The sequence below is a fragment of the Balaenoptera physalus genome, assembly GCF_965194825.1.
Source record: "Balaenoptera physalus genome assembly, chromosome: 19".
Lineage (NCBI taxonomy): Eukaryota > Metazoa > Chordata > Mammalia > Artiodactyla > Balaenopteridae > Balaenoptera > Balaenoptera physalus.
In genome coordinates this window covers 17,150,622-17,211,569 of record NC_138900.1, presented here as the reverse complement: position 1 = coordinate 17,211,569, position 60,948 = coordinate 17,150,622, and the positions used below count along the sequence as shown (strand labels likewise).

The following is a 60,948-nucleotide window of genomic DNA, read 5'->3' as shown; positions in this document are numbered from 1 at the left end:
ACTACTGAGCCTGCGCGTCTGGAGCCTGTGCCCCGCAACGGGAGAGGCCGCGATAGTGAGAGGCCCGCGCACCGCGATGAAGAGTGGCCCCCGCTTGCCGCAACTAGAGAAAGCCCTCGCACAGAAACGAAGACCCAACATAGCAATCAATCAATCAATCAATAAATCTTTGAAAAAAAACAAACAAAAAAAAAGAAGAGCAAAGTGGGAAGACTTTCCATCCCAGATATCAAGACTAGTTATGAAACTACACACGTATATATTATACATATGTGTATATATGTATAAAATATATACCTGTTTATATCTGTGTTTATACATATGGTAATTAGGTATGTATAACTAGGATAGTGTGGTTTTGCACAGGGATAGACAAATGAAGCTGTGAAACACCCATGGATGGCTGGATAGATGAGTGGATGGATAGATGGGTGGATGGATGGGTAGATGGATGGATAGATAGATACTTGATGTGTGACAGAAGGAACACGAAGACACATGCAAAAGAATGTTCACGGTAGCACTATTTTCAACAGTCGAAACTGGGAAGCCCTCAGATATCCATCGACATAGTCAATAAGTACATAGTGGTATTTATCTACAATTTATTTCAGCAGTGGACTACTATACGACATTAAAAATGAAGGAGTTTCAGCCACACACAATAAAGTGGATGATTCACAAACAGAATGTTAAAGGGAAAAAGCCAAATACAAAAGACTTCAAAGTGTGTTACTCTATTTCTATGAAGTTCAGAAGCAGGCAAAACTAAACTGGGGTGTCGGGAAACATATGCTCAGGTAGTAAAACACTAAAGAAACGCAAAGGAAGGGATTAACATAGAAGTCGGAGTGTACTTGCCTTTGGAGGGGAGGAGGGTTTGGCTGGGAAGCGTCACTTGGTGGCATCTGGCGGAGGGTAGGGGGCGGGTTGGGTAGCAACGTGCTTTTTCTTGACTTGGGCGGAGGGTCTATGGGAGTTCCTTTTATGTTTATATATTAAGCTATTTACATTTTATGCCTTTTCTTGTGTGTATTATCTGTCACAAAAAGCTTTTTGAAAACATAAAATACCAAAGGGAAAACAAATCTAAGAAAAGATATGAAAGAACTTGGTAAGAAACATTATTTTTCCAAAGTAACTTAGCACATGGTGGTGGCGGCTGAGGAACAATGAATGAACTTAACGCTCCTGAACTGTACACTTAAAAAGGTTGAGACAGGGCTTCCCTGGTGGCGCAGTGGTTGAGAATCTGCCTGCCAATGCAGGGGACACGGGTTCGAGCCCTGGTCTGGGAAGATCCCGCATGCCGCGGAGCGACTAAGCCCATGAGCCACAATTGCTGAGCCTGCGCGTCTGGAGCCTGTGCTCCGCAACGAGAGAGGCCACGATAGTGAGAGGCCCGCGCACCGCGATGAAGAGTGGTCCCCACTTGCCGCAACTAGAGAAAGCCCTCACACAGAAACGAAGACCCAACACAGCCATAAATAAATAAATAAATAAATAAATAAAAATTAAAAAAAAAAAAAAAAAAAAAAAAGGTTGAGACAGTAACTTTTATGTTACGTGCATTTTGCCACGACTTAAAAAAAAAACAAACCTAAACACTCAGAGAGGACGTTAACACATACCTAAATACATGGAGTGTGACCCCATGGGGACGTTTTGGAAAACTCAGTATTGTAAAGATATCAGTTGTTGGTTAGAGCGTAACAGTGAAACTCCCATTGTTGATTTTTCCCCCTTGGAACTCGACACGCTGACGCTGGTAGAACAGGAACAACACAGAAGGACTTGCTTCACCAGATATCAAGACTTACTTTAAAGATAAAGTAATTGAGGAGATATCGTACAGACTCAGAGTTACGCAGATCCACAGAACCAGCCTGGGCACTTAGAGACAGAGCAGCACAGGTGAGGCACAGACGGCCGGTCAATCAGGGGGACGCCGGCTAACCCAGGAGTTACACAAGAAGCACATCCAGGAACATTCCGGGCAGCTCCGCTGCCCATCAGAGCAGAGAGCAGGAAACAACCCAGTGTCTATGGGCAAGAAAAATGGATAAATAAATTGTGGTGTTAATTTCACAAAGAAATATTGTGCAGCAGCAAAAATAGATGAAGTGTAACTACCTGCTCCCCTAGGGATGAATCTTAGAAATAATGTTGAGTGAGAAAAGCCAGTCACAGAAGATGACATATGGAATGACTCCATTTTTTAAAGCTCAAAAGCAAGTAAAGCTAAAAATTATAATGGTTAGGAATGCATACCCATCTGATTTCAAAAAAGCAATTAAAAGACGTGAAGGAATGATAACTGACAAATGAGGGGTGATGGAGGCCTTTGGAAGGGAGGCAGGGGTGGGATAAGGCAGTCACAGGGGCACACACAGTGACGTGCTGGCCGTCACATCGGGTGTGGGGGATTATGGGGTTCACTTTACTGTTAAACTTGGTAACTCACAAGTAGGATGCAGAAGTCCTTTAGCGTGTGTCCATTATTACATAATAAAATTGGAAAAGAGCTAAACCATGGGGAATGCCAGCTTTTACAGATCAGGTGGAGAAGACAGAGCTGTACACAGAAGTGAGGTGGAGCTGTCCGTGGGATGCCCTTGAGGCCAAGAGAACCCACCAGAAAGAAGAGGGGTCTCCCAGGTTCCCGCCTCTAGGAGCAGGATGGGAAGATGACTGGACAGAGTCTCAGATTTGGTCACCTGGGGGCGATGTCTGGGCTCGGAGGAGCAGTCCTGGGGGAGAAGTGGGGGCAGCAGGGACATCGTGCTGGCTGTCGCCAACAGGAGACATGGAGCAGTAGAGGCCTAGGGTGAGGCCAGCCTCTGGCTCCACGGGCAGTCAAGAGGGAAGGGCCTCTTCTGAGATACGAATGCCCCCACCGGCACCCCGCCCTTCTCCCAGGAACAGCTGGCCAGAGGGGAACATGACTCCAGCTGGACACGCTATTCCGCCTGACAGGGTCATGACTCTCTGGCCCAGCCAGGACTCCTTGGGGGGAGAAAAGGGCCTGGTCACCTGCCCTCACCCTGGAAGTCGGAGCAAACCCTGTGAAGACGGAAGGAGGAGGAAGCCATAAGGTAGGGGCATTGGGGTGTCTGGGAAGGACTCTGGGGTCCAGGCCTGGCCTGTGAAGGTCAGGGTCTTCCCAAACCAGGGGAAACCCTCTCTGGGTCCCACGGGTCCTCCTTCCCTCTATCCCCAGCAGCTGGGTGCCAAGAAGCCCTTGCCACGTACTGCTGTGAGGACAGACAGACACTAATCTCATCTCCCCAGACCCACGAGGCCTCCAGGATCATAATCACAACCGCAGGAACTGGCCTGGTTCCCTTGCTTTGTGTGTCTTGGGAGGGGCAATTGCTGAGCAAACAGGGAAGGGAAATCCTGGATTCTGCCTCTTTTCCGCTTGATCAGCCGTTACTCAGGCCCAAGGGCCTCTAGGGCCCACTCAGGCCTGGCTCCTTCCTGGCTCTGTGTGTGGGGAAGGGTGCTGGGGTGGTGGGTATATATTCACCCAGGGCTTGGCCTTGGTGAATTCTCAGAAAAAATAAACCCCAGTCTAGGGGCATGAACAGAGTTCACTGACCGCTGGTTGTGGTCCGGGCCCTGCGCTGGGCCCTACACTTGTCAGAGCGCCCTGACACTGCCTGTCCACCCTAGGATGTCGCTATCAGGATCTCCAATTTCCAGAGAGGAACCTGAGGTTCAGGGTCGACAAGGAGGATGTTGGCGGAGGTGGGAATCCCACCCAGACCTCTCTGACCCCCACACTGTGCTCTGAAGCTCAAGCTCACCCCTCCTCTCGGAGGAGCAGCAGGGGGAGGGGGGAGGGGCAGGGTTTGCATGGGAACTCTCCCCTTCACCTCTTCACCTCTTGTTTCTCCCCCAGAGACCAAGACCCCCAACCGGGCAGGCAGAGCTCTCCCCATGGCTGAGTTCCTGCCCCTGCTGCCTTGTGCACCCCTGCTGACCCAGGACGGCTGCGCCCAGGACTCACTTGTCCCCCCAGCCGAGTGGCAGAGCCAGCAGCCACACGGTGGCAGGGCCCAGGACCTGGCCCCTAAGCCCTGGAGGCTCCCAGAGGTGCCCTCCATTCAGATAACGCCAGCCAGCGATGGGGAGTCACTCCCCTGCACCCCACCTCCCCAGCGCCTGCAGCTGCCGACGACCCCAGACCTGGAGAGTTCGCCCCAGGACAGGTCAGACTTGGGTGGTGGGATGGGAAAGGGGTTCTCTCTCTCGGGACCCACAGGGTGGGTTCCCTGTGGCTGGCACTCCAGGTGGGGAGCTGAAGGTCAGTTAGAATGTGGCCTTAGCCCCACAGGGGCCTGACTGGAAGCTGTGAAATAGATGCAGATAAAAATTGCAGCTGGGAATATGTGTTGGGATAACCAACTGAGCTCAGCTGAGCACTGCTTACTAAGACCAGAGGCGAGCATTCTCTTTTGACCCGCCTGGTATTTTTCAAACTCTGGGTCATGACCCATTTACGGGCTGCTGCAATTGCTACACAGCAATCAACACTTTTTCCCAAATAGAATCAGGAGAGAATCGAAAATAACAGTGTTAAAAAAAAAAAAGAAAAGAACACACTGTATGAGGCAGTGAACAAGTGTGGCTTCCTACAAATTTTGTGACATTACATATACAGCTGTCCCCGGTATCCATGGGGGTATTCCAAGACCCCTGCAGATACCAAACTTTGCAGATGCTCAAATCTCTTATATAAAATGGTGTAGTATTTGCATATTACCTACTCACATTCTCCTGTATACTTTAAATTACCTCTTGATTACTTATAAAACCTAATGCAGTGTAAATGCTATGTAAATGGTTGTAAATACTATGTAAATAGTTGCCAGCCAGCAAATTCAAGTTTTGCTTCCTGGAATTTTTTTTTTTTTATTGAAGTATAGTTGATTTACAATGTTGTGTTAGTTTCAGGTGTACAGCAAAGTGATTCAGTTATACATACACATATATATCTATTCTCTTTCAGATTCTTTTCCATTACAGGTTATTACAAGATATTGAATATTGTTCCCTGTGGTATACAGTAGGTCCTTGCTGTTTATCTATTTTATATATAGTATTAATCCCAACTCCTAATTTATCCCTCCCCAGCCCCCCAATTCTTTTATACAAATATTAAATTATTATTTTGTACACCTGAAACTAATATATTATGTACCAATTTAAAAAAATTGAAGTGTAGTTAATTCACAATGTTGTGTTAGTTTCAAGTGTACCCCTCCCGGAATTTAAAAAAAAAAATTTTTTTTTTGACCCTTGATTGGTTGAATCCACAGATGTGGAATTTGCAGATACAGAGGGCTGACCATATTTTTAAGTGTGTACTTGGAGACCAATGTAAAAGGTATTTCCTGCTGCAACTCTTGGGAAAAAAAAAAGTTTAAACAAAACTTCTGCAAAGAAACACTACCTCTGGCACAAGGAGACAGGAACAGGGAGGTTCAAGGCTATAGGAGGAAAGAGGAAAGAACTACATTGGCCTTGAATAGAAGTGTCCATTGTGGTTTCTTCCAACAATGAACATTCGATAAGAGTTAAAGTTTATGAGGTAGGGCTCTGTGTATCAACGTGGAGAAGTCTCAGAAACAATGATGGTTGCAAAATGATACAGTAGAAGCCTAATTGTGTATCTTTTTGGAAGACATTGAATAATAGGATATATTGTTAGAGGATGCATCTTGATGTAGAAAAAGGATAGAAAAATGTACAGAAAGAACACACACCAACTTCAGGGCAGTGGGTACCTTGGGGGGCAGGAACAGAAAAAGGAGGGATGGGGAGTTGGTAACTGTAAGTGTAATCATTTATTTCTTTAAAAAAAAGAAAAAGGATCTGAAGCAAAAATGGCAAAATGTCCACATCTATTGATGTCATATATGCTTGGTAGGGACCGAGATGACTCTTGTATTTTTCCTGTTTGAAATAAATATTCCCTAATTAAAATTTTTAAAATATTTCAAAAGAAGAAACAGGCAAAGAGAAATACAAAGAAAGAGAACAGTGAGACAGAGGGAGGTGGTGGAGGGAAGGCCTGGCTGAGATCTGACCCTGAGATCTGACCGTGAGAGGCAGTCACGGGAAGAAGGGGGGAAGAGCTTCCCTGCAGAGGCAAAGCAAGTGCAAAGGCCTGGGGGCAGGAATGTGTCTGGGGAGTTAGAGGAACAGCAGGGAGGCTGGGTAGCTAAGGCTGTGAGCAAGGGGGAGCCAGAGAAGAAGTAAGAGTGGAGTCTTAGGCAACAAGGGGAGGACTTCGCTTTCAGCAGGACTGAGAGGTGGGGCTCCGGGAGGGCTCCAAGCCCCGAGGGCCCTGACCCGACACCAGTTCACAGGCTCCCTCTGGCTGTGTGTGGGGAGCAGACTGTAAGGGCGGATGGGAGCAGGGAGACCAGGGAGGAGGCTGTGTGATGGTCCAGGAGGGAGAGCATGGAGGCTGGGCCAGGGTGGGGGCAGTGGAGGAGCCGAGTTTAGATTCTGGATAGATTTTGTGGGTGGAGCCCACAGGGTCTGCTGAGAGACTGGTTGTGAGTGTGAGGGAAAGAGAGGGGTCAAGAAAAGCTGAAGTTTGGGGCCTGCCATCCACCAAAATGGAGAAGACAGTGGGTCTTTTTGGAGGGAGGGGGTGTAGGGTGGGAGAGGCATGGGAATGGAGTTTTTTTCAACAGCTAGGAACAGCCTGTCCTAGAGAGGAGCGGGAAGCAAGTCTCTGTGCTGGGGCGCCCGTGGCCAGGACCTGCGAGGTGGGACTCCCATATCTGTGTTCTCGGACAAGGGGTCCAGGACACCGATAGACTCAGGCAGCTGATAGCTCAGGCAGCCGCTGCAGACAGGCGCAGGTTATGGTGTCACGGGAGGGTTGCGTCCAACAACAGTGACCTCGGCGAGTCACTTCCCATCTTTGAGGCCGGGCTTCCCCTTCTGTAAAAGGGCAGTCCCCCCCCCCCCACTGTCCTGTGGGAAAGTCCTGAGCACAGAGTTAGTGGGATCCCCAGGACTAGGTGACTTGCTTGAAGTCAGATAAGCGCCAGGGAGGCTGGATTCTAACTCGGGCTGGCTGACGCGGGCTGGGACCAAGAGGGGTCCCCAGAGCCCAAGGCCCTGGGCCCTCCGGGTGGCCGACAGCGGGGGCTCAGAGACGCGGAGAGGGAGGCGGCCTCGGGCCCCACCCGCTTCCCGCCAGCTGCGTACCCACAGCCGCAACTCCTCCGTTTCCCCGAATCTCCATCCCACCCCCAGCTCCGCCCCACCTCTCAGGTTCCGCCCCGGGTGTGTGTGTGGGGGTGCGGAGAGCCCCCAGCCTGGGGCCTCACTGGAGCCGAGGACCCCTTTCCCGGTACCAGGGGAGCGGGTTGGGCCTGTGCCCAAGCCTCTAGCTGCCATGGCGGTGTCGTGTTTTAATCAAGTCTGTGTTTTTCTCTTTCTGTCTTTCCCCCTCCCCGGTCCATTTCTCTGCCTCTCTCCTTAGAGCCTCTGTCTGTTTCTCTTCCTCTCTCTTGCTCTCTCCGTGCTCTGGCGTCCCAGCCGCCCCTCTCCATCTCTGTCTCGCTCTTCCTGCCCCAGCGCCCCGTCCCTCCCTCTCTAATTCTCCCTCTCGCGTCTCTCTCCCTGTGGCCTCGCTCTGTCCCCGCCGTCCCTCCCTCGCCTTGGCCAGCCCCCCGTGGGTCTCCCTCTCGCTCTCATCTCCTGCTCTCCCGCCTCCCTGCGGCCCCTTTCTCCCTCCAAGTATCTGACTCTCTCCATCTAGGCCCCGCCGCCCCTCCCCGTCTCCCCTCCCCGTCTCCCCTCCCCGTCTCGTCTCCCCGTCTCGTCTCCCCGTCTGTCTCCCCTCCCCGCCTCGGCTGGTCCCTCCCCGCCTCGGCTGGTCCCTCCCCTCCCCCTCCCTCCCGCGGGCGGGGGGCGGTGCTGTGACGCGACGGGGCGGGGCCAGGAAGGGGGAGCTGACGCTGCGGCTGCCTCCGGCGGCCCCGGCCTTTTGTGCGGGCGGCGGGCGGCGGGCGGCGGGCGGCGGGCGGCGGGGTCGGGTGCTGGCGGCGGCCGAAGAAGGCGAGGCGGCTGCCCAGCGGGGACGCTCAGCCGGGCCCGGCCCTGCCCTGCGGCTGGGCGCGCCCGCCGCTCCGCATCCATGTTCGAGTGAGGACCGCGGCGGGGGCGGGGGAAGTTCGGGAGGAGGTCGGGGGGGGAGGGGGCTCCGCGGGCTCGGCTGGGGGTGGTGCGGCCGCAGCCGAGGTCCGGGAGCTTGTGCACCGGGGGCCGGCCAGGGGGAGGGGAGGGAGGCGTTGGGGGCCCAGGGGTGCGCTCGGGGATGGGCCCTGACGGCGGGGAGGCCCCCGGGGCCGGTTCGTTGGCTTGGCGGGGCTTTGGCTGGGGGACCCGGCCTCATCCCGGGGTGGGGGGGGGGACCGCGGCCTTCCGGGAGCGCCCTGGGCCTCCTTCGCCGCTGCCTGGGAGGCGAGGGGTGGGCGCGAGGCTGACCCGGGTCTTCGGGCCTGCGGTCTAGGCAGGACGCAGACGAGCCCCGTCCGGCCGGGCCCCCAGGCCCCGGAGACCGGGGCAAGCCCGGGAGCAGCCTCTCCCGGTCTGGGCCCCCTCCCGCCGTTCTGATCTGTTGCTGGTCCCGGGGCTGCTCGGATGGGGGCTGCTGCGTGGCCGGCCGGCAGACCGTGTGCGTGAGATCCTCTGGGGTCGTGGGCACGGAATTGACCTACTCTCTGTCTGGACCCAGAGTATTTTAGATTATGCATTGTAGGTGTCTTGGAAGTGTGTATGCGTGTTTGTGTTCCTAGTGTGCAGACAGCTGTGATCCTCCTTGGCTGTGTGCGTGTGTGTGAATTTATCTGGGATACCATCTGTGGTTCCAAGTGTCACTGTAAGTTGCCTGTGTGTTCAGTTGTGACTTTGTAGTGTGTGTGTGCATGTGTCAGGGACTCTTTGTTTGCTGCTATGACCCTCTGCCTCTGTGTGTGCTTATAATTTGCCTCTGAACCTGTTAGCTCTGTGTGCAAATGTAAGTCACTTGTGTGTGTCCATGTGTGACATTATTGTGTGTCTGGGGCTCGGTGAGGATGACTGAAACCCTCTGGGGTTGTACCTTTTATCTATTTCTGGTTCCATCTTTGTGTGAAAGTTCCTGTGTGTGTCCCTTTATGACATTGTTGTACGTGCCTGGGCTTCCATGTGAGCAGCTGGGACCCTCTGGGGCTTTGTGTGAGTGAGAGAGAGACCCCTTGTGGCTTATAGTGAGCCTGGGACCCTCCTTCCTGAGACTTTGGGTGTACCCTTGACTCTCCGGAGCAATAATAGTAACTGATGTTGTTCCCCTGTTACAGTTTATAAAGCATGTCCCACGCATGATTTCAGTACCTGGTCACTGTGTTGTCGAGATGTGTCCACGACCTCCCGGGGCTGCATTTTTCCCAAGTCCTTCATGGCTGTGTGAGTGTCAGGGCTCTCTGTCAGTCAGCGACAGCAGCTGACATGTCCATCCCTTGCCACGTAAGAGCAGGTCTTTGCTCTGGCTTCCCCTCCAGATGGGGAACGCCATGAGAGCTGAGCTGACCCTAGACTTCATTTACCTGGTTGTGCACGTGTTAGCTGGGGTCCTCTGTGACTGTTCTTTCACTGTGTGGCTCTCTCTGTAACTGTGGGAGTGTTACTTGCTTTCAAGTCTCCTCTGAGACTTTCTTGTGCCCGTATATGTGAATGTACCTGGGACTTTGCATGGTTTTCTGTTTCTGTGACCCTCTGCAGCTGCGTGTGTGTTGTGCATGCATGCACGCGCATGCGTGTGTAACTTCTGGGACTTTGTGTGTGGCTGTAGCATCCTTGTGTGTGATTGTGCTGGGACTCTGTGGCTTTGTGTGTGACTGTAATATACCTGTGATGCTACTGCAGGGTGTATGGGAGGTGAGGGGTAGGGGAGACTTCTTACAACTGTGGGGAACTGCAGTTTGCCTGTGACAGTGGCTGTGTGTGAGCCACGTCGAGGTTCCCTTTTGTGCACACCTGTGTAGGCCTCTGCCGCTCTCTGACCAGAGGGAGTTGTTGGCGTCTTTAGGCCTGGGAAACCGGAGGTGAGGTGTTTGCAGTGACAAAACCCCATTCTCTTCCAAGTCCCTGAGCCATGTCACCGTGTCGGGCTCCTCCCTTCCCTCTGCTGCACCCTGCCTGGTTGGGCAGCCTCCAGGCTGTCAGGCTTGAGCACTTCCTCTTTGCCCTGCCAAAGAGCAAGATCTGGGGGCGCAGGCTGTGCCCTGTCTGTGTGTGTTGGACTTGTCTGCAGGTGCCCTCCCTTAGACCTGAGGCTGCAGGAGAGTAGGAGAGGTGGAGGAGGGGTCTGCATTTCGGGCTCGAGAGGCAGGAAGATGACAAGAGGCAGGAAGATGACGCAGGGGAGGAACGTGGTCACCCCTCCCTTAAACCCTTCCCGAGCTCACCAGGGCCGTCAGGGTGAAGCCCGAACACCTGTTCAGGGCCCAGAGGGCCTGCAGGTGGACCTGTGGCCTCCTGTCCTCCTTCCCCAGCCCCACTGGCCACCTCGCTCCTCCTCAGACCTGCCAGACTCAGTCCTGTGCCGGAACTCACTGTTCCTGCCCCCTAAAACAGTCTTCCCCGGCCCTTTGCCAGATCTACTCCTTGTCCTTTGGGCTCAGCTCAAGTGTGCCCAGCACACCAACCCACTTAGTCCTCCTTACCTCCGTGGTCCTCAAACTTGAACATGCATTAGCGTCTCCTGGGCCCCACCCACACTTCTTGATTCAGGAGGTCTGCGGTAGGTTCCAGACTCTGCATTTCTGACAGCTTCCAGGCACTGCTGGCGCTGCCCCTGTGAGCAGCGCTGCCTCACAGCACTGACCAGTGTCTGAGATCATCATCCTTATTTACATGTTCTCTCACTGATGGTCTCTGTTCCCCCATCAGAATGTCAGGTCCCTGCGGGCAGGTGTTGCATCTGTCTTGCCCACTTTTGTGTCCCCAGTGCCTGGTGCAGGGCGGGTCCTCCGTGTGCACTTAAAGGGTGACTGACTGGAGTTGGCGTCAGTTTGGGCTCCAAATACCAGGCTGAGGTGTTTGTGCAGGGGTCAGCGTGGCATCTCGGCAGCACGTGCTCTGGGGTGGCGGCAGGGCTGCGTGCTCCATTTTAGTCTGACGGTCCCTAATAAACCAGAGCACGTTCCAGGTGGTGGGCTTTATGTACGTATGTCCTCTAGACAACCCTGGGAGGTGGATACTGCTCTTATTCCCATTATACTCAAGAAGAAACTGAGGCACAGAAAGGTTCAGACACTTGCCCAAGGTCACAGGGAAGTGGTCCAGCTGAGATCTGCAGCAGCCTCAGCCTGCGGAGGGTTGGGCAAGTGGTACACTTGGTGGAATCCAAGTTTGGAGGGTGGGGGGCATGGGGGGGTCAATCACTCATTCAGTCCACAGGGGCAGAAGCTTGTGGAGCACCTGCTGTGCGCCAGGCCTCGTTCTAGGCCATGGGGTGCAGCTGGGAACAAAACCCCCTTCCCCTGTGAAGTGCACCTCCTGGTGTGGGAGGATTTGAAACGCGGGAGAAGTGCTGAGGAGAGAGATGAAGAGGGAGGGGGCTTGGGAGAGGGGAGTGTGGTTTCCATGGAGGGGCGAGGGTCCGGACCCTGAGCAGAGGCGGTGAGGACTTTGCCTTCACCTGGAGTCAAATGCAGACGGGGGGAGGACTCAGCCAGGAGGTCCCTGACCTGACCAGGGAGGAGACTACTGAGATGTCCAGGAGGGGAGAGCGTGGAGGCTGGGCCAGGGCACTGGAGCAGGGGTAAGTGGGCAAAATAGAAATAATGGAAATAGATTTTAGAGCTGGAGCATGTGGGACTTGCTAATAGAGTAAAAATGAGGGGTGAGTAGGAAAGAAGGAGACGCTTAGGTTTTTAGCTCAAGCCACTGAGTGGAAAGTGGTTGTTCAATAAATATTTATTGTATGAATGAATTAATAAGTTAATTTTAAGACCAGCAGGCATTACTGAGAGCTCACTATGTGCCAGGCTCTGTTAGAAGCCCTTTACATGTACTGATTTGTTTAACCCTGCAGACAACTAGAAGAGGACATGCATTTCTCACCCTTGGATTACAGATGAACTGACCGAGGCCCGGGGAGCTAGGGGGCCTGCTCTGGGTCACACGGCTAGGAAGTGGAGCAGGGTGGGTGGGTGGAGATCAATGGGCTGATGGGTGGGCCCCCCCCCCAAGCTGGCCTGTCTCCCCACCCCAGCCTGTTTTTCCCCACAATGCCCCTCTTCCTGTCCCCCCAGCACCACCCCGCACTCTGGCCGGAGCACGCCAAGCAGCTCCCCATCTCTCCGTAAGCGGCTTCAGCTCTTGCCGCCAAGCCGACCCCCACCTGAGCCGGAACCGGGCACCATGGTGGAGAAGGGGTCAGATAGCTCCTCAGAGAAGGGTGGGGTGCCCGGGACACCCAGCACCCAGAGCCTGGGCAGCCGGAACTTCATCCGCAACAGCAAGGTCGGTTGGTGCAAGCCCAGGTGGGGTGGGGGGAGGGGTGGGAGGGCAGCGGCATCCAGAGGCTCATTCTGACTCCATTCCTTTCTCTTACAGAAGATGCAGAGCTGGTACAGTGTAAGTATCAGGGCAGGGGGCCTTGCTGGAGGGATGAGAGGGAGGGGGACAGGTGCTGGGCCAGGGGCCCCTGGCTGCAGTAGTCACGGAGTGGGTGCTGGGGTCAGCAGACCTGAGGGTCACATCCTATGCTGCTACTTACATGCTCTGTGACCTTGAGTGAGTTGCTTAACCTCTCTGGGTTTCTCTCTCCTTGAGAAACAGTTCTGACCTTACTAGACTGAGGGGAACATTCACTGAGAGTCAGTGATACTGGTGGGTACGTGGTACAGGACCTGGCTTAGGTAGCAATCAGTAAATGGCTCTCATTATGGTTACTTTTGTGTTACAGGCAGTAGGAGCCAGAAGTGAGCTAGACACTGAAGCCTCAGAGAGGCTCCTCCCAGGCTGAGGAGACTGAGGGGTGCTGGGCGCTTTGGGGGACAGAATTAGGGGTGTGGCCCCCTGTCCTGGTTCTCACCTCCCAAACTTCCCCCAGATGCTGAGCCCCACGTACAAGCAGCGGAATGAGGACTTCCGGAAACTGTTCAGCAAGCTCCCTGAAGCCGAACGCCTCATTGTGGGTGAGTCCCTGCCAGCCAGACCCGGGGCTCCCAGCTCTGCCCTCCCGACCCTCCCGCATGCGCCGGCCCAGCGGCCAGGACAGCCGTGTGACTCGGGTGTCTGCCCGTCTCTCCCCTCGGCCGCCTCAGATTACTCCTGTGCCTTGCAGCGCGAGATCCTCCTCCAGGGCCGCCTCTATCTCTCCGAGAACTGGATCTGCTTCTACAGCAACATCTTCCGCTGGGAGACAACAGTGAGCTGACCGACCTGGGACGAGGAGGGGCCCCAGGGCAGGCAGGGCCCTGGCCCCTTCTGACCTGTCTTTTGTCCTCAGATTTCCATCCAGTTGAAGGAAGTGACGTGTCTGAAGAAGGAAAAGACGGCCAAGCTGATCCCCAATGCCATCCAGATCTGCACGGAGAATGAGAAGGTGAGCGAGAGGACCAGCAGACAGGGGCCCCGGGGTCCCCGATCTTCACCGGCTCCTCTCTCCTCCCCACCACCCAGAGCCCTGTTGACTCAGCACCCAGCTTCTCTCATCTTCCCTTTCTCTTTATTCTCCCAGCCCCAGCCTGGTCTCCTGTAGTCTCTGACTACCCGGACTCCTGCACCTGCTCCTGTCTCAGGCCCTGCAGTCTGTCCCCTGACACAGCTGCTCAGGGATAGTATTAACAGAAAAATTCTATCAGCTCAGAGGCCTCCTCCACCGGGAAGCCTTCCCTGATGCTCCATGTATCATGATTGTTGCCTCAGGGTCCAAGAGGGCTGCCTCACACCAGTGGCCCAGACGGGACTGGAGAAGGAAATGGGGCGGGAAGACTTCAAGCAGACTTCCCTTTGTGTTTTCTTGGCCAAAAGGGGATCCGTTGGCCACCCACTGCGGGCATAGGAGACTGGGAATGTGCCTTGAGCTTCCCCCAAGCAGCCCAGCCAGTCTGGGCCGACCCTGTCTCCCGCCCTGGGCTGTGAGCCCTGGGGCCAGGACCAGGGGCCATCTCCTCATCGCGGTGACTCCAGGGTCATCCAGTGCTGGGCTGGGCACAGGACAGATATTCTGTGGAATGAGTGAAGGGATGAATGAATACATACATCAGCATGGAGAGCCGGGAACAGGGTGCAGCGGGTGGAGCTTCCTCCTCCCTCCAGCCTTGTCTCTCCCCCAGGGCTCACACCCCTCTCTCTTCTGCAGCATTTCTTCACCTCCTTTGGGGCCCGAGATCGCTGCTTCCTCCTCATCTTCCGCCTCTGGCAGAACGCACTTCTTGAAAAGGTGGGCCTGGGTGAATCCTGGGCAGGGGGGCTAGGGGGATGGCTTGAGGGGGGACCATGAAGCCAGGGAAGCCAGGACTCGGGGAACTGGAGGACCCCTCCAGCTCTTCTCCATGGGCACCAGACCCAATGTGCCTGCAGCTCTTCCATAGGCCCCCCGCAGGGGGCCGCCACGGGCTCCGGTGCCACACCCTGCCCATGAGAAATGCGTACTCACAACCCCTTAGTCACCACCTGCAAATCAAAAATGCTCCGAAGATGGGGAGGTTATGGGTAAAGCAAAACCTGACTTGAGCTGACGTGGTTTACAGTCGCTATCAGCACTGTCTAACAGAGTTTTGTGCTGTGCTGTTGGTATGGTAGCCACTGGCCACACGTGCCTGTTGAACTCTTGAAACGTGGCTAGTGTGACTGAGGATCTGCATTTTTAATTTAATTTCATTTTTAATTAATTTAAACTTAAAACACCACGTGTGCTTCTTGTATAACACAGGTCTGTATTTATCTCAATTAATGGGACTTTTCATATGTTTCAGGACCAAAAAATAATAACATGAATGACTGGGGTAAATCTTAAATATAGTTGTGATTCAGTGTAATATTATAGTATCCAGTACAGAATATACCAGTGATTCTCAAACTGTGTAGTTTCAGGAATCCTTTACACTCTTTAAAATAATTATAGACTCCAAAGAGCTTCTGTTTAAGTAGAGTATATCTATCAATATATGCTGTATTAGACATTGAAACTGGGAAAAATTTTTTTAAAGTGTTCAAAGTTTGAGAAAGGAACAGAAGAAGGGCAGGCTTGGGAGAGGTAGTGGTGCAGTGGGTCTTCTTTAATTTTTTGGCCTCGCTGCGTGGCATGTGGCATCTTAGTTCCCCAACCAGGGATCGAACCCGCGCCCCCCTGCAGTGGAAGCATGGAGTCTTAACCACTGAACCACCAGGGAAGTCCCGAAACTGGGAAATTTTTAAACACAAGATACACAAACATGCATTACCTTAGCCACCAGAACAATGATAACATCACATAGTCTCTGGAAAACTCCACTGTACACTCATGAGAGAATAAAAGTGAAAAAGGCAAGTGATATACTACTAGTAACGCTTATCATACTTATGAAAATAATTTTGCCCTCATGGATTCCCTAAAAGTGTCTAGGGGATGCCCAGAAATCCTTGGACCACGCTTTGAGAACCTCTGGTATACACTACTTACTGGATCCTAAATATAATACAGATATTTTTAGTGCTGTATTATAGTATAGGCAGTGTATTATCTTTCTTAAATCCCCAAATTTCTTAATTTTGAATCAAGTCTTACCCCAAAGATTTTGAGTAAGGGATTTCAGACTTTTACTTTTCACATTCTGATAGTCTATTATGGGCCAGCCCTGAGTGGGCTCTCCTGGAATGCCCACTGTGGTTGCATGAGTTTATGTAGCATGCATTCAGCTGCAAGTAGCTGAAAACCCAACCAGACAATGGTTTAAACAAACAGATACTGAATTACTTCAGATGGTAATAATAATAGCAAACACTTAACAGAGCTATTGGGTGCGAGGAACTGTTCTGAGCTCTCAATGAATTAACTTATTTAATCATCACAGCCACCCTTCAAGGCAGTGTGGTTAGTATCTTTATTTCACCACTGAAGCACAAGAGGGAAAGCCTTGCCCATGGGCACGTATGCTTTTCTGTGGCAGAGCTGGGATTCTGACCCATTACAGTCAGGCTCTGGAGTCCACTTAATCACACTGATGCCCATGTAACAAGAGGTCTGGAGGCAGGCAATCCAGGGTAGATTTGAGGGCTCCCTATGTCATCAAGGACCCAAGCTCTTGTCCATTATTCCACACCATCGTCCTTCTGCATATTGAAGTTTTGTCCACATGCTTGTTGCCTCATGGTTGCAGGTGGCTGCTACAGCTCCAGATGTCATGCCCTCAGTTAAGTGTCCCAAACATGAAAGAAGAAAGGGATGGATGGAAAGTGGGCATTCCTTTATCCAGAAGGGAAAGCCTCCTTTAGCAGACTTTTCCTTGTATTTCTTTGGCTAAAACTTGGTCACATAATCACCCTTGGTTGCACAGGAAGCTGGGTATGTGGCAAAGGAAAAATGAGTTGATATAAGCCAGTTATAATTCCCTGGGGCTGGGGAAGATTTTCACCCCAAACAAATCAGGGTTCTGCTGGCAGGAAGGGAGGGTGGATAGATGTCAGGTAGGCATCACACAGTGTCTGCTACTGCTGGCTTGTAGCACCTCAGAAGGCCCAAACCCACTCCTCCAGCAGGGCTGCACTCACTTCCTGTCTTTAGGGGCAGCTCCAGCTATGGCCATCCTCAGGGGCGAGAGCACTGGAGCAGGAGCCCGAGGGAGGGACAGTGCAGTGTCAAAGTCTCCAAGGAGGGCAAGGGCAGCCAGACTGCTGGGGATGGAGTTCAGCCCCATCACCGAGTGCGAGTCACTGAACCCCATTGGTCAGATGGGGACCATCCCTCCTTCACAGCAACTGAGCTGGGCCTAGAATAAGAACTTGGAAATGTCAGCTCGTGGGAGGCAGTGCAGTCCAGTGGTTAGCTCCAGGGCTAGACCAGCCCCTTGGGATCACATCTCAACACTGCCACTTCCTAATTAGATGACATTACCCACCTCTGTACCTCAGCGTCATTATCTTAAAATGATGACAATATTAGCACCTACTTTACAGAATGGTTTTGAAGACTTGTTGAGTTAGCATGCATAAATGGTTAGAAGAATGCCTGGCACATGGTAACAACTCAGTGGATGTCAGCTGCTGCTACTGCTACTATTATCACTAGTAGTATCTCATCAGCGTCATCCGGCCACTCCAACCATGGGTAGCTTCTGAGGACACCTGGGAAAGTAGTTGGGGGCAGGACAGCATGGCAGGTGGGAGCATTGGCTCTGGAGTCTGGCTGGGTTTGAACCCCAGAGTTGACCTCAAGCATGAGTTCTCCACCCTGGGCCTCATATTCTCTGTAAAACTGGGAAATTTAACCTGTAGCTGTGGAAGTATTGTGAGGACCTAAGGGAGAATTCCTGAGCACACTGGCTCCTATGCGATGGGGTGCGGAGTGAGATTGGGAGAGGTCTGGGATGGGAGGTCATGCTCCCCCTTGTGGACACCAGGGGAACTGCTGAAGCTGAGGGCTGGTGGGCGCGGGTGGAAGGGCTCTGGCCCTGATAAGGTGGAGGCCAACGTAACGTCCTGCTTGCCCAGACGCTGAGTCCCCGAGAGCTCTGGCACCTGGTGCATCAGTGCTACGGCTCAGAGCTGGGCCTCACCAGCGAGGATGAAGACTATGTCTGCCCCTTGCAGCTGAATGGTCTAGGGTGAGTCGGTGGCTGGAGGCTGGCTCTGGGGGTTGGGAGGAGACAGCAGGGGCTGCGTGCAGAGCTCCTGGAGTCCTGGGTGGACTGAGGCGGGGGTACAAAGTCTGGGAGGCCAGGAGGGTGTGTGGGGTCTCAAAGACACAGCGGTCTCACTCCCTCTCTTTCTGTGTAGGAGCCCCAAGGAAGTGGGAGACGTAATCGCCCTGAGCGACATCACCTCCTCAGGGGCAGCTGACCACAGCCAGGAGCCAAGCCCGGCAGGTTCGCGCCGTGGCCGCATCACCCCCAGCCTTTCCCGGGCCAGCAGTGACGCAGACCACGGGGTGAGCAGGCGCGTGGAGGAGCGAGGAGGGTGCTGGGTGGTGTCGGGGAGAGAGAGAGGGACAGACTGACAGATTGAGGGGGACAGGGAGGGAATGGACAGAGAAGAGGTGGATGGAGGGGTAAGTGAGGGGATGGATGGAGGGATGGGATGGAGCTGGGAAGATGGGCAAGGAAACTAGGCACAGGTAGGGAAAGAGAGAGACAGGCAAAGATGGGACAGGTAGATAGATGGGAAGCGGGAGAGACAGAGGAGCCAAGAGAGGGCTGGCTGGCTGGATGAGGTCGGATACAAACAGAGGAGGCACGGACAGGACAGGCATAGAAAGCTCACGGCCCGGGCATCCAAGACAGGCCTGGCTGAGAGGCCGAGAGGGGTCCTCGTCTGGGTGGCCCCAGGGCCCCTCGTAGCTCAGCTGTGAGCTGCACGTGACCTCCCCAGCATTGGTTTTCCTACAGTCTGGAAGCCTTCTGATGGGTGTGGGTACACAAGGGGCCCTTAGGCTGGGACAAGGCTGGATTAAGCTTTTCTCTGCAGGCAGAGGAGGACAAGGAGGAGCAGACAGACAGCCAGCCAGACGCCTCCTCCGGCCAGACAGTGACCCCGGTGGCTGAACCCCCGAGCTCAGAGCCCACCCCACCGGACGGGCCCGCCTCCCTGGGCCCCTTGGATCTGCTGCCCAGTGAGGAGCTATTGACGGACACGAGTAACTCCTCGTCATCCACGGGGGAGGAAGGTGAGGCAGGTGGCCGATGCATTTGCCTTGGTTACACGTGACAAACCTCACTCACACGGGCTGCACCAGGGGATTTGCTGGCTCATGGGACTGAAAAGTCCACAGGGTAGGCAGATAAGATAAGGCGTTTAAACGGTGTTGTTAGAAATCTGTTTGTATTTAGCTCTGCTTTGCAGGCAGCTTAGCAGGCTGGATAGGAGTATAGACTCTGAAGCCAGATTGCTGGGGCTCAAATCCTGGCCACACTGCTTCCTAGCTGTGTGACTTGGGCAAATTATTCAACCTCTCTGAGCTTCATTTTCCTCATCTAAAAATTTTCCTCACCTGGGGTTAGCAATAATACTACCCACTTCATAGTGTTGTCATTGAGAGAATTAAATGTCTTAATGCAGGTAAAGTGTTTGGGCCAGTTAGTGTTGGCTGTTATTATATCATCATCATCATCGTTACCATCATCATCATCATTTCCATTTTCTCTATGCCAACTTTATTCTCAGATAGCTTCTATTCTTGTGGCAGAAAGAGCCCCAGCCCTGCCCCAGACAAGCCTAGCAGAGAGAAAGCATGCTTTTCCCAGTGGCTGCACCAAAAGCTCTAGGGTTGGCTCTGACTGGAGAGCAAGCCCACCCCTGAGCCCATCACTGTGGCTGATGGCCTGGCTTGGGACACACACACACCCCCATCCACCCACCCCTGAACCAATCACTGGGGCCGAAAGCTCAAGCTAATGAGCAGGCCCACCCCTGTCGTCACTGGGACTGCAGGTGCGTGAGCCTAGGTGTGTGCTCCGCCTTGAACCCATGGAGGTAGCTCTGATTGTCTGGGTTTGGGGCACACACCCACCCTAAAGCCATCCTGTGGTGGAGGGGGCTGAGTAGCTCCGTGTCTGTGTCCGCTCTGGTCCAGGAGGACGGGGCTGCCCAGGCACCCCACAAGGCCCGGGAGTGGGGAGGAGCGGTCACTCAGAGGGAAACCGAGGGACGCAGCCAGCCTCATCCCCTGTCCTTCTCTGTCGCCCAGCCGACCTGGCGGCCCTCCTTCCCGACCTCTCCGGTCGTCTCCTCATCAACTCCGTCTTCCACGTGGGTGCCGAGCGGCTCCAGCAGATGCTCTTCTCAGACTCGCCCTTCCTGCAGGGCTTCCTGCAGCAGTGCAAGTTCACAGGTCAGGGGCCGAGGTGACCAGGGTACACGGGAGGGGGTGAGGAGGAGCAGGCCAGGAGACGGGCAGGCACCACAGTGCAGGTCAGGTGTGGCAGGCTGGGGAGTGACAAGCAGCGTCTGTGAGACCAGAGGGGCTCCGCCTCTTACTAGCTGAGTGGCCATGGGCCAGGTGTGGGCCCTCTCTGTGCCTCGGTTTCTTCTGTGTGACGCGGGTGTGATACTAGTTACCTGCCTTGTCAGGATCTCATGAGAACTAAACGAGTTAATACTAGAAAAGTGCCTAGAACAGTAGCAGATAGTAAGCATTTAATACATACGAGTTAATGAGCACTCTGTCAGGCCCGTGCAGAGACCAGGACAGGTGAATTCCAGAATCTAGTGAGAACAGCAGTAAACAGATGCTCACGCAGATAAGTGTGTATGTCAGACAGGTGGCTGTGATCTGGGGGGTATTAGGAAAGGCTGCTGGAAGGATGTGAAATGGAAACTAAGGCCTGAAGGAGGAACTTTCTTAGGGAAAGTGGAGGAGGTGGGAGAGAGGAATCCAGGAGGCCAGCAGGGTACCTGCAAAGATCCTGAGGCTGGAGGCTGGCACTGGGAGAAGCCCCCTGCGGCTGGGCCCCTGTGGCCAGGTGTGGAGAGGGGAAGCCACAGCACCAGGGGAGGCAGAAGGGCTGACCAGGGGACTAGCTAGCAGGGAGCTCGGGAGGCTGCAAAAGAGATTCAGGTTGGTGAGGGCCTACTCAGATGGTAGTTTGCTCTGTTTCTTTTTTCTGTATCGATGAAAATGAACCACGTAGAATCCCCTGCAGAATGAGTAAGACTATGCCTTGTGTTGGGGGCACTCGAGTCCCCCCAGACTATGCTTATATCCTGGAGAGACTGGCACATCAGACTGAGGAGCTCAGACTCTGTCTGGCAGTACTGGGGAGCCATGGAGTGCTGTAGACACATAAGGGACAGGGTCAGGCTTGGCTTTAAGAAGCTACCGCTGGACCAGAGGTGGAGACTGAGGCCAGGAGCTCAGGGGGAGGCTGAAGGGGGGCCCTGGACAGACAAGGATGGGCTGAACTAGGACAGTGCTCGGGCGGCCAGTGAACAGACGGGGAGGGAGTGTCCAGGACGAGGCTCAGGGCTCTGCGGGAAGCCTGGAGGGCAGTGGGGCGAGGAGGGATGTGTTTGAGGAGATGCGGAGGCCAGTGGGTGTGAGGGGCCCTGGGGACTTCCAGGGGAAGGTGTTCAAGAGGTCGCAGGACCCTAGGTCTGAGGCTCAGGGGAGAAGCCAGGACTGGTAAGGAGAGGAGACTGGGGCTGCAGGAGTGGAGGAGGTGGCCCAGGAGGGCTGAGAAGTGTAGGCAGGAGAGGGGCCCCAGCTCCGAGGACCATCAGCATCTGAAGTTTTAGGCGTCCAGAGGGAAGATGGGGCAGACGCCGCGGTGGGGGCAGGGAGGAGGCGCAGGTTTGGGGGCAAGTCCCCAGGGAACTGGAACCTTCCAGAAAGGCTGAGTCTCCTACAGCCTGTGGGCAAAGGACTGGAGAATGGTGTCTTCATTCTGCCCCTCCATCTTCCAGACGTGACCTTGAGCCCCTGGAGCGGGGACAGCAAGTGCCACCAGCGCCGAGTGCTGACCTACACCGTTCCCATCAGCAACCCGCTGGGGCCCAAGAGCGCCTCTGTGGTGGAGACACAGGTGTGCCAGGCAGGGGGGCCAGCGGGTGGGGTGGCCGGGGGCCAGGGTGGGGGGCATGGCGCTGACTCCCTGTTCCTCCCTTGGCCCCGCAGACGCTGTTCCGGCGCGGCCCGCAGGCGGGCGGGTGTGTGGTGGACTCGGAGGTGCTGACGCAGGGCATCCCTTACCAAGACTACTTCTACACTGCCCACCGCTACTGCATCCTGGGCCTTGCCCGGAACAAGGCCCGCCTCCGGTGAGCAGTGGCCCGGCCCCTCCACCTGACCCCCTGATGGTCCCAGGCCCCCTGCCCCCGTCTCCGCACCCCGAGTCAGCTGCAGAATGTTGGTTGCCACCGCGGCAGGCGAGCAGAGGTCAGGAACACCCCGAGGTGTTTGGCCTGAGCCACCAGAAGGATGGAGCCGCCATTGACTGGGAGGGGAAGGTGGGGAGGGGCAGGTTTGGGGGAAGATCGGAGCTCAGCTTGGGACTTGCCGAGATGTCTCTCAGAAGCCCGTGTGGAGTTGGACGCAGCAGCAAGATGGAAGGGGTTCGAGGGTGAGGTGTAGGCTAGGATGGCAGTCTGGGTGGGCAGTGCTGGGGCAGCACCGAAGGCGGGAGACCTGCCAAGGTAGTGGGTGTGGACAGAGAAGGGGCTCCGGGCTGAGTGGGGTGGTGAGTGGGGATCACAGGGAACCCTTGGGGGGTGTCTGTTTTGTCTGTGGGTGACAAGGGGCCCTCTCTGAATTGGGGGAGGGAAGGCTGCCCCCGGGAATGGGACAGCAAGGCTGGAGTCAGACCCTGACCTCCTCACCCCTCCCCCGACCCCAGGGTGTCCTCCGAGATCCGCTATCGGAAGCAGCCCTGGAGCCTTGTGAAGTCTCTCATTGAGAAGAACTCGTGGAGCGGCATCGAAGATTACTTCCACCACCTGGGTAGGGGACAGGGGTCCGGCCAGGGCCACAGATAGGGTCGGGGCCTGGCCGGGTGCAGACATGCAGGGCCCTCTCTCGTGTCTGCAGAGCGAGAGCTCGCCAAGGCCGAGAAGCTGTCTCTGGAGGAAGGCGGGAAGGATGCACGCGGGCTGCTGTCCGGCCTGCGCAGGCGGAAACGGCCCCTGAGCTGGAGGGGCCACGGTGACGGGCCGCAGCACCCGGACCCTGACCCCTGCGCCCGGGCTGGCATGCACCCCTCAGGTGAGTTCCGTCAGGCGTTGGGGGGGGGGGGGCGGGGGAGGAGCTGGGGCTCCGGGTGGGGTGAGTCTGTGTGACTCCGAGTTGCTCCCCCACAGGCTCCCTCAGCTCCCGCTTCTCGGAACCGTCCGTGGACCAGGGCCCCGGGGCAGGCATCCCCAGCGCCCTGGTTCTCATCAGCATTGTGTGAGTAAGGGGGCCGGGCTTGGGGGTCAGACAGGCCTGGATCTGCACCCTGGCTGTGTGAGCTTGGGCAAGTGCTTGGCCTCTTACGTGAGAGCACGGGCTCCCCACCCCATAGCGAGGATTAAAGGAGGCGATGTTTGAGATGCGCCCAGCAGGGCTCCTCACATGGTGTGCTGCTCAGTCTGCCATGGCGAGGTCGTCCCTGCAGGGAGAGGGAAGCCTCGGGGCTCTGGGGGGGGTCAGAGGGGCCTGACCTCGCCCCCGGGGCTGGAGGAGCAGGCCCCCAAGGGAGCCGGAATTAGGTGAACCAGGAGAGGTGTGCAAAAGGAGCAATGTCACTTACACTTCGTTCAGGTTTTCTGTGCCCAGCCCTGAGCTGTGTGATGCGAGGGACACAGTAGCAACCAGCAGCCCTGGGGGAAGACAGACCTGGCACCAGACCAGAGGGATGGGGTGGTGATGGAGGAAACACGGGCGGAGGGGACAGGGAAGCCTTCGGAGGCCACTGAAGGCTTCCTCCAGGCTGGACAGGTTCCAGGGCGTCAGGGAAGGCTTCCCAGGAAAGCAGAGGACTCTGAGCTGAGACCCCACGGGGATTAGGCGGGGAGGCCCACAAGCACAGAGGCCGGGGCTGGGGGCAGGGTGCTCTGAGGAAATGGAAATGAGATCCGTGCTCCCCGCAGACCCTGGGCAGCGAGAGATTGGCCACACGTTCAGCCTCTCTGGGCCTCAGTTTGCCAATAACAGCAGTCCAGTGAGGGGCTGAGCGGTGCGCTCAGCCCCGGGCTGCCGGGGTCGGGGGCTGGCCAGGACCGGCTGGGCGGCTCTCATCTCTTTGTCTCCCCCTCTCTGCCTCCTCAGGATCTGTGTGAGGTAGGGTCCTGCGTCCTGCCCTCCCCTCACCTGTGTCTCACCCTCAGCTTCAGCCCCTCGTCCTCACTCCGTGTCCCCAGCTCCCCCAGCAAGGTGGCCTGGAGTAGCAGTTGAGGGCTCGGGCATCAGACAGGCCTGGGTTTGAACCCTGACTGCTGCTTATGGACTGTGTGACCCTAGGCATGTCACTCACCCTGTCTGAGTCTTAGTTTCCTCCTCTGAAAAGAGGGCTAATCATGGCACCCCTTCAAGGTGTGGTCACGTGGGTGACCCCCCACTTGTGGGAACGTTGGTATCCTGACTCCTGACCTCTGACCCCTCCCCCCAGCCTCATCGTCCTCATTGCCCTCAACGTCCTCCTCTTTTACCGCCTCTGGTCCCTGGAGAGGACAGCCCACACTTTCGAGTCCTGGCACAGTCTGGCCCTGGCCAAGGGGTGAGTGGGTAGCCCCAGGGAGCTGGGAGCTTGGGCAGGTCGGGGGAGGCCCAGACCCCACTCAGGCCCTGTATCCCCCACAGCAAGTTCCCCCAGACGGCCACGGAGTGGGCGGAGATCCTGGCCCTGCAGAAGCAGTTCCACAGCGTCGAGGTGCACAAGTGGAGGCAGATCCTGCGGGCTTCTGTGGAGCTCCTGGATGAGGTGCGGCTCTGGGCTGTGGGATCCTGCATTCAAATCCCAAGATGCAGCATATGCATCTGGGCCTCACTTTCCTTCTCTGTTAAATGAGGAAGCCATTCATAGTTCCTACCTCCCAGGGTTGCTGGAAAAATCAGTGGGATGGAAGAAAGAACTTATTGGTTCTCATCCTGGGAAAAAAGTCCAGGGATGTCTGACTTCAGGCATGGCTGGATCCAGCCACTCAATAGCAGTAAGACTCAGTCTCTCTTACCATCTCTTGACTCTGCCCACCCCCAGGGTTGCCTTTGTTTGGGGCATCCTAGGATGACCAATATGGTACCTACAGTTCCAGGGTAACATCCAAAGGAAAGAGCTCATTCTTACTGGATACTGGGGTCACATTCCCATCCCTGAACCAGTCATAGTGGCCAGGGATAGGTGAGGCTTGGTCCCTGAACCCCTCCCCGCCTATGAGGTGACTAAGGGGTCACGTGAGGGTGGGAAAGAGGTTCTCCAAAGGTTATTGGGATCTCATCTCCAGAAGGGGTTGCCCAGACAACCACTGTAATTCGCTGGCAGCATCTATTCAGACGGCCACGTTCAAATTCTGACCTGTGACCTCGGGCAAGTGACTTCACCACTGGGGCCTTGGCTTCCTCCTCTGTAAATGGGATGATAATCGAAGTTACCGCAAAGGCTGCTGTGAGGATTAAAGGAGTTAGCCTCTGAGTAGTGCCCAGCTCATGCAAACACCTCGCCTGCATTCACTGTTGTTAAATGCGATCCCGCAAAGCGGGTGCTCAGTAAATGTGGTGGGGGGAGGCGTCAGCACAGACGCCAGGCGCTGGGGAGCATCTGGCATTGGCTGGGTGCCCAAGGGCATCAGAGCCCACGTTGCTGGGTGATGGTGAAAATCATTCCTGGTCACTACGGACCGTAATGCTGAGGCCCACCTTTAGGGGCCTCATTGCACCCTGAAATCATGCTCAGAGGGAGATGCTCATGCAGGAAAGGGCTGTGCAGGACAGGGGAGAGGGATCGCTGAGGCTGGGGTCCCGTCGCTCAGAGAGAGGGAGGTCAGGGCCTTCCCATCCTCAGTTCACTTCTGATTATTTTCCTCTCTCAAACTGCCAAGGGCATGGGATTGACTGCACAAATTAATACTAACAGCAGACACCAATTGAGCCGGGCTGTTCTAAGAACTGAAATGACCAACTGATTTGTTTCTCATGGCCAGCCTCCAAGGGGGGGTGCTCTTGTTACCCCCCATCTAATAGACAGGAACGTTGAGGTAGAGGCATTCCCAAGGTCGCATGGCAGGGAGTAAGAATAGCTAACGTGTATCCAGCACCTCCTGTGTGCCAGGTCCTAGGCGTTCACCTGTCAGATCCCTGAATTAGTCCTGTGAAGCAGGTATGTTACTGACCCACGTTTCAGCTGAGGGACCTGGGACAGTTAAGGGACTTGCCCAAGGTTACCCAGTAAGTAGCAGAGCCAGGACTTGAACCCAGGCCACCTGGGCCCCTTCCACCTGCTGCCTATGAGAAGTAAAACTGGGTGCAGAATGGCTGGGGCGCAGAGGCACAGGCTGACCTTGGCCTCTCTGGACCTTCCCCAGCTCCTCAGCTGCAGCATGTTGGGGGATGCATCACCCCTCCCAGCACTCATCCCCCACCCTGCCCACCTCTTCCCCCAGATGAAGTTCTCGCTGGAGAAGCTGCATCAAGGCATCACCATCTCAGACCCTCCCTTCGACTCCCAGCCACGGTCCGACGACAGCTTCTCCTGAGGATACCTGGCCACTCGGCCATCCCCCCAAATGGACAGATGGACACAGAGGCTCGGTGGCCACTGCTGGCTCGGTGTGAGCGCCGGGGACCTCCCGCCCACCCCTCCCAGTGGCCCAGCCAGGGGCCGCGCAGACACGGGGACCACAGAACCGAGATGCACTTTAGACCAGCGTGTGTGAGTCCAGCTGCCACCGCCTGCCCCGCCAGGGCACTGGCCCGGCCTTTGGCAGGCCCCCCCACTAACTTATTGTGCTCGGCTGGGGTTATGGGGGGCACCTCCCGGGGTGCACGATTCCCTCAGCTCTGGGTTTAATGTATTATATTTATTTGGGGCTGACAGAGCCCCAATAAAGGGTTGGAAATGGCTGTGGCTGTGCCTGCGGGGCCCTGGGAGTGGGTGGGAGGCTCCCGTTGCACTCAGATCCCGCTGTGGTAGGAGGGGCGTACCGTCCATTTTCTGGGGCCACAGTCACTGACGCGACCTGGAATTCCTGAGCATCTTTCACAAGCTTTGCACCATCAGGGTCCAGTGTGGGGGCTGTGAAGACAGACTGGTGGCTGGTGGCTTGGTTCAGTCCTACCTCTGATACTTAGTGGGCATGTCACCTGGAGCAGGTCAACCTCTCTGAGCTTCGGTTTCTTCTTCTGTACAATGAGCATAAGAATAGCACCTGTTGGGGACTTCCCTGGCGGCCCAGTGGTTAGGACTCTGCGCTTCCACTGCAGGGGGTGTGGGTTTGATCCCTGGTCAGGGAACTGAGATCCTGCATGCCGTGCTGCAAAAAAAAAGAATAGCACCTGTCTCCCAGGGTTGTTAGAAGTGAGTCGTTCTCGAACTTTAGCTGCATCAGAATCTCCTGGAGGGCTCTTTAAAAAGCAGAATGCCGGACCCCACCCTCAGTTTCCGACTCGGCACGTCTGGGGTGAGTCTGCTGAGATCTTGCGCTTCCAGCAAGTTCCCAGGTGATGCTGACTGTCCAGGGACCCCACTTTGAGAACCGCTTTATAAGGTTTCAAGGAGTTAATAAAGGTGGCTGCTTATAAGAGGGTCTGCGCAGAGTAAGTATTCAATAAATGTTACTATTATGGCAGAAAAATTGAGGGGAGAAAAAAGTAAGTCATGTAGTGGGGACCAAGTATGTACCAGGCTCTGTGCCACGGTCTGATGTTCATTTAATTCTCACAGTTACTCCATGAGATGAAGACAAACAAATGGTTACATGCCTGGGGCCACTCAGCAGGGAGGCAAGGCCTAGCCCCTGGTGTCTCCACATTTAGATACAAGGGCCCCCTTCAGGACCCCATACCAGCCCGTCCAGGTTGTGGCCATCTGGACCCCATCTTACCCATGTGGAAATGGGCCTAGAGGCAAGGTCTCGGTCCAGGTAGAACCTAGGTTTGTCTCACTCAAACCCTGTTCTGGTTCCAGAGTGAGTGAGGAGGGGTAAAGAGAGACCTTTGACAAGTCACAGTCAGGCTGTAAGAATCTTAATTGATGGCTTGGGGCAGAGGACTGGAGGAGGGGCTGCATGGGGCAGGATGGACCACAGGTGACAAAGGGCAGAGCCAGCCTCCTCTAACCTCTAGCTATGTGACCATGGCAAGTTACCCATCCTGAGCCTCAGTTTCCCACACCTGTAAAATGGGCATAATGGTAACACCCATCTTGTAGGAAGAATTAAATGAGTTAATATTAGTAAAGTGCTTAGAACAGCACCAAGCCCATAGTAGGTGCTCAGCCAACATCAGTTTGTAGAGCTGTCACTAGGTGCCCCTGCCTGGTGCCTACGACCTGTCCTCACTGTGCTTCTGCCTGCCACCCCCAATCAGAGGGGAGGGATCAGAACAGCAAGAGTTATTTTTTGCAGGGGAATTTCACAGCCTAGGAGGTGCTGGCACAAAGGCCCAGATCACAAAGGTATCTGGTGTTCCTGGCTTGGTGTCCCTGGCTTGCTCTCCCTCTGCCCTGGGCCAGCCCCACCCTTGGTTCTTCTCGCCTGGCAAGGCTGCAGTGGGGAGATTCTGGAACTTTACCCCACCTAGAACTGGAGGTCAGGACCTGAGGAGCAACCCTCAGCCAAAAGTCTCCCACCCTGGTCTTGATGGAGCCTCCCCACCCCCTCCTCTCCATTTAGCAGACAAGCCCCCTGCCATTGCCTGGCAGGATTCCAGATCCACCTGAAACCAGCTGCATGACCCTAGGCAAGGGAGTGGCCCTCTCAGCCTCAGTTTCCCTGTCTGTAAAATGTGGATTAATAATAGAAGTGCAATAAATGTTTAGGGAGGTAGAAGTGAATCCAGCATACCAGAAGGGCTCTGTGCTTGGTGGTTATTTATTCATTTGACGAATATTTATTGAGCACCTACAATGTGACAGGCACAGTGGAAGGTGCTGGAGACGCAGTGGTGCACAGAACAGACAGTGTCCTCACCCTGGGGGAGCTTGTTTTCCAGGGTTGGAGGGACAAGCAGTGAATGGAGAAAAACTATATAAAGAAGAGTATAATGTCAGGTAGTGACAACTGCTGTAGAAAAAAAAAAACTAGTAAAGGAGGTCAAGTAAGGGACTGCGGAGGCAGTTTGTCCTGAGTGGACAGAGGGCCTGATGAAGGTGACATTAGAGCTGACAGTTGCCGGAGGAGAGGAAGTGAGCCCTTTGGTTACCTAAGGGAAGAGTGGCCCAAGCAGAGGTGAGCAAGGGTGAAGGCTCTGAGGTGGGAATGATATTGGTGTATTGGGAACAGCAGGGGCCTGGACAGCAGCGGGGAGTGGCCAGGAGAGGGGAGTAGAAGATGACCTCAGAGACAAAGAGGGTAGTGGGGTCTTGAAGGGCCTTCCTCTTGAAACATGGCACCTCAAATCCCCAGAGCCGACTTTCTGGTTTGGATCCAGGGTGCCCATCCTGCTTGAGAGGGGTCTGGAGTATTATGGGTAGCCCTAGCCTGACACCCCCCCATGCCCACTTGGGTTCCCACACAGTGACCTCTAGGCCGGAGTGCCAGGGGTCTGAGGGGGCGGTCACTTGGAGGTCCCAGCCAAGTTCCCCTCGAGATCCCATGGGGATGACCTCCATAATTTGAAGTCCGAAGCCCTGCCCTCAAACCGCTCTCCAAACCCTCTTGTAACTCTGAGGGTGACCTCTCGCAGACTCCAACACTGGGGCTCCCCGGAGTCTGGAGGGGTCGGACAACCAGACCACGCGCCCCACGCCCGAAGCCGCGGTCCCTGCGCCACCGGGAGAGGCCGGTGCAGCGGGTGACTCCCGGGCCGCTGCGGCAAAGGCTGGGCAGCCGCGCCCTCCCCCCGCGGTGATTCATCCCGCCCCCTGCCTCTCCCTCCTCCCTCCCTTGGCCGCCGCCGCCGCCGCTGCAGTGCGCAGGAGACCGCGGCCCGCGCCCAGGCGCGCCCGAGCTGGAGCGGGGCCGGGGTCCGCGCACCTGGCGAATGTGTTCGGCTGCGCGCGCCAGCGCAACAGCCCGAGGAGCGGCCGCCGCCCGCGCGGCGGCGGGGATGCCCGGACACCGGGCTCCGGGGCTGGGCCCCCGGCGGTAACCGGAGCGGGGGGGCCGCGCCCCCCCTCCTCCCCCCCTCGCCGGTCCCAGAGCCGCAGCTGCTGCGCCCGCGCGCTCCCGGGGACATTCTGACCGCCGCCGGGTCCCGCCGCCTCTCGCCCCGCTGTTAATACCGGCGGCCCGGGAGGGGGGCGCAGCGTGCGCAGCGCAGCCATGGGGAAGCTGCTGGCCTTCGTGGTCGGCGCGGCACTGGGTGAGTGCACTGGGGGCGCGCGTGGCGGGGGGCACAGCCGGAGCACTGGCCGGGCGGCGGGATTCGCGCGCTGGACTCCCGGCCGCGGGCGAGGGCCGCCCTCACCCCATCCCCCGGCCCGGCTAAGTCCTCTTCAGAAGTTGTGCGCGCGGGCAGCGGGGTTCCGGAGGGCGCGGAGGTGCGGGTGGGCGCGAGCGGGCGGGGGCCGGGCTGGCATAGGTTGGTGGCTGCGGGCGCCCAGCCGGGGGCGAGGAAACGCGGAGTCAGCTGCTCCTGGAGCCCCGCAGGCTGCAATGTGACACCCACAGCCGCGGGAGGTGGGGGTTGGGGCAGGGGTGGAGGCGGCGCCCGGAGATTGGGACGGAGAGACGGAGAGACTGGGAGAGATGGAGACGGAAGGAAGGGGCGAGAGACACAGAAGAACTCCTGAGCGCTCCGCTGGGAGACTGGGGAGATGGAAGTAAGGGGGGAGCCAAGAGAGAGGGATGCAGAGTGTGCCTGAGAGAGAGATTGAGGAGAGAGAGTTAAGAATCTGAGCGGTGGAGAGAGGAAAAACTTGAGCGAGGCAGAAAGAGATGGAGACACAGGTAGACACAGAAAGAGATGGAGTTTAAAAAGGACAGGGAGAGGTGGAGTGAGAGAGCGAGAGGCCGGGAGAGCGTGTCTGAGCCTGGGAAAAGGACACAAAGTGGTGGGACCTTTAGAGAGACCCCCTAAGAGAGAGAAAGAGGGGGAGACAAAGACAGAGGCGCTCAGGGAGATGGAAAGAGACAGCAGAGGAGGAGGGCAGAAAACCCCAAGATTAACTGCGTAAAGAATCAGGGACAAAGGAAAAGCCCCGGAGCTGGAGAGACATAGCATTAGCTAGTGAGCAGGAAGGAGGTGGCAGGTAAGAATGTGGAGGAGGGACTCAAAGGGACTGAAATCCGGTGAGGGTGAAAAGGCCCTGGGGCAGGAAAGCGCTCAGAGAGTTTTGAGAAGCTAGTAGGAGGTGGGATTGGTTTCAGGAAGTGAGGAGCCTGGGAGCAGAGGGGGCTGAGGCAGAAGTTGGGGGCGGGAGTGGACGACAGGAACTTATGGGACTGGGGAGCAGGGCTGGAGTGTGGGTTTGCCCTGGTTCCCGTGCCCACCTCCTTCTCAAGCCTTGCCTTCTCCCAACCCATTTCTCTGGGGCTGGCTGGTCTTAACAGAGCAATAATGGTAGAACTGACACTGCCACCTTGAACTTCTAACACAGCTGGAAATCTGGTCCCACCACCTACACGCTGCAGTATTTTGGGCAAGTGGCCTTCTGAAGAAGGGGTACTTGGGTAGCAAAGACTCTGAGCTACTGACCACAGTAACAGCCCTGTTGATTGGGGGTGTCCTGTGTGCCAGGCCCCTTGCGACCTTACCTACCCTAAAGAATCTGCCCAGCAACCTCCAGAAGCAAAGACGATCGATTCCCTCACCATTCACAGAGGGAAACCGAGGCTCAGAGAGGATGAGGGACTTGCCCAGGGCACGTAGCAGGTGGCAGGGCCAGGCTCAGCATCTGGTTCTGGCCATTCCTGATCATTATTGAGGGAAAACAGATGGTTTCCGAGGGGCCCGAGAACTAACAGCCAGCGAGCCTGGCATTGCCAAGGGTGATGGGTGCCCTGGCTCGACCTGAGCCTGCTGTCCCCGCAGTGTCCTCAGCCTGGGGAGGCTGTGTGGAGGTGGACTCAGAGACCGAGGCCGTGTACGGGATGACCTTCAAAATTCTGTGCATCTCCTGCAAGCGCCGCAGCGAGACCACTGCCGAGACCTTCACGGAGTGGACCTTCCGCCAGAAGGGCACAGAGGAGTTTGTCAAGGTGTGTGGGAGCCTGGCAGGGTTGTGGAGGGTGGGCGTCTGTGTGGGAGTTGGCGGGGGCAGGGTTCCGGTAGGGGTTGGTTGGTTGTTTGCAATAATGTGCTATTACTGATGACCTGGATCCAAATTCCAGCTCCACCATGACCGACTGGTGACCTTGGGCAAGTCATTGAGCCTCTCTGAACCTCCGTTTCCGCCTCTGTAAAGATGGGGGGCAGGTGGTCTCTAGCTCTGAGGTTTGCATGAGGATTGATTGAGTTCCTGCACCTGGCACATGGTTGGCACAAAATCAATGTCATTGCCATTATTTAGTACGAGCAAAAATGTCTCAGATGGTCGTCATAGAAGGAAACAGAACTTTTTTGATCTCCTCTTCGCTGTGTATTTTGAATTACATACGAGGGGGCGCCATAAACTTTGAGGGCCTGCTGGAGAATTGGGGTCTACAGCAGCCGGCATCAGGCTGCCTCTCTCCCTGCCTGGGGAGCGTGTCTGGGGGCCGGGGAAGAATGGTAGAGAATGCAGGCCAGGAAAGCCGCATGGGGGCTCGGGAGGATAGCTGAGGAACGCGTGTGTCAGCATGTGTGTGTGTCAGGGCCCGGGACAGAATAGAGGTCTTGGTGGGGGACGTGGCCCAGCGGTGACCCCGCCCCCCCTGCCCCCAGATCCTGCGCTATGAGAACGAGGTGCTGCAGCTGGAGGAGGATGAGCGCTTTGAGGGCCGCGTGGTGTGGAATGGCAGCCGGGGCACCAAGGACCTGCAGGACCTGTCCATCTTCATCACCAACGTCACCTACAACCACTCGGGCGACTATGAGTGCCACGTGTACCGCCTGCTCTTCTTCGACAACTACGAGCACAACACCAGCGTCGTCAAAAAGATCCACCTTGAGGTGGTGAACAAAGGTGAGTCCGGCCCACGGGCAGCCAGATGGAGGGACAGATGGCGAGTAGGGGACGGGTTGGCTCCGCGCCTGGGCAGCGGGGGCGGGGAGCAGCACCTCCTTCCTGGAGTCCAGCTCCGGCCTCCATTTCCCTTCAGCCACGGGGAGGTCACAGCGGGCCTGTCCCGTGGAAGTGCTGGATGCATAACTCAGCTCTGCCAGCTGCGCTGTGTGACCTCCAGGCGGGTGCCTCCCTGTCTCTGAGCCGAAGGATCGTCCTGTAGCAAACAGGATGATAATAGTATCTGCCTCTCCTGGTGTTGCTGGAACCATTCTTATGTCCCAGGGAGGTGGTGAGGATTGAGCGAGATGCTGGGTGTCCGTTGCTGGCGTGTCTGTCACAGCAGGGCCTCAGCACACGGGGACAATGGTGGTGGTGCGTCTGATTGTCAAGTAGCCTCAGCCCTGCCTCCCTCTGTCACGTGGGGCAGGAGATAGGAGAGTGTCACCTAGAGCAGTGCTCCTCGTATTTTACTGTGTGCACGAACCACTTGGCAGTCTTGCTGATGTGTCAATCCTGACTTACCAGATCTGGGTTGGGCCCAGGATTTCATCTCCAATAAGCTCTCAGGCGAGGCCAAGGCTGCAGGTCTGGGCCCACACCGAGCAGCAAAGATCTAAGGTGTTGTTGAACCATTTCATCATTTTGGCTTCAGCTGCCTTGAACCCCCTTCCTGAGCTATCTTCTGATTGGGTGTAAATTGGAATTTTCCAGGGCCCTGTGGCCCATTGGCTTAGAGAGTCAGGGAGGTATCCCAGACCTTGGGCCACCAAAGAGCAGGGCAAGTGAGTCCCGAGGGGCCTGCAGTGCACACACATCATCACGGGCAACGTGCATTGGCCCACCCTTCCCTGAGAGGGGTGCTGGTTTCAGCGCCTTACGTGGAGTCCATCATTGAATCCTCCCACCCACCCTGTGGGTAGAGGCTCTTCCTATCTCCATTTTACAGATGGGGAAATCGAGGCTCAGGGAGGTAAGATTACATGGCCAAGGTTGCAGAGCTGGGACCTGGATCTGAACCCAGCCAAGCCCGTGTGACTGTTGTTTCTGTTCTTGGCATGATTCACTATACTCTGTCAGCCAGAGCCTGTGGATTTCTTTTGATAATTAGCATTTTTAAGTGTATTATCAAAGTGATCCAGCAGAATTCAATTCAGGAGACATGTCTGAGCGACTCTTTGGCATAGGTCACTATGCTGGGTGGGCAGTCGCCCATGGATGTAGATGATGGAGCCCTGCCCGCGTGAGTTGGAGGGACAGCTGTAACACAGACACCCCAAATACTGTGGCTTAACAAAATCTCTGTCAGTCCTGTCTCTCAAATCTGTGTTGAGGTGAAGGGTCAGGCGGTGGGGAGGCTCCACGATGCCCTTCAGGCACCCAGGTTCTTTCCACCTTGCGGCTCAGCCCTTGCTCACAATGCCGTCCTCACCTGCACGGTGGAGGCTGGGCTCACGCACACCCGTGACCTAGTAGAGTCTCTGTTTTTTAACGTTATCCACCACATTATACTGCCTCCCAGAGCCTGTGTTCTTTTTTTTAAAAAAAAAAAATTATTTATTTATTTGGCTGTGCTGGGTCTTAGTTGTGGCACGTGAGATCTTCGTTGCTGCGTGCAGGATCTTCGTTGCGGCATGTGGGTTCTTTTTTTTTAGTTGCAGCATGTGGGCTCTTAGTTGTGGCATGAGGGATCTAGTTCCCTGACCAGGGATGGAACCTGGGCCCCCTGCATTGGGAGCACAGAGTCTTAACCACTGGACCACCAGGGAAGTCCCCCAGAGCCTGTGTTCTTATATTTACGTCATGTAGAACTCTTTCTTTTATCTTCCCAGAGCCTGTATTTTCTGCATCCTCCACCATACCCCAGTATTTTTTTATCCACCACATTATGGTACTGCTTTTTTAACATTACTCACTGTAGTGTAGTATTTTATATTATATTATATGCTATACTGTTTCACATTACCAAACGTATAACTTTTTATCATAATCCATCATACCAGAGTATTTTTAATGTTATCAACCATATTATCACATTTTTATCGTTAGCCACCATGCTATAGTATTCTAAAATATTATCAATCATATTGTAGTATTTAAAATTTTTACTTGGTATATATTCATCATCACCAATCATACTGTAGTATTTTTTTTAAAGAAGATTTTGTTTTATATATCACTAGGCATGAATTTGTCATTAGTTATTACGGCCGCCAAAAAATATGGAACACTTCATGAATTTGCGTGTCATCCTTGCACAGGGGCCATGCTAATCTTCTCTGTGTCATTCCAGTTTTAGTACATGTACTGCCAAAGTGACAACATACTGTAGCATTGATATATTTTTTTTAAGTGTATTTTATTTTATAAATTTATTTATTTATTTATTTTTGGCTGCGTTGGGTCTTCATTGCCGTGCACGGGCTTCCTCTAGTTGTGGCGGGCAGGGGCTACTCTTTGTTGTGGTGCACGGGCTTCTCATTGCAGTGGCTTCTCTTGCTGCGGAGCACGGGCTCTAGGCGCACGGGTTTCAGTAGTTGTGGCACGTGGGCTCAGTAGTTGTGGCTCGTGGGCTCTAGAGCGCAGGCTCAGTAGTTGTGGCGCACGGGCTTAGCTGCTCCGCAGCATGCGGGATCTTCTTGGACCAGGGCTCGAACCCGTGTCCCCTGCATTGGCAGGCGGATTCTTAACCACTGCGCCACCAGGAAAGCCCCGGCGTTGCTATTTTGAACATTACATGTCACTCTACAGTATTTCTTTCATTCCCCATGATACTATTGCATTGTTAGCATCACTGGCCTTGCTATATTCTTTTTTATTGTAATCCACCGTCTTACTGCAGTTTCAACATTACCCATCAGTCTGTATTGCCTCCTGGTAATGCTCCCTCAGCAATGAACTGAGTCATTTCCAAATGAGGGGCAGTGGGCGCTGGTGGTGAGACCTTCACTGACCTGGCAGGGGTGCAGAAGATGGTAGGAAGCACCTGGGGGTCCCCCACCAGGGATGGGGCTGGCAGTTGGGGACAAGCGGGCTAATTCTATTTGGTCACACCCAGTATGAAGGGAGCAGGTGTTGAGGTGAAGCAGTCGCTGAGGCTGGCGAGACATCCGACCTGCAAAGGTGCAGGCTGGGCTTCAGATCTGGGGGCTGCCTGTGTGGGCAGGCAGGGGAAGCTCTCAGAAGATTGGGGGTTTTTGAAGAAATCAGAGGTCTCCCTAGAGAAGGTGGCTCTGCCCCTCAGTGTGACCCCTCTGCCTCAGTTCCTCATCTGTAAAGTGGAGGAGTCCCACCTCCTGAGATGTCTGTGTGGGTCCATGGAGACTGCACTGGACATATCCCAGCCATTTCCAAGTCTCTCTTTGGCTGGGGAAGCTTTCCAGAGCAGATAAGAGCTCGGACCCTACAGTCGGTTACACTTAGGGTTGAATCCTGGCTCTGAGTGCAGTCCTGGCTGTGCATCCTTGCCCAGCACTTTGCCCTCTCTGGGCCTCAGTGACCTTGTCCTGCAAATGGGCTACAGAGCCATACCTGTCACTGTCCTAATCTGATTGGGAGAGCAGGAGATACCAGATTACCTAAATCCGTTTGGGCATTGAGTTCCAGGGGCAGGGGTGAGAATTCCGATGATTGAGCTTTATCCAACATATATTCAACTCAGTGTGCTTCCGGAGGTCAGCTGACGTGGGAATCCTGGACTGTCTCTATCCTTGGGGTTGTTTCAAAGAGTCAGAGAGATGCTCAGATAAAGAATTTAGCACAGAGCCTGGCTGAGAGCATGCGTTCACTGCATGGGACGCATTCGTGGTATCTTTGGAGTGAAAGAACGAACAAACAAACAGTTGAGGTGTGGAACCCTGTCCCCAGCTCCTCCTGCAGGGAAGCAGGGGAGAAGCATCCAGCCCTGCACCCCCCTTCCCTGTGGTCCAGAAAGCACTGGTGCCATCTGCACTGGGTGTAGCAGCAGAAAGTGCCCACTCCCAGGGGAGGAAGACCACGTGGGAACAGTGGGGAAAACGAGATCCTGATCATCCAGAAGGAGGGGGCCAGGGATACGGAGTGGACACCTGTGAAATCCGGCCGAGGACGCCACAGTGGCCTTCCGCTCTGGTCCCCTGGCTGAACGCGCTCCCTTTACAGTTTAAATTTAGGCTCAATGAAAGGAAGCTGGTGTTGGCAAGAGCCAGGGCTGCGGAAAGGATAGAGGGTTTCCAGAAAACGTCAGCGAATAGCCAACACTTAACACAGTGCTGACTGTGGGCACATCCACGCATGTTACAGATGTTAACTCGTTTTCTCTTCCCAGCAACCCTGTGAGAAGGCATGAGTATTATCATCCTTATTTTACAGAAGGAGAATAGAGGCCCAGAGAGGTGGAGTCTTTTGCCTGAGGTCACACAGCTAGTAAGAGGCAGAGATAATTGAACTCTGACAGTCTGGTCTCAGAGCCCCTGCTCTTAACTACTGTGCTATACTGCCCCAATAATAACAGTAATAATATTAATAATAGTAAACATGTATCAAATGCTATGTATATGTCAAGTACTATTCTAAGGATTTTTAGAGCTTGTTTAATTCTCACAACACTCCCATGAAAGAGATATTGTGATTATCAACTTTTTTTTAAATCATTTTTTGTTGTTGTTATTTTTATTTGGGGATTTTATTTTATTTATTTATTTTTGGCTGCGTGGGGTCTTCGTTGCTGCGTGCAGGCTTGCTCTAGTTGCGGCAAGTGGGGGCTACTCTTCGTTGCAGTGTGTGGACTTCTCGTTGCAGTGGCTTCTCTTATTGTGGAGCACAGGCTCTAGGCGCACGGGCTTCAGTAGTTGTGGCTCGCGGGCTCTAGATTGCAGACTCAGTAGTTGTGGCACGTGGGCTTAGTTGCTCCGCGTCATGTGGGATCTTCCTGCAGCAGGGATCGAACCCGTGTCCCCTGTATTGGCAGGCGGATTCTTAATGACTGCACCACCAGGGAAGCCCTCCACTTTTTATAGATGGGGAAACTGAGACCCAGAGAGGTTGAGTCACTTACCCAAGGTCACACAGCTGGCAAGTGGTAGAGCCAGGATTTGAACCTTAGTCTTCTCCTTGTAGAGCTACAGCTCTTGGGCACCTACAACCACCTGAATGACACAGAGGCACCCTCTAGTTACACAGGGAGGCAGGTTGAGGGCGATCCCGAAGCCCGTCCAAGGCTGGTTATTGAGAATCACAGTAACAACGATGACTCTAGGGAAGCAGCCTGGCCTCATTTGCAGACCAGGACCAGGGAGGTCAAGCCACTTGCCCAAGCTTGCACAGCAAGCTCAAGGCACACTCAGGCTGCCACCTGACCCTGCCTGGCCCCTGCAGCCAACAGAGACATGGCGTCCATCGTGTCTGAGATCATGATGTACTTGCTCATCGTGGTGTTGACCATATGGCTCGTGGCAGAGATGGTTTACTGCTACAAGAAGATCGCCACTGCCACGGAGGCTGCTGCACAAGAGAACGCGTGAGTGGGGTCGCTGAGGAGGGGGAGAGGCGGCCCAGGACAGCCAGCGCTTCCCAGAGGGGAGCATGAGCTGAACGGGGAGGTGGGCAGGGGAGCAGCCCAGGGCGCCATCTGCCAGTCCTCCCCAGAGGGGACCATTTGGTGTCAGAGATGGGATGAGGTCGCAGCCTCTCCCCGCTCAGACTCTCAGCCCCCACTTCTGTCAGGACCCAGGGTTCAGGCCCAGCATCCTCTGCCCCAAAGATACAGGACTCCAGGCCCTAGCCCTTTTTCCCCCCAGGACCCAGGAATCTGAACCCCCCCAGTCCCTGCTCCCTCAGACTCAGACTCCAGGCCCTCAACCCCTTTCCCCGCTAGAACCCAGGAGTCTAACCCCCCAGATACCTCCTCCCTCACATTCAGGACTCCAAGCCCCAGCCTGGGCGTCTTTTGGATCCCTGGGATCCAGCCAGCCAGCCCCCTCTTCTCTCCGACTGGAGCCCTATGCACCTGGGACAGAGACCTCAACCCTCTTTGGCCTCCGGGGGGTGGGCCAGACTGACGGCGGGGTTGCTGTACCCCTGACCTTTGCCCCCACAGCTCGGAATACCTGGCCATCACCTCAGAAAGCAAAGAGAACTGTACGGGCGTCCAGGTGGCCGAATAGCCCCGGTAAGGTGGCTGGGCGGGCAGGGGCTGGAGGGCCTGGGAGGTGTCAGCCATTAGGTGCCTGATGCCCTGTCTCTCCCTCACCTTTAGGCCCTGGGCTCCGCCTCAAGGAAGAGCCAGCCCTAATGGGGAACATCCGGGCACAGCCTGCCCCCAATGGGGGTTGGCCATTCCTGGGCCTCCACAAGCCTCAAAGTCCTGCCAACGGAGCCTCCAGGGTGGGAGGGGGCAGGGGGCTTGGCTCACACCCCTAATCCAGCCTTCTTCCTCCTGCCCCATCACCCGCCCGTGCCGTGCATGATGGGTAAAGCAATACTGCCGCTGCCCCCATCCCTGCTTCTGCTGCCTGTTTGGGAGGGGGGCGGTGAGGTGGGGGCAGCGGCTCCGCACCCCTCTTTCTTGCTGATTTGCACACATTGGCCGCTTTGGACACGCACTACTGGGGCCCAGCCCCTGTCTGCCCCCTCCCCGCCTGGTGAGGGTTATGATGGGCTGGAACAGCTTGGGGCAGGGGGTTCTGGAACCCACTCTGACCCCCAGTGACATTTCCCCTCCTGCTTCCTCTGGCTGGACCTGGGGTCTCCTCTCCCTGTGATGCACTCTCGCCCCAGCCCAACCCGCCCTCTCTCACCAGCCTTGGATTGTGGCCACTTCGAAAGGGGCCCATTCAGCCTCGTCTCTCTTTACACAAGTAGTTTTGTTCATGAAATAAAGATTCTTGGACTTGATTCATAGTCTCTCTCGTGAGCCCAGTCACCTTCTACACCCCCTCCAGATCCAGGAGCCTCAGTGTTCCTGGGGACCCGCCCTCCAGGGCAGGCAGCAGGGCCTCTCCACACACATTCGGGGATAAGCTGGTGGCAGTGTCTCAGGCTCAGCGCCTGCCTGAAGGCTCAGCGGGTGCAGCCACTTGATACTGGATTAACGTGTTGGGGTCTGGGAGTCATTAGCTCAGCGGGGACCAAGAGTTTCGAGGGAGCCAGCAGGAGCCAAGGAAGCAGACTGGTAGCCGGTGTCAGGGGGGCGTGATGAGGGAAGGAGAGAGAGGGCCATGAATAGAGAGAGAGGAGGAGAGGCTAGGGGCCGGGCAGTGCCAAGGCTGCACCAGTGTGGCCCCCTGTGGGAGGCTGTGGCTCTGAGTGCAGGGGGTGCGAGGGGTGAGCGGGTGGGGCCGATTGTACGGGGACGGCGCATCTAGGGTGAGCAGCTGTGGTCTGACTGTGTCTGAGGGCATATGGCTGTCCACAGGCAGGTGTCTGCTGGTGATCCTTGTGTGTCTGGGTGTTTATCTGGCCCTGGGGTCTGACGTGGATGACTTGGCTGCTGGCCAAGAGTGTCTGATGCGGGACAGTGTGTATCTGCCTCTGGACACTTCCGGCCACTTGGCCTGGGCCTTAGCACTCAGTGCTGCCTTTTCCGGGCCAGGTCCCCATCCCCCCCACACCGCGCTCCCGTCTAGGACTTCCCAGCTCCAGAGGTCATTGCTGCTGGCGGCAGAGAGGCTGCCAAAGCAAACCAGCCCCCGTGACTTGTAGGAAAGCAGCTGGGTGGAGGGGGCGGGGTGGGGAGAGCAAGGGCGGGGGTGGGGTGGGGAGGGAGAGCAAGGTGCGGGGCAGGGCAGGCGTCGGGACTGGGGCTGGGCTGGGGACACTGGAAGGGGCAGAGGCTGGAGCAGGAGTTGGGGTGCGGGAGGAGTCTGGGGCACGGACTGGGCTGAGGCCGGCCTGGAACTGGGACCGCCTTGTTCAGGAGTTGGGCAACAGGTGCAGGAAATGGCAGGGGCAGTGGTGGGCCTGGGGCTGGGCAGAGGGTGCTGGAAGGGGCAGGGGTAGACAGGGGCAGGGTTCGGCCTGAGCTGGGGCAGGGCGGGGGCTGGGCAGGAGGCAGGCGAAGAGGCCGGGGCAGGGTGGGCTTGGGGCAGCGGGTGCCCTCCCTCTGTGTCCCTCCAATTCGTAGCTCCTTCCTTTGGTCCTCGTAAGCACCCCCCAGCCTGCCCTGTCTCCCCAGAACCCCGGCCCTCAGGCCAAGCCAGTCCCAGCTCCTCGTCCCCTCAGACTGGCACACCTGAGCCCCCTCCAGGCCGGAGGCAGGTTGCTGGGCCGGCCTGGTCCAGCCCCTGCAAACCCCGTCCCACCAGCCAGGTGGCCTCCAGCGCTGCCAATCCCTTTGCCCGGCCCCTCCCCGCCCCTTCCCCCGCCTCTTGCCCAGCCCCCTCCTCCTCAGGTGAGGCAGCCAGGCCTAGCAGGCCCCGCGCCACCCGCCACCGCCGCCGCTGCCTCTGGGGCCGCCGCTGCTGAGGGCCCACCATGCTCCTGCCCAGGCCTGGAGACTGACCCTAAACCGGCACCATCTCTCAGCTCCGCCCCCACCTGCCGGACCCCAGGGTAAGGACCAGGGTCCTCAGTTCCAGTCCCCAGGACGTGGGCCCCCTCACCCACACCCGCCCTAATGCTCCGCTCCCAGTAGAAGGGCTCCCAGGGACCCGGAGAGTGGGCTGTCAGGCTTCTCCCCGAGGACCTCAGAGTTCCAGCCCCCTCTTCTTCAGACTCCAAGATGGGCCCCAGTCTCCTCCTCCCTCAGACCCAGGAGTCCAGGCCCCTGTGCCCCTCCTCCAAAGGAGAGCTGGCCCCCAAACCTCTCTTTCCTCAGGACCCAGGAGGTGAGGCCCCAGCTCTCCTCCCTCAGACCCAGGAGTTCAGACCCCTAGTCTCCTCCTCACCCAGGCCCAGGCATGGGGTCCCCCAGGCCTACAAATCCAGGCATCCCCCTGGCTGCTGGTCACACACTGACCCCATCCTTGAACCCAGCCCAGTCTGTGTCCGTGATCACGGCGTGCTCTGGCCGGGGCCCAGACCCTCAGCCTCCCTGGATGGGCGCCTGGGACTGGGGACACAGGGGCTGGCCTGGGCTCCCCCAGGCCCTGCCTCCCCCCGTTCATCTCCCCACAGGTCCCGCCCCGGCCCAGGAGGTCAGCCGGGGAATCATTAACTAGAGGCCGTGACATGGCGGAGAAGGAGGGTGAGTCCCCCTTTCCCTGAGCCCCAACTTTGGCTCTGCCTGGAGCCCTTCCTTCTGTGCTTTCTTCCCAACCCTCCACCCACTTGGAGCCCCCTCTCTCTGGCACCCCTCCTGGGGCCCATCCCCACCCGCTTCTGAAGCCTCTTCCACCTGATTAACTATTAACCAAATTTTCTGTGGGGCTGTGCCACCACCTGCCTCCCTGCCACCCCATATGACCTTCCTGGCCCCTTGCCTCAGTTTCCCCTCATCCCCCAGTGGTCTCTCAGCTACCCCTGGACCTGTCCTCTACTTGGGGCCAAGGCGGGGAGACTAGCTATCACAGTTAAGGACACAGACTCTGGAGTCAAATACACAGACTTGCATTCGAATTGGCTTCTGCCACTTTTTTGCTGTGCCATCTTGTGAAAGTGTCGTCGTTTCTCTGGGCTTCATTTCCCCCCTGGGTCAAGCATGGATTCTAATGCTACCTACCTACCTACCTACCTACGTGAGGTTGTTGGGAGCACGGAACACACGCAAGGCACCAGCATGGGGCTCAGCGTGTAAGACAAATGCGGTGCACCAGAGCTGTCGTGGAAGAGGTCGGCCGACTTGGAGTCCTGGGACCCAAGACCCCCACCGATTCCAGACATTCCTCCCACCTCCTCACACTGTGGGCAAAACAGCAGAGGGAGGACTTTGGACTCGGTCCGGATGGATGGAAAGGGGAGAGACAACAGAGAAACTGCTACAGGGATGGTGGGGAGAAACCACATCCTCGGAGTGGCGGGCACTCGAGGGCTCATGGAAGCCCCTGGCAGGGGCTCCAGACACCCTGGCTCCTTCTTACCCCCGTTCACACTCGGGAGCCAGCTGGAAGGGCCCAGTTAGGGGCGGCCTTTCCTTTCCACGCTCCCCAGCTGGGGCTGACTCCCTGTCTTCTTCCTGGAACCAGGCTAGCTGGGTTTGGTCCCAGGCAGTATCACTTTCTAGCTGTGAGGCCCTGGGCAGGCGACTTACCCTCTCTGGGCCTCGTTTCTTCCTCTGTAAAATGGAGACAGTACTAGTGCCCACCTCAGAGGATGGTGTGAGGATTTACATGCCGTGATAGGCAGGAAGCACTGAATGTGTTGGCTGAAATGATGGGTGTAGATCACTGGCCTCTTTGGGTCTCAGCACAGCTAGCGAATCAGAGCCCAAATCATTCAGCTGTGGCCCAGAGTAAATCCAGGCTCCCAGTGGCTCGGGAGAAGGTGCTGTGCCCTTGCTGAGCAGGTGGGCAGCAGAGCCCTGCACCTTTGGAACCATTCCTTCCTGGAGCCCACTGAAGGGATCTCACCAGGCCTGGGGCCTATGGGTGAATGAACCAGGGACGAAAAGCAGGGCATGTGCTGAAGGATGGCCAGAGACTGGCCTGAGGACAGAGAGAACCGAGGCACAGTGGGCTTAAGTGCATCCCCAGGCAGCTCGGGCCTGGCCTTTGAGGGGAGTCCGGCTGTCGTTTCAAACCTAGACACGAATGCTGAAAAGTTCTGGTGTTGTGGTTACTTGCTGGGTGACCCCGGGTAGGTGGCTGCACCTCTCTGGGCCTCCTTTCCTCATCTGTAAATTGGGGATGGTGATAATGACACCTTCCTCATTAACAGTTGCAAGGATTTTAGGAAACTGCAGGATGGGGTTAGGACAGGGCTAAGGTCGGTGTAGCTTCTGAGAACCATTGTGGCTGCAGTTGTGCTAATGTTTGTGTTACCATTCTGCTGGGTTTTAAAAAAATAAATAAATAAATCTAGCTATCTATTTATTTATTTATTTTTGGCTGCGTTGGGTCTTTGTTGCTGCGCGCGAGCTTTCTCTAGTTGCAGCGAGTGGGGGCTACTCTTTGTTGCGGTGGCTTCTCTTGTTGTGGAGCATGGTCTGTAAGCGTGCGGGCTTCAGTAGTTGTGGCACACGGGCTCAGTAGTTGTGGCTCGCGGGCTCTTGAGCTCAGGCTCAGTAGTTGTGGTGCACGGGCTTAGTTACTCCGCGGCACGTGGGATCTTCCCGGACCAGGGATGGAACCTGTGTCCCCTGCATTGGCAGGTGGATTCTTAACCACTGCACCACCAGGGAAGCCCCATTCTGCTGTTGAAGTGCACCCAAGGCGAGGTTCTCGGTGCTCCCTGGAGACTTAGAATCAGAGGAGGTGATATCTGAGTTGACACTCAGGATGAGGAGGGAGTAGGTAGGTGTGCCAGGCAGAGGGAAGAGCAAGGCTAACAGCTGGGGTGACAATCTGCCGGGTGTGCAGTGGCACGTAGCTAATTTGGTTTTTCTGTCGGTAAAGTTGGAAATGGAGCTGGGAGGGTGATTGAGATCCATTAGGACTCTTTTTGGTGAGAAGCTGGCCCATGACTGGGCAGTGCCGGGTCTCTCCACAAGATGGTGCTGGTGGGTATTCTTTGTTTTATAAGTCCTGTCGTTTTGGTTGCTTTTTGGAACCTCGTATCAGTTGTCTGATAAGGACCCATATGGCAGTGTGGGAATTTAGGAAAGCATGTTCAACCCCCAAATCTCTAATAGCCATGCTTACATCCTAGAGGGGCTGGCACCACAGACTGAGGGCTTTAGACTCTGTCCTGGGGAGCATTGGGGTGTCATGGAGGGTAGGGACAGGTTGGATTTGGTGTTTAGGAAGATCCCCTGGGGTTCCATGTGGAGGCTGGGCCAGAAGGAGAGACTGAGCCCAGGGGTTGGATGGGGTGGGAGTAGGGAAGGAGAGAGTGGGCAGGAGACACTCAGGAGGCCTGTAGCTGTGGTGGGAGGGAGGCGTCCTGCAGATGAGGGACAATCCTGAGGATGAGGGCCTCTGAGACGGGACCTGGGGATCTGGGGAGACATTGAGGCCAGTATGGGACCTGGGAGGTGTGAAGGACCTTGGGGATTCAAGTGGGAGGCATCTAAGAGACTGCAGGACCCCCGATCTAGGACAAAGGAGAGTCCAGGGCTGGGGACAGAAAAGGGACACAGGCTGTGGAGGTGGGTAAGACAGACGGGAGTGGGGAGGCATGAGGGGGAGGAGGCCATGGCCGCCCTGGGGACCCCAGATTTCAGGGAGTGTGTGGAGGAGATGGAGAAGTAGGGAGAGAATCAGAATCAGGCACGGGCGGTGTCCCAGAAATGAGACAGAGGGAGACTTCTGTCCAGGAAGTTGGAGTTGTGTACAATGAAAACAGACACGGAGCTGTAGATTGAACGGAATTTTAGAGACAAGGAGCCAAAGATGTCACTTGGGAGGGTTTTGCAGCCAAATGGTGGGGACAGAAGAACTGTCCTGTGAGAAGACAAGGGCAGCCTAGCGCCCTTGGAGGAACAGAGAGCAGAGCCTCAGGGGGAGGCTCGGGGGTCCTGGCTTACCCAGCCCTTTCGCCCCTGAGGGATCACGCAAGGCTGCTGCTGCCTCTCACACAGTGAGGACGCTTTCCTGCCTCAGCGAAGATACGCAGTGAGAATGGCTCTCACGCCAGGGACCCAGAGTGAGGATGCTTCCTGTCCCACCAGAGGCACCTGTTTGGGGGTTGCCCGAAGTCCCCTGAACCAGAAGGCATGAAAGCAGGGTTTGCCTCTCACCTTAAGAGACACAGGGTGGCAATGCTTCCTGCCCCAGCAGACGTGCCAAAACCTCTGGGCTGGGCTCTGAGTGGCCCAAAGCTCTGCAGGCACATCTGAACACAAAGGAACCAGGACGAGCCTGACGGCTAGGGGAGCCAAGACCTCCCACTGGAACCAGGAAGATGGTTGGGGGTGGAGGTGGGGACCTCTCTCCTCAGGGAGACAGGAAGGGGTCAGCCAGCCGGGGCTGGGCTGGCCTGGTCCACTGGGGCCTCTTTGGAGGGAGGAGCACCTTGACGGGAATGGCTGGGCTCTCAAATTCTTAAGACACTCAGACAATAGCCATCCCAGGAAGGTGCTGGACTGCTCCCTGCTCCATTCCGGGTGCTGGCCTGGCCCTGTGCCCATCAGCTGTACTGCCACGACACAGATGGCAAAGCTGGGAGGTCCTGCAGCCCTGGGAGGGCCTTGCAGATGCCAAGGGCAGTCGGGTGCATGCTAGGCCCAGCAAAAGCTTTCAGTGGCCTTTTCCCTTTGGTCCTCCCGATCCCTAGCAAAAGGGTTGGCTTTTCAGCCCCAGGGCCCCTGTTGCACTGGGAATAAAAACCCTCTTCTCCGGGGGCTGCCAGCCCTCCCCAGCTGGCCCAAGCCTTGGCCCTACTGCCTTCCCTAAGCTCATGCCATTCTGGCCACATGAGTGGCCTCTCTTGCCCTCTAACCCACCGTGCTTATTCTTGCCTCAAGGACTTTGCCTGTGCTGTGCCCTCTGCCCACTGTGCGCTTCCATGAGAGGTCTTTGCTTGGCTGGTCTCACCCCTCAGGTCTCCACTCAAAAGTCACTTCTTGGGGAGGCCCTTCCTGGACACCCCATGGAACACTGCCACCCCCAACCCACATCATTTTCTTCATAGACTTTGCCACGATCTGGAAATTATCAAGTTCATTTACTTGTTTACTTGTTTTGGTTTTCCCCTCACTTTACACACTCATTGAGAATATGAGCTCCATGAGAACCAGCATCTCATATGTCTTGTTTTGGGATGTGTCTCCAGAGCCTAGAATGGTTCCAGGTACACAGTGGATGCTCAATAGGACAATGAATGAATAAAGTCCCATTTTACTGATGAGAAAACTGAGGCCCAGAGAGGTGAAGGGAGTTGCCCAGGACCACACAGCTCTAATGATTTAAAGGCATTTATTGACCAATAAAAAACGAAAAATAAATAAATAAATAAAAGCATTTATTGAGAACTTGCTATATGCCAGCCACTATAGCACAGGGAGGGGTGGCATGGCTTAGTGGTTATACGCTTGGACCCCAGTGCCAAATCTGCCCAGGGTTCAGGACTCGGCACTGCCTCTTCCTGGCTGAGTCACCTTGGGCAGGTGACTCCACTTCTCTGAGCCTCAGTTTTCCCTGTCTGAAAAATTGGAATCATAACTTAGATAAGGACTGAATAAGTTAATGCGTTCAGAGCAGTGTTTGGCACATAAAACATGTGATAAGAGTATGGTTTTTATTATTATTATTATTATTTAAAAGAACTTTAAAACATTATACTTAGAGATGTGTGCTAGGTGGATGCCCATTCAATAGATGAGGAAGCTGAGGCTCAAAGGTGACACCGCCTGCCCAAGGTCCCACATAGGAATGGGTAAGGTCAATATATATATATTTTTTGGCCGCGCCACGCGGCATGCAGGATCTTAGTTCCCAGACCAGGGATCGAACCTGTACCCCCTGCAGTGGAAGTGCGGAGTCTTAACCACTGGACCACCAGGGAAGTCCAAGGCCAGTATTTTTAAGTGAGGCTGGCAAATTTCCAAATGTAGGTTTTCAACCTCCAGGGGCAAATTTGACCTTGGAGCTGGGTCCTTTGGGAGAGGTCTGGTTTTGGGGGGTTCCCAGGGGCAGAGGTTCTGGTATAGCAGAGAGAAGTGAGGCAGTGAGGAAATGCCAAACAGCAGGGAAGAGAGTTGCCAAGAGGGCAAAGGTCAGGGGTCACAGCCCCCAAGAGGCTCCAAGAACCTCTGGGAAAGTTAGCAGAAGTGAGACGTTCAAGAAAAGACGGCACAACGTGATGAAGGAAATACAGAAGCGCAGCGTCATTGGGGAAGAGAAATCCCTTAAGTGCCAGGAATATAGGCAGGGAGGGTGGCAGCTGTCCCAGCCACGGCTCTTCCCAGCTGGAACCCTTGGGGGGCTGGACACCTGGTTGTCCTCGCCGCAGGGGAGAGATGGCCCTGCCAACTGTTCACCCCAGGAAACTGGGCCCAGGGCAGGGCAGGCTCAGGCGTGCTAAGTTGGCCTGGGGGCAGGGCAGAGCTGGCCCCGTGCTCAGATCCTGCCACAATGAGGACAGACCTGGCAGTGGCCCCAGCATGGTGTCTATTGCAGGTGGCCGGACTGTGCCATGCTGCTCTGGACCCAAGGTGGCAGCTCTCACTGTGGGGACCGTGCTGCTTCTGACAGGCATCGGGGCAGCGTCCTGGGCCATTGGTGAGAGTGGACGGACCCCTGCGCCTCTACCCTCCCCTGCCCCCTGCAGTTCCCAGCCTACCTGCCCTCACCTCTGCCTTCTCTGCAGTGACCGTTCTACTCAGGAGTGATCAGGAGCCGCTGTATCCAGGTGAGTAGAGCGAGCTGAGACCCTCTGGGGAGCCCTGGAGGAAACCCGTACCTGGTGGGAACTCAATGAAAGGATTTTTTTGAATGAATGCGTGAATGCCTGCAGGAATGCTGGTAGTGCTCATGCACTCGTATTGTTGCTCTAAACACTTCAGTTGTCTAACCCAGTGTTTTTCAGACTCTAAATGTGTTATCCGTTAGTGCATCATGAAATTAGTGAGCTGAAAACCACACTTTAAAAAGTGTGAAATAGATTTTAAAAAATCAGAGTGCATCTCTCTCAGTAAGAAGAAGTTCTGTTAATGTTTTCTTTTGGTTTTATGAGGGTGGGACCATTATTCTCTCCATGTTACAGATGGGGAAACTGAGGCTTAGAGCATAGTGAACCATAGTTCACCCCAGAAAACAGACGTTCAAGGCTACATCATAATGTAAAAATGTGTTTCTTATTGCGGAACGTGGTCAAAACATGTTTGAGAGGTACTGTATGAATTCAGCCAACCTTTTTCTAGCTCTCCTTGGAGGTAGCTACTGTTATTATCCCCATTTACAGATGTGCAAGGTGAGGACCAGAGAGGACATGCAGCTGGTAAATGATGGGGCCACGAATAGCTCTTTGACTTGACTGGTAGAGATGTATCTGCATGCAGGTGGGAAGGAGTGACCACACAAATAGATGCAGAAACTCATTGTGGAATGAATGAATCTTCCCAAATGCCAACTCCAAGCTGCCGTTCTGTGGCTCAGGGCAGCAGGAAGAATGGGGAAGTTGGGTGATGGGATGCGTTTTTCACTCCCACAAGCCTCACCTAGTTCCATAAAGGACTCAGCTCACATTAAGAGCAGAACTGAACATCTAGACAAGGAAAGCCACCATCAAGGTCAACCACCACAGTTGCCGCTTAGAGAGCATTTACATGTGCCAGGCACAGGCCTCAGGGCTTTGCAGGTATTGACTCATTAAATCCTCCCCACAGCCCATTTTAATATGGGGAAATGAGGCTTGGAAAGGCCAAGTGACTTGCCTCAGGTCACTGGGATGGGAACCAGGCAGCCTGGATCCAGCTCTTGTGTCGAACTACTGTACTCTATTGTTTCTCAAGAAACAGCCAAGTGGGTTGCCATAGTGACGGCTAACACATGCCAGGCCCTGGCTGCAGCCTTTGCACAAGAGCCCTGTGAAGTCGGGGCCATTATCATCATCCCCATTTTGCAGATGGGGAAACTGAGGCCCAGTGACGTGAACTGACTTGTCCAAGTCGGCACATTGAATAAATGGCAGGGCAGAGGGGTCATGTGCTTGCCGGAAGCTCACTACTGCCGCTGGGCTGGAAGGAGCCAGGCTCCAAGGCTCCTAGGGTGTGGGCCCCTCTCCATCCGCACCTCATGCTTGCTTCCGGTGCCCTTCAGGCCCCAGCGCATGGGCAGCTCTCACGCCCTTGAAGGACCCTCCCTGCACCACCTTCTTTCCCGCTCACACCCCGAGGCAGGTTTCAGGGTCCTGCACCTTCACTGCTGAGCTGAGGCTCACAGCTGTCCTGCCCTCTCTGGTTCTCAGAGTCCTCTGGAAACTGCGAGTGAGAGTTAGAGGAGGTAATGATCCGTGCAACACTTGACTCTCAGCCAGCTTGGTTAACATGGGCTTTTGTGTCTCATGCTTCAGGCTGTAACTTTCCTGAGCAGGGCCTTTCTGCCCCCAGGCTCCACCGCCCGCCCCCCCGCCCCCGCCCCAACCACCGCTCCCCACAGCCATCCTGCTGCCCCTGGTAAAACCCTCCTCACACTCGCGGTTCGTGATTTACTCCTGGTGAATTTCAGGAGGGCAGGGGCATTTTGTTTACTGCCCCAGACAGTGTCCGGCACATGGTAGGTGCTCAGGAAACCTTTGCTTAATGAATAAGCATGAGGACAGATCGCCGACATGAACCAAGTTGTCCTGGGCCTCCAGCTGGAAAGTAATTAGGCCACGATTCAGACCTGGCTCTGGCCAACACCAGCACCGTGCCCTTCCATTATACTCGAGTTTTTCAAAAACGTTGGGAAATTACAAAACGAACAAACAAAAACAACCCAGAAATGATATCCCCACCTCACTTTTCTGGGATTTTCACACCTCTAAATATATCAGACAATTTGGGGAGCAAACCAGGTGACCTAGAACATACTTTTTGTATTGCTTAAAATAATACAAATAAGAATAAAGAGTTTAAAAGTGAGAAACAGTGGCACAGAATATAGTTTTAAAAATACTTGGAGGGGGCATTTGATATTCCCTCCTCCCTCCCTCCCCCCCCCCTCCAAATCCATCCATAAAGTGATAATTTTTTCCTAAAACCTCACACTTTCTGGAAATCACATTCCTGGAGCACTGAGAAGTCATTTAAAAATAAGAATTCACTGCCACCCGCAGTTGGTGTTTCAGACCCCAAGTGTTGGTCTGGGAACTCAGCGGGTGGCGGGCACCACCAAGCAGAGGTACCAGGCATCCCTGGGCCCCCACCTGGAGGCCATGACTAAGGCAAGCCAGCCAGGAAGCTCCTAGGCCAGGCTGTGGGTGAGTATATTTAGGGTGGGGTCAGGTAAGGGTCCATGTGAGAGCCACAGAAGGAGCAGGGAGTATGCAGGTGGGCAGGCCTGGGTTCAAATCCTGGCTTTACAGGTTCTTAGCTATATTCCCCCGGGCAAGTATAGCCTCTCCAAGGTTCAGTTTCCCCATCTGCAAGATGGGCATAGAAATGGTCTCTACCTTCCAGGATGGCGGTGGGATTCAAAGAACCCCCCAGATATGACACATAGCATGGGGTCAGCCCACTGACAGCCCCAGGAAACATAGCCAGTGTTATTATTACTGTGCCATTATTTTTTAACCCTCAGGAGGGAAGTCACTTGAGAGGCTGTCTAGGGCAACGTTAAAAGCTTGGGGTTTGGAGTCACTCAGGCCTGAGTGCACATCCTCTGTCTGCCTTTCTCTGTCCTCAGCAGGACAGGGTTCTCCCTGGAAGTCCTGCCTCCCCTCGTCCAGATGTGTGGGGCTGTAGGAAAACTGCTCAGCTTGGGTGTGGCCTCAGCAAGTTATTCCTACGAGGATGCAAAATTGAGTTTGCACCAGATTCACGTTCCCAGAATGTGCTCTCAGAACACCAGCCACGCAGGAGGCTCAGGAGAAAAGGGGTTCACAGCCGATCTTTCCCCAAGCTTACTCCTCCCCACCTTCCCCATCTCAGTCAGTGGCAGCTCCATCCTTCTGGCGGCTCAGGCCAAACACCCTGGAATTGCCCTCAGACCCTCTTCCCCTCACGCCCACATCCAATCTCAGCAGACCCTGTGGGCTCCACCCACAGAATCTATCCTAAATCTAAACTCTGTTCCCCCCCGCTGCCCTGACCCTGGCCCAGGCTCCATCCTCTCCCTCCTGGACCATCACACAACCTCCTCCGTGGTCTCCCTGCTCCCATCTGCCCCTACAGTCTGCTCCCCACACACAGCCAGAGGGAGCCTGTGAACCCCTGAGTCAGATCAGGGCCCTCCTGGCTCAGAGCCCTCCTCCAGCTGCATCTCACTCCTGGTAAAAGCCAAAGTCCTAGTGTCAATCTAGTCTTGTCTCCCATCTCCCCTCCTCTAGCTCACTCTGCTCCAGCCTCTTTGCTGTTCCTTAAACATCCCCCGTGTCTCCCACCCACCCGCCACCACCTTGGGATCTTTGCACTTGGCAGTTCCTTTGGCCTGGTTCTCTGTTCCCTCACCTGTCTTCTTACCTCCTTCAGATCTTTGTTTGCATACCACCTTCTCAGTGCAGCTTTCCCTGCCCACCTGTTGGAAAGTGCAACCTCCCCTCCCCCCAATGCCAGCATTCCCCTGCCTCTGTCAAGCTTGATTTATCTCCCTGGCGCCTTCTTTTGTGACACACCATCTATTTGACCTCTCTGTCCTGTTTGTTATGCATCTCACCTATTGGCCTTTGAGCTCCTCAGAGCTGGGGGTTTTGTCTGATTTGTTCATTGCCCAAAATAGAGCCTGGCACATACTGAGTGTTTGCTAAATGTAAATAAATACGGCTAAGGGCTGTGACCTGGCTTAGGTGTGGACAAGGGTCCTCTGACCATGTGAGGAGCAGCCTGTGAGGGGCTGAGGGGACACAGTAAGCCCCAGGCAGGAGGAATCCCCCGTAAGCTCTCTCCAGCCTTTCTGTGTATCTCCGCCCTACCTCTTCTCAAAGTTTGTGATGCTGTGTTTGGTTGGGTGATTTTTTTACTGCTGTCTGTCTCCCCCATTGGTGGACTTTGGTTGGTGAGGTCACAGCCCAGGGCTGTCTTGGTCATCTTTACGTCCCCCGGCATCACCCCACACAGGACTGGGCATGGAGTATGTGTCTAGTTAACACTTGTTGAATGAATGAATGAATACTGCATCCTCTGCTTGGAGAATTATCATGCAATTTAGTGTGTATTCAATGCTCTGACAAGTCCTGCAGAAAAAGATAGCTATTCTCTTTTTTTTTTTTTTAAGATTATAGGAAATCTATTTAAATATTTTGACACTGTGATGTATTAGTCAAGGGTCTTCAGGCTGCAAAAGACAAAAGGAAAATCTAAGAAACTGGCTAAACAAAAAGGGAAATTATTGACTCACTTAAGCAACAGTTCTGGGGGTTCTTCAAGCCTGACTCCATCAAGGGGCTTTAAAAATGTTATCAGAAATCTGTTGACTTTCCTCCACACTGGCTCATTTTTCCCCTTCTGGGGACAAAGACGGGCCCAAGCAGACCCAGCCTCACATGCCATTCTCCTGGGAGCTTGGTTAAAACAGTTTCCCTCTTCCCAAATCTCCTGGCAGAGTTCCAGATTTCCAGCTCATGGGCAACCAGCTTAGGAATCCCAGTGGTAGGAGGAAGCCCCCTGGTTCCCCCTGGCGGGGCAGCCAGAGTCCCAGAGACCCCGATCTTTGGTTCAGCTTGAGTCATGGGCCCTTCCAGACGCAGTCACAAATGTGGGGGGCCCGGGGTGCTGCCATCGGGCCCGCCAGGATTCAGGACTAGACCCACGGGGTCGGAGGAGAGGCCGGGAGGGCTCGGGCAGGAAGGCGACCCAGGCGGCGGTCCTGTCGCCCTGCAGTGCAGGTCGGCCCGGCCGACGCTCGGCTCACGGTGTTTGACCAGACGGAGGGCACGTGGCGCCTGCTGTGCTCCTCGCGCTCCAACGCCAGGGTGGCGGGGCTCAGCTGCGAGGAGATGGGCTTCCTCAGGTACCGGGGTGCCCTGGGGGTGGGGGGCTGGGGGGCGGGGCCGCAGGCCTGACCCCTGCCCCGCCCAGGGCGCTGGCCCACTCGGAGCTGGATGTGCGGACGGCGGGCGCCAACGGCACGTCGGGCTTCTTCTGCGTGGACGAGGGGAGGCTGCCGCACGCCCGGAGGCTGCTCGAGGTCCTCTCCGTGTGGTGAGGAGGGTGGCGGGCAGGCAGGGCGCACCCCGCCCCCCGGGCACGCACACCCGTGCTCCCCGCTGTGCCTTTCTTGCGTCTTAATTGGCCTCTCTTTTTGTCTCCCTCTGTGTCCCCATCCCTGTCTCTCCCACAGCGACTGTCCCAGGGGTCGTTTCCTGGCTACCATCTGCCAAGGTGAGACCCTGAAACTCAGAGTCCTCTTCTGAGACCCCCCCCGAGGGCAGATACCCCCAGGCAGGCCTTATCCTCTTAGATCCCGCAAGGATGGGGCTGTGTCTTCTCAGATCTCCCTCCCTTCCTGGTGGAGCCATGTCCCTCTAGGTCCCCAGGGACGGGTCTGTGTCTCCTCATATCTCCCTCCCCCCCGGGTGGAGCCATGTCCCCCTGGGTCCCCAAGGATGGGGCTGTGTCTCCTCAGAATGCACCCCCCGCCCAGGGCAGAGCCATGTCCCTCAGACCCCTCAGGTTAGGATCGTGCCCACTCACGCTTCCCAGAGTGGGGCATGACCTCTCAGACCCCCTAAGGCAGGGGGTCCAGGCCTCCCACTGCCCCTGACTGCCCCCTCTCCCACAGACTGTGGCCATAGGAAGCTGCCCGTTGATCGCATCGTGGGCGGCCAGGACACCAGCTTGGGCAGGTGGCCATGGCAAGTCAGTCTTCGCTACGATGGAGCACACCTCTGTGGGGGGTCCCTGCTCTCCAGAGACTGGGTGCTGACAGCCGCCCACTGCTTCCCTGAGTGAGTGTCTCCCACGGCGCTGAGGGGGGCAGCTGGGGAGCGGCAGGGCCGGGGAGGCTGTGCCCAAGCAGGCTGCCACCCTCCCCTCCTATCCCTGGTAGGCGGAACCGGGTCCTGTCCCGATGGCGAGTGTTTGCCGGTGCCGTGGCCCAGACCTCACCCCATGGCGTGCAGCTGGGGGTGCAGGCAGTAATCTACCACGGGGGCTATCTCCCCTTTCGAGACCCCAACAGCGAGGAGAACAGTAATGACATTGCCCTGGTCCACCTCTCCAGCTCCCTGCCCCTCACAGGTACGTCTGGGGCTGCTCCTTGGCCTGGGGACACCAGGGGCCAGGAGGACAGAGGAGGGGGCTGGGGCATAGGAATCCATGGTGATGAGGGAAATGATCTTGAGGGGCACACACTGGGCATTCATTAGACGGGGACAATTGGTACAGCCACTTTGGAAAACCATGTGGCGATTCCTCAAGCAGTTCAACGCAGAGTTACCATTTGGCCCAGCAATTCCACTCCTAGGTACGTACCCAAAAGAAATGAAAACACATAGCTACACCAAAACTGGTGCAAGAGTGTTCAGACCCGCATTATTCCAAAAGATGGAAACAACCCAGACGTCTACCATCTGACACATGGATAAACCAAACGTGCTAGATCCATACAATGGAATGATACTAGGCCATAAAAAGGAATGAAGTCCTGATTCATGGTACACAATGGATGACCCTGGACAACATTGTGCTAAGAAAGAAGTCAGGCCCAAAGAGCCACATACTGTATGATTCCATTCACATGAAATATCCAGAACAGGCAAACCTGTAGAGATAGAAAGTAGATTAGTGGTTCCCAAGGGGGCTGGGGGCATGGGGATGTCGGGAGGTCATAGGTAAAAGGGGTGATGAAAATGTCCTAAAATCAACTGTGATGGTGGTTGCACCTTCCTATTGCCAGGCAGGCTAGTACCTATATCTAAAACCTCTCTAAAAACCATTGACTTGTGCACTTTAAGTGGGTGAATTGTGTGGTATGTGAATTATATCTCAGAAAAGCCGTTACTCTCCACCCCCCAAAAAAATGAAATGAAAAAATTTTAAGTATGTGAATAAATCAGAAAGTCAGGCGTTATCCGCGTTATAGTTCTCTGGAGCATTTCCTTGCTCTCAATGAGAAAGATTCACTTGGGTGCCAATGTGTCTTTAATACCTCATCTACACCTGCCTTTTGGATTAAGAGCAGGCCGTGGGCTTCAGCTTTCAGAAGGCCACTCTGTAGTAGGAATAGTAATAATAGTATATAATAGTAATAATAGTAATAATAATGATAAAAATAAAAAAAATAGTAATGGTGATGATAACGAAGTGAAAATAGCGATGATGATGAGCCTTCAGCAGGCAACAGTATGATGATAATAATAATAACGAAAGAATACAACAATAATGATGATAGGATGAACTTCCACACCTGCACGCTCCTCCTGTGTGCAGCCACTGCCCTCAGCATGTCCCAAGCATGCACTCATTTCATTGTCCCAACAGCCCGGGGAGAGTGGGTTCTCTTATGATCCTGTTTTTTTATAAAAGGAAAGGTCCAGAGAAGGTACATAATGCCCCCCAATTCCCACAACTGGCAAATGGCAAAGGTTTGAGCCCAGGCTGCCTGGCGCTGGAATCAGTGCCTATAAGCCCCTGGCTGTGCTGCCAGGGAAGTCAATACTATTTGGTTTGCATTTTTCTTATTTTTATGGTTATTTTTCTTTTGAATGATCCATGATGCTGGTTTTCCATTTAAGGGAGCAATACATGATTTTCTTTTCTTTTTTCTAAATTAATTTTTTTATTGGAGTATAGTTGCTTTACAATGTTGTGTTAGTTTCTGCTGTACAGCAAAGTGAGTCAGTTATACCCACACATATATCCACTCGTTTTTAGATTCTATTCCCATATAGGTCATTACAGAGTATTGAATGATACATGTTTCTCTTTAAAACAAAATAAACCCTTCTCTTTAGTGAATGGAGTGAGAGGGTTAAAAAGATTGAAGTGGGGAGGTATCCATGGGGCACAGGTGGATGGGGTGGGAGGGGCCTGGGTTTGAGGCACATGGCTGAGGGGTAACAGCATGGGCTTTGGGGTCGGGTACTTGCCAGCTCTGTGATCTTGGGCGCGTGGCTTCACCTCTCCATGCCTCAGTTTCCCTCATCTGTTAAATGACTTCTGAGGGTTATTGAAATGATGAAAAGGGTTAATCTGAGTCAAGAGCCTATAGCAATGCCAGCACTCAGTTAATATTAACAATCATTGCTCTTGTCGTTGTTTTTTACTATTGCTAGTTACGTGAGCATCTCCTATTAGCCAGGCATGCTATTCAAAGCATCACCGATTTCTCACTATACACCTCTGGGGGGAAATGATTATTCTTTCCATTTTGCACCTGAGAGCTCTGAGCTCAGGGAGGTGAAGTCACCAGCAGGCAGCAGGTAGGGCTGCCAGGACCACTGGTGTGGGTTGTGCACTGCACGAGGGAGTCACGTGTCCGGGATGCCATTCTTACTGTGGGCAGAGTGGACTGGTGTGTTTATTATGATGATTTTTTTGACAGGTGGAAGTCCAGCATCTCAAGATAGTACCTTGTAAAATTTCTCACAGAGGTACCCTCTAGGCAGGGGCAGCCCCATGGGCCATGGTTAAGAACACAGGCTTGGAAATTGGGCCAAGCTGGGTTCAAATTCTGGCTCTGCCATCGACTCATTGACTCATTCTGAGGCTTTGGACAAATGACATGGCCTTATTTCCCCCTCTTTAAATGGGGGTACTAATAGCTCCTACCTCCCTGGGCTGATGGGATATTAAAGGAACTCACCCAGGAAGGTGCCTAGTACATAGTGAGCTCTCAGTAGAAGGCAACTGCTGCTGTTGTTGTTGTAAAAGAACAGAGGGAAGGGTGGGCCGGGGGCACTGGGGGCAGCTGGACTGAGGTCTGTACCAGGTGGGGCAGGCCGACAGGGGTGGGACCAGCGTGGTCTGTCTCACAGAGTACATCCAGCCTGTGTGCCTCCCGGCTGCTGGGCAGGCCCTAGTGGACGGCAAGATCTGCACCGTGACTGGCTGGGGCAACACACAGTACTACGGTGAGTTCCGTCCTCTGCCTGTGAAGTCACTGTTAAGGGAGACTCTGATCTGGGCTGGGGAGGGGCCGTTGGCCTGCTTGAAGGCCTCATGGCCCAGGGGTGTAGGGACACTAAGGAGCCCGGGTGGGCACCAGGAAGGAAGCGGGGTGTGCACACTCCCCAGCTTCGGCCAGCCTTGCCTGCACACCCCCAGGCCAACAGGCGGGGGTACTCCAGGAGGCCCGAGTCCCCATAATCAGCAGTGATGTCTGCAACGGCCCCGACTTCTACGGGAACCAGATCAAACCCAAGATGTTCTGTGCCGGCTATCCCGAGGGTGGCATTGATGCCTGCCAGGTGAGGGACGATGAGGGGCAGCCCGGGCCACCCCTCTCCGGGGGTGGAGACACGTGGCAGTGGGTGGTCAGGCTCGCTACCTCAGGGCCAGAGCGCTCTGTGACCACAGCCCACGATCATCCGAGGAGGGCCCCTCGGCCAGCCATCTTGGCTTCCAGCCAGGCCTTCCGTCCCCTACCAGGGCGACAGCGGTGGCCCCTTCGTGTGTGAGGACAGCATCTCTCGGACGCCACGTTGGCGGCTGTGTGGCATCGTGAGCTGGGGCACCGGCTGCGCCCTGGCCCAGAAGCCAGGCGTCTACACCAAAGTCAGTGACTTCCGGGAGTGGATCTTCCAGGCCATAAAGGTGAAATTTGGGCCCAGGTGGGAGCCAGAGGGTGGGAGGGTTTGGGACTCTGAGGGGGAAAGGGAGCCAGGGTTTTCCAGAAACCAACGCTCAGACTTAGAAGAGGGTGCCCTAGGGAGCGGATAGCCTTAAAAGGCCTCCTGGGGAGGGGAGTTCAGCTGTGGGACTTTGGGGGAAGCCTCTCAGACCTTGGAAGCCCCTAGTTGTCTTTCCCCAGACTCACTCCGAAGCCAGCGGCATGGTGACCCAGCTCTGACCTGTGGCTTCTCGCTGTGCACGCCTGCAGGGCCCAAGCTGATCTAGGTGGCTCCAGCCCCACATGATGGGGTTCACCCTGGGATGGAACATTTTTCTTCTTGGGCCCAGCCCACAGGTCCAAGGATACCCTCCCTCCAAGGTCCTCCACAGTGGCGGGCCCACTCAGCCCTGGGACCACCCGAGCCTCACCCTTCTGACCCCCATGTAAATATTGTTCTGTCGTCTGGGGAGTCCCATCTAGTGCCCCTGATGACAGGATGCTCTTTAAATAATAAAGATGGTTTTGATTAATGTGGTCTCTGAGTTTGCAAATGTAAGCAGCAAATGAGGACATTTTGGGGGGATGGAAGAGAGCAATTGGGCCTGGCAGACATCAGGCAGGGAGTATGATCCTCCAGTTCCCACTGGCTTAAGAGAAAATATCTTAATTGGTTCACCTAACTGGAAATGCTCTGGAGCGTCTGGCTTCAGGTACTGCTGGATCCAGCTGCTCTAATATTTTTCATCAGGACTGTGCCTCACTTCCTCTCTCACGTCTGCTTTTCTGTGTCAGCTTCATTTCCAAGCAGGCTCCCCTACAATCAGAGACAGAGATGTCCCCACAACCCACCGAAACTCTTATATGCCATGGATGACTTAACAGCCACAGTGGAAAAAGAATGCTTCTTTCTCATCAGCTACAGCAAAAAAGTCCCAGGCCTGGCTCTCCCTGGACGGATTTGGGTCACATGCTCATCCCTTATCAAATCTGTGCACCTGTGCATGGGGTGGGGAGGAGGTTTGACCCTCAGGAGCTACATGACTTGAGTGTGAGGGGTTCTCCAAAGGAAAATGGGTTGCTCTTTCCAGAAAAAATGGTTGTAGATGCCCAGTGAACAAAAGACATCCACTGTGGATCAACATGGGAAGCAGGGCTTCCCTGGTGGCGTAGTGGTTAAGAATCCGCCTGCCAATGCAGGGGACACGGGTTCAATCCCTGGTCCGGGAATATCCCACATGCCGCGGAGCAACTAAGCCCGTGTGCCACAACTACTGAGCCTGTGCTCTAGAGCCTGCGAGCCGCAACTACGGAAGCCTGTACACCTAGAGCCTGTGCTCCGCAGCAAGAGAAGCCACTGCAATGGGAAGCCCACGCACCGCAACGAAGAGTAGCCCCCGCTCGCTGCAACTAGAGAAAGCCCGCATGCAGCAACGAAGACCCAACACAGCCAAAAATAAAAATAAAAATAAATAAATTTATTTAAAAAAAAAACAAAAAACAAAAAACATGAGAAGCAAAGCCCTGTAGGGAGGAGGCAGGAGCACCAGGCCCTATGAGCACAACCTGAGACCCCCATCTTTTCATCTGGGCTGGAGGTTGTTCTCAGTTTCCCCTGGGACCCACTCTGTTCCCTAGAGCATCTGCAGATCTTGCTGTGACACCAATGGCCACCAGGGGGCACTACTGCCCCCTAAACTACGGGAAGTTAAGGAGTTTCTTTGGTGTCTTGTCCAGGTGTTGCTGGACACCAGATGCTCTGCAGGAAAACACCCACCAGGTGCCTGTTTCCCATGACTTTCTTTTCTCTTTCTTTTCTTTCTTTCTTTTTTTTTTTTTGGCCGCGCTGTGTGGGTCATGTGGGACCTTAGTTCCCTGACCAGGGATTGAACCCACGCCCCCTGCATTGGAAGCGCAGAGTCTTTACCACTGGGCTGCCAGGGGGTCCCTCCCATGACTTGCAATGATAAAAATTAAATGTGTTGCTCATCAGCTACAAGCCCCCAAGCAATTTCCTAAAACATAAATAGACACAGGAAAGCCCCTTTGAATAACATACAGACTATCCATTTAGAAAATGCTCCAAGCATCCCTCCCTGGACCAAACTTTTAGGATTTGGTGATACCCACCATTACTTTGTCCATCAGGACCGCCCCAGCCCCACATCTCCACGCAGTTTTCCAAACGTCTGCATGCCGCTGCACTGTTCTACCCATCATACTGGAGATATAATTCGAGACTTGACCCACACATTGCTTTGTTAGAAACGTATTGAGTTACGGGGATGGGACTGTAAATTTTCCTTTGTTGTTGTTAGCTGAAAAATGTACTGTATGTGTGTTTTATGAAGTTTGGGGACTCTGAAAGAACATGGTCCACCTTGGGGATTCTGAGCAGATATGACCATGTCCTGGGGGGTCCGAGGGGACACAGCTCACCCTGGCAGGGAGGGGGCCAGTCTGAGTAGACATGACCCTGCTCTGGGTGGGACTGAAGAGGGCATGGCCCCGTCCTGGGAGACCTGAGGGGCTGCAGCCTGATTCTAGGAGACATGGTGGAAGTTTGGACATTAAAAACCAACGGGTCGTCCACTGGGAAGATGTCGACCAGGGGACCACTCTGGGTTCTGCCCACATTATTACTCTTGGAGGGGGGA

At 55.1% G+C, this 60,948-nt stretch overlaps 3 protein-coding genes across 9 annotated transcripts; all 3 read left to right on the top strand.

Moving 5' to 3' along the window:
- The first annotated feature begins 2,803 nt into the window (after positions 1-2,803).
- GRAMD1A (GRAM domain containing 1A) lies at positions 2,804-26,746 on the top strand. Of its 6 annotated transcripts, XM_082438927.1 has the most exons (21): positions 2,942-3,095; positions 3,905-4,214; positions 12,330-12,540; positions 12,634-12,654; positions 13,133-13,217; positions 13,347-13,450; positions 13,532-13,627; positions 14,387-14,467; positions 16,386-16,418; positions 17,716-17,828; positions 18,001-18,151; positions 18,688-18,886; positions 19,907-20,050; positions 21,622-21,740; positions 21,833-21,975; positions 22,551-22,654; positions 22,742-22,915; positions 23,011-23,098; positions 24,300-24,407; positions 24,491-24,611; positions 26,287-26,746. In XM_082438927.1, the coding sequence occupies exons 2-21, from the start codon at positions 3,943-3,945 to the stop codon at positions 26,377-26,379; spliced, it is 2,460 nt and encodes an 819-aa protein (XP_082295053.1). In that variant the 5' UTR covers positions 2,942-3,095; positions 3,905-3,942; the 3' UTR covers positions 26,380-26,746. The 6 variants fall into 6 exon arrangements, with proteins under 6 accessions (XP_082295057.1, XP_082295055.1, XP_082295053.1 ...); XM_082438931.1 differs by lacking the exon at positions 23,011-23,098 and having other exon boundaries at positions 2,804-3,095; XM_082438929.1 differs by lacking the exon at positions 24,300-24,407 and having other exon boundaries at positions 2,930-3,095.
- Positions 26,747-29,731: 2,985 nt separating this feature from the next.
- On the top strand, positions 29,732-39,800 carry SCN1B (sodium voltage-gated channel beta subunit 1). The gene is made up of 6 exons (XM_082438935.1): positions 29,732-30,145; positions 31,817-31,983; positions 32,648-32,888; positions 38,283-38,424; positions 39,004-39,075; positions 39,163-39,800. The coding sequence occupies exons 1-5, from the start codon at positions 30,106-30,108 to the stop codon at positions 39,068-39,070; spliced, it is 657 nt and encodes a 218-aa protein (XP_082295061.1). The 5' UTR covers positions 29,732-30,105; the 3' UTR covers positions 39,071-39,075; positions 39,163-39,800.
- Positions 39,801-41,295: 1,495 nt separating this feature from the next.
- HPN (hepsin) lies at positions 41,296-58,824 on the top strand. 2 transcript variants are annotated; one of them, XM_082438934.1, is made up of 13 exons: positions 41,296-41,456; positions 42,021-42,090; positions 48,059-48,160; positions 48,249-48,290; positions 53,401-53,530; positions 53,599-53,721; positions 53,861-53,901; positions 54,302-54,467; positions 54,569-54,759; positions 57,498-57,593; positions 57,787-57,929; positions 58,111-58,275; positions 58,562-58,824. In XM_082438934.1, exons 2-13 carry the CDS (start codon positions 42,075-42,077, stop codon positions 58,571-58,573), a joined length of 1,227 nt encoding a protein of 408 aa, XP_082295060.1. In that variant the 5' UTR covers positions 41,296-41,456; positions 42,021-42,074; the 3' UTR covers positions 58,574-58,824. The 2 variants fall into 2 exon arrangements, with proteins under 2 accessions (XP_082295060.1, XP_082295059.1); XM_082438933.1 differs by having other exon boundaries at positions 58,493-58,824.
- Positions 58,825-60,948: the final 2,124 nt, after the last annotated feature.

Bases quoted from the DNA above. Each gene is read 5' to 3' on its own strand.
- SCN1B (XM_082438935.1), top strand. From the start codon at position 30,106: ATGGGGAAGCTGCTGGCCTTCGTGGTCGGCGCGGCACTGG. The intron at 32,889-38,282 runs GTGAGTCCGGCC...TGGCCCCTGCAG, and splicing joins CCTTGAGGTGGTGAACAAAG to CCAACAGAGACATGGCGTCC. The intron at 38,425-39,003 runs GTGAGTGGGGTC...TTGCCCCCACAG, and splicing joins GCTGCTGCACAAGAGAACGC to CTCGGAATACCTGGCCATCA.
- GRAMD1A (XM_082438927.1), top strand. From the start codon at position 3,943: ATGGCTGAGTTCCTGCCCCTGCTGCCTTGTGCACCCCTGCTGACCCAG. The intron at 21,741-21,832 runs GTGTGCCAGGCA...TTGGCCCCGCAG, and splicing joins CCTCTGTGGTGGAGACACAG to ACGCTGTTCCGGCGCGGCCC. The intron at 24,408-24,490 runs GTGAGTGGGTAG...TATCCCCCACAG, and splicing joins AGTCTGGCCCTGGCCAAGGG to CAAGTTCCCCCAGACGGCCA.
- HPN (XM_082438933.1), top strand. The intron at 57,594-57,786 runs GTGAGTTCCGTC...GCACACCCCCAG, and splicing joins GGGCAACACACAGTACTACG to GCCAACAGGCGGGGGTACTC. The intron at 58,276-58,492 runs GTGAAATTTGGG...GTCTTTCCCCAG, and splicing joins GGATCTTCCAGGCCATAAAG to ACTCACTCCGAAGCCAGCGG.